At 36.5% G+C, this 72,089-nt stretch overlaps 2 protein-coding genes and 1 long non-coding RNA gene across 5 annotated transcripts in view; all 3 read left to right on the top strand.

Annotated features, from left to right (window-relative positions):
- Positions 1 to 3,780, top strand: part of LOC308706443 — a 4,493-nt gene extending 713 nt beyond the window's left edge. Inside the window, exons 2-5 of the long non-coding RNA XR_014032034.1 lie at positions 137 to 493; positions 568 to 634; positions 1,878 to 2,043; positions 2,479 to 3,780. This is a non-coding gene — a long non-coding RNA (uncharacterized lncRNA). The remainder of the gene's footprint in view (positions 1 to 136; positions 494 to 567; positions 635 to 1,877; positions 2,044 to 2,478) is intronic.
- A 13,292-nt stretch (positions 3,781 to 17,072) lies between these two features.
- Positions 17,073 to 26,068, top strand: LOC308706846 (serine/threonine-protein kinase H1; the record flags this gene model as incomplete). The annotated part of the gene is made up of 4 exons (XM_081392712.1): positions 17,073 to 17,130; positions 17,319 to 17,607; positions 19,485 to 20,250; positions 25,570 to 26,068. 4 exons carry the CDS (start codon positions 17,073 to 17,075, stop codon positions 25,885 to 25,887), a joined length of 1,431 nt encoding a protein of 476 aa, XP_081248838.1. The 3' UTR covers positions 25,888 to 26,068.
- Positions 26,069 to 31,712: 5,644 nt separating this feature from the next.
- On the top strand, positions 31,713 to 69,638 carry epc1a (enhancer of polycomb homolog 1 a). 3 transcript variants are annotated; one of them, XM_081393192.1, is made up of 15 exons: positions 35,169 to 35,615; positions 48,906 to 49,065; positions 52,451 to 52,596; positions 54,756 to 54,962; positions 56,137 to 56,285; positions 57,000 to 57,147; positions 57,551 to 57,709; positions 58,438 to 58,527; positions 60,180 to 60,328; positions 60,418 to 60,788; positions 61,980 to 62,086; positions 62,167 to 62,305; positions 62,391 to 62,721; positions 67,958 to 68,021; positions 69,172 to 69,638. In XM_081393192.1, exons 1-15 carry the CDS (start codon positions 35,463 to 35,465, stop codon positions 69,211 to 69,213), a joined length of 2,415 nt encoding a protein of 804 aa, XP_081249318.1. In that variant the 5' UTR covers positions 35,169 to 35,462; the 3' UTR covers positions 69,214 to 69,638. The 3 variants fall into 3 exon arrangements, with proteins under 3 accessions (XP_081249320.1, XP_081249318.1, XP_081249319.1); XM_081393194.1 differs by lacking the exons at positions 35,169 to 35,615; positions 69,172 to 69,638 and adding an exon at positions 31,713 to 32,060 and having other exon boundaries at positions 67,958 to 68,362; XM_081393193.1 differs by lacking the exons at positions 35,169 to 35,615; positions 69,172 to 69,638 and adding an exon at positions 47,618 to 47,749 and having other exon boundaries at positions 67,958 to 68,362.
- The last annotated feature ends 2,451 nt before the right edge of the window (positions 69,639 to 72,089 follow it).

The raw sequence follows: 72,089 nt of genomic DNA, 5'->3' as shown, positions 1-72,089 counted from the left end.
ATGTTCTGTCACTTTTGTAATAATGAGAGCAGTACAATCCTGAGTTTTGTGCAGCATGTGAAATTGCATAGAAATGTGCATAAATCAGGATTAAGATGTGGTGTACCTGATTGCCCACATATTTTGTCTCTCTCAGTAAATTTCTTCTGAAGGAATGTCTGGAGCCGATAGAGGAGAACTTCACAAGTTGATGGAGGTCACATATTACCGTCAGCGCCACCTCCACCACTGTCTGAACTAAAGAACTCATGGCCTTACCTGTTTTGTCTGAAGGGGATCTTTTTACATTTCCAATTGCTTACTGAAAATCATGGAGAGCATTGAAGGGAAAGGAAAGAGGATTCTAAGATTTTTTCAAGAAAAGCCAACAAACAATGTGGTGTGTGCTGTTCTGTCGAAGTATCAAGAGGGAAATTCTATGGTCCTGTGCATCTTGCAACTCTTAATGGCCCATTTTAAAGAGAGAACAGAATCCCTTATAATTGAAGCTGATGTAAGTATAACATTTAGATTTTTAATGTGTTAAAGATTTCATTGAAATGCTAAATTAATTTTTGTTTTTCTTAGGCAGCAGCAACTTCAGCCGACATGGAAAGAGAGGGATTACCGGATTCACCCGCACTGATCATCCAAGGTTTTTTGCTTTACTTTGTGTCTGTGTCTCCATCATATAAACTTTTCTTTGCTCTCTAGCTTTTAAATGGATAACTGTTTGTCCTGTACTGTTTTTTTTCTTCTCACTTTAATGGCCATTTTAAAAATACAATTTTGCCTCCTCTGTTCCTGTATTCTATTTCACAATTCTATTCTCATTCCTATATTCCTTCCATAGTTAGCTCTCTCTGTGCCCTGTTTTTTTTTTTTTATCTCTGAACCATTCTCTCTCATTAGTAACAAAAATCCTTATTAGTAACATTAATCTTCATTGTAAATCCATAGTTTATAGTGTCTTTATCTAAAAATAAAAAATTACATCATGATTTACTCACCCACAAGCCATCCTAGGTGTATATGACTTTTCTCTTTCAGACAAATGCAATCAGTTATTTTAAAGAATGTCCTGGCTCTTCCAAGCTTTATAATGGCAGTGAATGGAGGATGAGATTTTAAAGCTCTAAAAAGTGCATCATCCATCATAAAAGTAATCCAGGAAAAAGTAACTCCAGGGGGTAAATAAAGGCCCTCTGAAGCGAAGCAATGTGTTTGTGTAAGTAAAATATACATTGTTAAACAAAAGTCGACTTATGCCAAAAGAAAGTAACTCCTGACATGATGTATAGTGTAAGCTTTAACGCCTCTCGTGGTTCAAACAAATAGGGCTGTGTAACAAACTTAAGGTCTTCTCTTATATCGATTCGAAATCCTCAGAAATTTGTCTTTAAAAATTATTGTTTTAGACTTCTAATTCGAGTCTTTTTTTTTTTGCTCTATCCTCTGCACTTACGTGTTCTTCGTTGCGTCAGGTCAGAGTTCACTCTTTCGCCATAAATATGCTGAAAGCTAGATATTTTAATTTAAATGGTTTTAAATATGGATATTTTTCTTAAACAAATGCATCGCTTCACTTCAGAAGGCCTGAGTCATGTGGAGTACTTTTATGATCGATGGATGCACTTTTTGGGCTTCAAAATCTTGGCCGTCATTCACTACCATTATAAAGCTTGGAAGAGCTAGGACATTTTTTTAATATAACTCCGATTGCAATTGTCTGAAAGAAGAAAGTAATTTACTCCTATGATAGCGTGAGTAAATCATGGTAATTTTCACTTCATTTCATTCTTTTCAGACTATCCCTTTATCATGAGCTACCCATGAACCATACTTTTACAACACTTATTAATCTATGCTCTGCCGTATTTTATTTTTATTTTTTATAGGTGAATCCATGACCCCAAGCAAGTGGATGTCAGTCGAAAGGGAAGTTGTCCTGGGCCCATTTTCAGAGTCATTTGTTGAGGGCCTGGCAGCGTTGTTTGCGACCTATTACAACTTAAATCTTGCTTATCAGGATGACGCTGCATGCACGCTGGAATTTATTCAGAGGTATTTCAGAGCATAAAATCTTACTCTATATTTATTGTGGACTTTCAAATTTTCTTGACTTTTTTTTTTTTTAGGTTTTCAATTTAGGATAGTTTATCAGGATTAGATATTTTATGGAAAAGTTTTCAAATGAACAAAAAAAAAATTTGCTAACCACACACTGAATAGAGAATTATTTTCATGAATAACTAAATCTAAAATTACTAAAATTAAATCTGTATAATAATGATATAATCTGTACATTTTGTTTATTGCAAACATGGAAGGCTAAATATTTTTATATTAAAATTTTGGATAAAATTAAATATGACCCTAACTCTTCATTAATTGAAATTAAATGTAATTTATGAGTTGTCTGACAAATTTTGTATTTTATTGTTTAAGTGTATACTGTTTTTTTGATAATTGGATGTTGTGTGTTTTTTTTTTCCACAGAGGACTTGTGGGCATTAACCTGGAAACTGGATCAAAAGTTGCTGCTGGAAACAAGAAAATGCATGAAATGAACCCATATGTATGCACACTGTTACGGAAACTATGGACTTTGAATGGCTTGCCATTTAAACAAAAGTATTCCAATGGAATTGATACAAGAGACTCTGACCTGATTTCCAAGTTCATGATTGATGTTCAATACATTCTTGCCTTTTTTTATGGATTTGGCAAATTAAAGGTAGGCACAGTTCAAACCATTTCTTTTGTTTATGACTGAAGTTCAGTCACACTTTAGGGATGTGTGCCTTGTATAGTTGATACTTAAAGGATTAGTTCACCTCAAAATGAAAATTTCCTGATAATTTACTCATCCCAATGCCATTCAAGATGTTCATGTCTTTCTTTCTTCAGTGGAAAATAAAGTTTTTTGAGGAAACCATTTCAGGATTTGTATCCACACAATGGATTTCAATCGCAACCAATATGTTGAAGTCCAAATCAATGCAGTTTCAAAGGGCTTTGAAGTGCTTCAAACGGCTCTGCACGATCCCAGCTGAGAAATGGGGTTTTATCTAGCGAAACGATCTGTAATTTTCTAAATAAAATAAAAATGTATATACTTTTTAACCACAATTGTTCGTCTTGTGCTGGTCTGCTACGCGCCATGCATTACGTCATCACGTTGGAAAGGTCACGGGTCACGTCATCGGTCTAAGTTATTTGTCTGTGTATTCCGGTTCAAAAAGGTAGGGAAGGGCGAAAAATGTATCTAATTTTCTCCTCCAACTTCAAAATCGTCCGACATTTTTGTTTTAGTTTTTTCGTGACCTTTCCAATGTGATGAAGTAATACGTAGCGCATCTCGGAGATGGTACAAGATGTGCATTTGTGGTTAAAAAGTATATATTATTTTTTTAATGACCAACAGTTTCGCTATACAAGACCCTATTCCTCAGCTGGGATCGTGCAGAGCCGTTTGAAGCACTTCAAAGCCCTTTGAAACTGCATTGATTTGGACTTCAACATGTTGGTTGCGATTGAAATCCATTGTGTGGATACAAATCCTGAAATGTTTTCCTCAAAAAACGTTATTTATTTTCCACTGAAGAAAGAAAGACATGAACATCTTGAATGGCATTGGGATGAGTAAATTATCAGGAAATTTTCATTTTGAGGTGAAATAATCCTTTAAGTGCCGCTGTTCTCAGTGGTTCTTTCCAAGGCTAAAGCCTTTCATTTAATCTCCATTTTTGTTTCTCCCAATATATTTTGGAATCTGGTGCTTATGTTAAATAGCCATTATTGCACAATAAATTTGTTATATTAATGAAAACCTGTTATTGTGAGTTTTATTTGACAAAGGCTGAAACTTACAGCAAACGTACACACAAAGCAGTGAAAAATCTCAAATGTAGTTAGTGAATTGAATTCCACAGCAAATGCTCTAATTTACTGTAAAATGTATAGCAGTACATGTAAGTTCATTGTTGCTCTTGTAATTTCACTTGCATTCACAAACATTATTTCGACTGTAATTTTAGTTACAGCTGTAAAAACAATTTTACAGCATATATAAGGCAGTGTGCTGTGTTTTTTACGGTACAATTGTAGTTAATGATTTACAGTGCTCTTGTAAATTTTACAGTCTTACTGGCAACCAAAGTTGCCAGTAAGTTACTGTAAATTTTACAGTACAATTGTAGTTAATGATTTACAGGACTCTTGTAAATTTTACAGTACAATTGTAGGTAATGATTTACAGGACTCTTGTAAATTTTACAGTCTTACTGGCAACCAAAGTTGCCAGTAAGTTACTGTAAATTCTACAGTAAATTTTTTACAGTGTATCTATCCTAGTGAAAATCATAGTGAAGATGGTGTAAAGGTCACCTCTAGCCTCCTTTTGCCCAGGAATGTTTACTTGTTGGGGTTACTGGGGTAGTGAATGTGGATAAGGACCTTGGTGCACTTTGGGCCATAACAGAATAACTGCAGGTCTTGAGTTTACACCAAGATCCTCCCGTCTTGTTAAAGTGTGTAAATAAATGTGACATGTGGGAAGTGGAGATGTAGATAAATCAATGAGATGTAATGTAGAGGGACTGTGCTCTTGTGATAAGATGCTCTCTGCTGAGATATCAGCTTTTTCAATGGATGTTGTAGCAATATGTTATTCTAATATACAGCCATGATACGCTGTGTGTGTGTGTGTGTGTGTGTGTGTGTGTGTGTGTGTGTGTGTGTGTGTGTGTGTGTGTGTGTGTGTGTTTTTCTCCTCTTAAAGGGATATTTCGCCCAAAAATGAAGAGCCTGTCATTATGTCTCACCCTCATGCCATTCCAAATGTGTACATGATATTACAGTATATCAACACAAAATGAGAAATTCTGAACAAAATTTAAACAGCTACACAAAATAAAGGCATAAAAGTAGATATTAGTACCTAAACAGGTACATTTTAGCACCTTTTGAAAGGGTACGACCCCAGAGAGAGACAGATTTTGTACCTTTTTTTATGAAGTATAATATGAATATGAAGTATGGAAGATAATCGGTATTGGTCATAATAAGCTGTAATTGTGAAGGTTGACAGTACCATTTACTTTTTATGCATTTTATCTTGTCGTTAAAGCTATACTGAAACTCCTAATGTACAGTACCATTCAACAGTTTGGGGTTGATAAGATATTTTTTATGTTTTTGAAAGAAGCGTCAGCTTTTTTTAATGTTATTTAATAAAGATGCTCACCAAGCCTAGCCTGGGATTCCCCATACTGCCTTGATTTTATTCACGCTGCTAGGCAGTCTGGACACCATGGACCAAATTTTCCCCTGAAAAAGGGAACCAATCACAGAACGGGGAGGGAGCAGCAAGATGATGACGACACCGAAGCAGTTTGTTAATATCTATGGATCCAACATGGCATCAGACTCGACGTTACCTTCTACCCTCATGTTTATCTTGCACAAACGGTAATATCCGCTAAACGCCATCGTGTAGAAATAAATCTTTGACCCATCGTCTTTTTCCTCGTCGAATTTCTGTCACTCTACATACATCATCTGGTATAACTGAAGCGATTGGCTATGAGCTACATACAGGCGCATTTGATAGACATTCATAGCGCCCAATAAACGGCTCTGGGCATTCGTAAACCACGCCTCAAATACGAGAAAATGAACACGTGGTTCCCAGACCAAGTCTCAAATGAGACTTGGTCTGACGTTAGCCAGGCTACACCAAGCCTGCATTTATTTGATAATTGATATAGTAAAACAGTAACAATAAATATTTTTACTATTTAAAAAAACTGTTTTCTATTTGAAAATGTCATTTATTCCTGTGATGCAAAGCTGAATTTTCAGCATCATAACTCAGTCTTCAGTGTCACATGATCCTTCAGAAATCATTCTAATGATGATTTGCTCAATAAACATTTCTTATTATCAGTGTTGGAAAGTGCTTAATATTTCTGTGGAAACCGTGATATTTTTTTTTTTTTTTTTTCTAGGATTCTTTGCTTAACGGAAAATGCAAAAGAACAGCATTTATTTGAAATAGCAATCTTTATAAATGTCTTTACTGTCACTTTTGATCAGTTTAGCTTCGTTGCGTAGTAAAAATATGAATTTCTTTCTAAAACCAATCTTATTGACCCCAAACTTCTCAGTGGCAGCATAAAAATGATGAAATGTTGAGACAAAGCATCAATTGCACAGTTAATGTGCTTACTTTGCTCTTTATTAGATTGCACTAGCGCTAAAAAGCTTCTTGTCTTTGGTGAAGAAAGTGAAGAAAAGAGAGAAATATGGAATTGAGCAGCACATCCATTTTCAAGATCACTTTTTAAACTATAGGATCACACCATAACAGACTGAAATAAGTCGTTATTCACTGCCTGAAGTGCCGTTCAAAGTGCCATTTTTGAATCTGAACACAAATGCGGATGTGAGATTTGAAAGTTTTGGTGGAAAACAAATCCGGGGAAATATTCCTTGAGCCTCATCTTGTGTTTGTTGCTTTAAAACCAGCTGATTATAAATTCAGTTCATGTTTCGACACAGTTGCATTCGTCTTGCCCAACCGTTTCCGTTCCACGATATTGAAAGCAGCGGAATGAAGTCCCTCAAACAAGTTTGTTAAATAAGGTGCAAATGTTTGATGATCTTTCTCGCTAAGTGCCTCACAGTAGCAACCAGTGCACTTAAGCAGGAGAAAAAGAAGTTTAACCACATCAAAGTGACAGAAATCATTCCCCTTGAAAAGCGCCTCAGTAATTAGAAGACGTAATCCATTCAGTGCAGTCCATGTGATGGAAATTCAGGGTGCAGTATAATTGAAGTAATTTGACAACCCCGTTTTCAAATTAAATTTGCTTCTTTTCAATGCATGAGACTTTTTACGCTCTGGACGGGTCTGCGCTTAAATAAGTTTGCCCTGCGGCTTGATGGATGTGCCGAACGGATATTAGATTTCTGAAAGCTCCTCTATAAGTGGCATATCTCTTGTGTTTAATTGAATGGTTCCCTACAGACTAATTTTACCCCTTTGAGTAAACTTTCTTTCACTGTGAATGAAATATAGTAGGAGAAATAGTATTGGAATGCCGTTTTACCGTTGCTGTAGTTCAAATGTTATGGTTTAATCTGTCACGGCCTGTCAAGGCTATTGAAAGAAATGCATTAAAAACACTCCTTGTTTGTCACAACATGCAACATCTCAGCGAGGAGTGATTTTAACCCCTTTGAAGCGCTCCGGTTTATCACCAAGATGTATGGTAGCAATATGTACTCTTGTTATGGCCTTGGCCGGCCACTTCGAGGTAATGTTCCCCCTCACTGTCACCAAGAGACCTTCTTCAGATATCAAATGTCTCTGAATCATTACTTTCCTTATGTCCTCTCCACTAACATGGAGACTTGTACTGCAGATGATCTATCTATCTATCTATCTATCTATCTATCTATCTATCTATCTATCTATCTATCTATCTATCTATCTATCTATCTATCTATCTATCTATCTATCTATCTATCTATCTATCTATCTATCTATCTATCTATCTATCTATCTATCTATCCATCTATCTGACTGTCTGTCTGTCTGTCTATCTCATATAAATATACACTACTGTACATTTTTTTATATTTTTGAAAGAAGTCTCTTATGCTCATCAAGGCTGCATTTAATTGATCAAGTAATTGTGAATTGTGAAATATTATTACAGTTTAAATTTAATTTATTCCTTTGATGGCAAAGCTGAATTGACATGTCACATGATCCTTCAGAAATCATTCTAATATGCTGATTTGCTGCTCAAGAAACAAATATTGCGCTGCTTAATATTTGGAAAATGTTTTCCGGATTCTTTGATGAATAGAATTTCAACAGCATTTCCTTGAAATACAAATCTTTTGTCATATTATAAATGCCATTATTGTAACTTTCGACCAATTTAAAGTATCCTTTCAGAATAAAAGTAAAAGTTAAACAATCAACTTTTGAAGGTTACACTTTGTACTATCTCCCTGTAATTTGCACCCTATGTTCCTGGTAATACAAATCTACTTTTATGCAAATGTCTGTTCACTTTTGTTTGATGTCTGTGTCGCTGCATGTCCTATGCAAAAGCTCCGTCTTGAAATACAACCAGAACCGCCACAACACAACGTGATCCAGAATCGAATGGATGCCTTTTCCTTGTTATCTGCTTGTTGTACATGCCTTTCATCTGATAGTCGTGTGCCTCCACCCCTCCTGCTGGTCTTCCCGAGGCCAACACCAGCAGAAACCAATTAGCAGACACGTCCATTAATTGCACATTGGAGAGCTGCACATCTCCTTGGCTTCATAAAGCAAGGGACACGGGCGCTGCAATCAGTCACTTTAATCAAGTTTTTACCGACTGGTGCGATGTTCATGATTTGCTCAATCAAGGCATCATGGGCTATTTGTCGGCTGACCTCCTCCAACCCCACCTCCCCTCGCTCCTGTTCCTCCAACAGACTGTCCACAGGAAAATGAGAGTATTCATCAGGGTCTCCCGAGAGAAACAGGCCATTGCTGTGACGAAGGAGTCTCTGCCGCAGTAGACAGAGCCAGTGCCGGTCCCACTCCTCACTCTGATTAGTTTAGTTTTCACGCCGCAGGGCCACATCCAAGCTCCTCATTGCAGAAGCAGCTCAGCAGGATGACCAGGGAGAGAAAAAAAAAACAGCCTCACCAGATCTTTGCAGAAAGAAAGCAAACTAGGCAAATGGATGCAAGGAATAGGAGAGTGGGTGGAACGAGTGATTGATTTCGTCCAGTTCTCAAAGACCTGAAAGGTAAATAAGTCCTTTTTTCCCCCACTGATGTCTAACGAACTACGGTGCCGGCAATCAATTCTTCAATTACAAGTCTTGCTATAATGTAAGACCCAGAGCACATCATAGTTTGAAGTGTTCATTAAAAGCAAATGGATGATTATATTTACGACAGCACCTTGAGTCAATATCACTTTTTTAAAGAGTCCATAAAATACAAAAAGCATGTCTCATCTGAAGAATTTAGTCATGTTCCTTCAGATATCAACATTTTAGTCCTTATACAACCATATACAACTTTTCAAATGTTTGGGGTTAGTGATGTGTCTATATATATATATATATCTATGAAGAGTTCAGATGCAAAAGCCTCTAAGTACCATCTGAAATATTCTTCTAAAATTATCATTTTTATCAAGCTTGTATGTTTAAATTCAGTAATTTCACTTAAATGGTATTGAAAATGACCTATTATTTGTCATTTAAGTGAAATTACTGAACTTAAATATACGAGCTTGATAAAAATGATCATTCTAGAAGAAAATTTCAGATGGCACTTAGAGACTTTTGCATCTGAACTCTTCATATATACCAACATATATTTGAAATACATGTATTGTATGCTAAGTACACTAATACATTTACAAATTACGTACTTAATATAAATACCCTGCAACTGTACTGTTAGTATACTAAATTGTTATGCGTAAAGTCTGATAAATTGGAACAACTAATTTTGTAATTAATGCACTTTAGTTATCCAGAAATAGTGCTGAGGTCCAACTAAGGATATACTTAAGCATATTTTATTGCTTATATTTTAAGCATATTTTATATGCTAAAGTGGAACAATTGCAAATATATATGGTAGGCTATAAATATCTTGCATGTAAAGACTGATATTATACAGAAATCATACTATCCTTACTAATAGATGTTAAAACACATTTTAGGCTTAATTTTAAGAAATGTGCAATGTGCAAGAAAAAGAAAATACTCCAAATAAAGTTTAATTATGATTTTTCTATCAGTAAGTCAAGTCACCTTCATTTATATAGCGCTTTTAACAATATAGATTGTTTCAAAGCGGCTTTACGGTGATAATAGGAAATTACAGTAACAGAGATTGTTTTGGCTTTACATCAGCTCTAGAATAAAGTTATTGTCCAGCCAAAGTTAGTTTTGATATATTCACTTCCGTTACAAAGATCATTAGTTATTTACTTAGGGGACGCTAACCCGACACCGTTCTAACAGAAAACTGTTCATTTGCACAACAACAGTGGCTCGAGAACGCAAAACTTGAAATAGGTTCCAATTTTTTTTTAAAACGTTATCATCTCCGCGTAAACTTCAAAAACGCGAATCTGTGAAAACACTGAGGACGTGCACATGCGTATTACATGTTTAGTCTAGGTATGCACGTTTGAATATGTATGTGCGCAGGCGTGTAGTCCTATCAGTAAGTCTGAAGCAATAAGTAAATATGTTAATGAATTTGTAGTATACTTAGTATGAAATAAAGGTATTTTAAATACATTTTGGTATAGGTTTTTCACTAGGGTATACTAGGCAGCACAAACCTTTTTCCAACACTGATAATAAGAATTGTTTCTTGAGCAAGCAAATCAGCATATTTAAGTCATTTCTGAAGGATCATGTGACACTGAAGACTGGAGTAATTGAATCACAGAAATTAATTCAATTTCAAAATGTAATTGTAATAATTTTTCACAATAATACTGTTTTCTATGTATTTTTGATCAAATAAATGCAGCCTTGCCCTTGGTGAGCATAAAAGACTTTATTAACATTAAAAAAATCTTACCAACCCCAAACTTTGTGTGTATTTTACCGTCAATATTTACTCACCCTCATGTCATTTTAAACCCATATGCTGTTCAGTTTTTTCACGAATCAAGGTGAATTTCGAAGAATCTTCACATATATTTCACATTTAACAGCTGTCTTTAGTTTACAAGCTTTAAAAAGCAACATAAAAGTCCTAATGTATTTTAAAATGAGTTCATACAACTTTCATGCAAGTCTTCTGAAGCCACATGATAGCATTGTGAGAGGTATAGACAAAATGTTAGTCTGTATTAAGAGCGAAGGTCTATCATATTCGGATTCATTGGGAAAACATTTAATGTATGTGAAGATTGTTATTAGTCACAGAGACATGTTTCATTACATTTCTACTCATAAGTACAGGAGAACTCCAGTAGCTGGGATCACATTTTGGTGTTGCTGCACTGGAGGAGTGTAAACTCTAATAGTGGAGGCAATAAAAACACACACACACACACACACACACACACACACACACACACACACACACACACACACACACACACACACACACACACACACACACTCACACACACACTCACACTCACACCGTGTGGTTTATTTACAGTGGGCAGTGCAATAATCAGTTCAATAGAGCACAACAGCCTGAGAGAGAGCAACATCTGAACAGTGATTTAACTTTATTTTCAGTAGAATTCAGGTCCATGTGTTTGTTCGTGTGTGCCAGAAGTATTAAAGGTGCTGTACGTGATTTGGCCAATTTCCATCATACAAAATCTCCCTAAATCCCTTCCCTCCACAGACATGTCCAACACGATATCAGCAAAACTGGAACATTCAAAATGATGAATGGCTAAAGCATTTCTAATTGGCTAGTTCTCTGATTAACTGGACTATGTTTCAGATTGGCTAAATCACATTGGCTATGTTCAGAATAGAAATACTAATATAGGTCCACTATATGCATACTGTGCACAAATAAAACCAGAATGACCTGCAACATTTTGCTAAACGTGCATATATAGGCAAGGCAAGGCATATACTGTAGCACATTACATACACAATGGTGCTTTCATAAAATAATTGTAACCATAAGAAAAGAAAAAAAAAATATTTAAAATGTCATAACCACAAATAAGAATAAAAGAGAATAATACATCAATATAAAATGTTATATATAATTGACCTTCAATTTACAGTGTTGAATGAGTAATTAGAGTAGCATGTCTTTTCTGACTCATCATTTAATCAGACTGCCAAGAGTTTTGCATTTTAACACAATATTTAATTAAAAGTGCAAAATAGCCATATCTATTTTTAGTATAATAATTGGATGCCACATGCAAAGTCGTTAGACACTAGGATACTTTTTAACTTTTATGATAGAATAAAACCTACTCTTTCACTTACCATTTAAAATGTAAAAAACAGTACGCAGTATACAGTGTATATGTATATTTCCCCTCTGTAGCATGCACTATACACAATAAGTAATAAGCTTCTATATTCAGAATATATTCAGAGTTCAGTCTCAAGTGTTATTTTTCAAGATGAAATTGTGTCAAAGGTGTATCTTCTTAAAAAAATAAGAATACTTCAAGTTAATTTTATTAAGTATACTTAAGTAAATTTCAAGGATATTTGTAAGTATACTTTATGTAGTAAGTATACTAATAATAGTATTCTTGTAAGTGTACTATTTCAGTACTTGGGACTAATGTGGCCCACTTTTTAGGGTATAAAGTATACTTAAAGTATAACAGTAGTAAACTTTGAGTAAACAACTAGTTTACAACTACATTTTTCATTTGCACTGCAAAATATACCACAAGTGAACTTATGATAGTTTACTAGTTAAATACTTGTAGCACATTTTTTTAGTTTATGAAAGTAAACTGAGGTAGCCTACTCTGCGTAAACTACTTCTTTAGTAGTTTTATATTGCTTTTAAGTTCACTAGGTGAATACATTTTTTGTACTTAAAATAACAGTAGGCTACTTTAAGTTTGAAGTAAAGTGTATTCAAACTTTAAAAAGTAAACTTTAAAACTTTATTTGTACACTAGGCTGCCAGTAGACTACACAAAGTTTTCTGTCAGTATAAGTCAAGTATTTAAGCGTGATTTCAAGTATAGCTATTTCTGAGAAGTGCATAAAAAGTTGACTGAAAGTATATTTTCTTATTTCTAGTTTAAAGGTAGGATTTTTTACTTCCGGGTGGATCACCTATATTATTGGTCCTCCTAATTGTCAATCATTCTGGTGAATCAATCAAACTTTTCAAAAAGTGGAGAGGGCGGGTCTTATCTAAAATTAGGAAAGATCCTCCGCTATACCTTTAAGTAATAGCTATAGCTTATTTCTAGTGATATCACACTTGAATAAACTTCTTTTTTGTGAGGGTCAGTTTGAGCATTCAGTCTAAAGATTGTTTGACTACTTGCATTGATTGTAAACTAGCAGTTCACATGCCCACATCACGTGGTGAGTTTCATAAAACAGGATCCTGCTCATTTCCTGTTTATCAATAATAAGTTCTCTTGTACGAGACAAAGGTTAGTAATTCAAGTTTCTCTTGCCAACTCCATCTGAAGGATTATAAATGGGTCTGCTTATTCTCTTTGTCATGTGTGTCGACTGCATTTATCATGCTGCCTGATAAGTGACATCATAGGCAAAACACAACAAGCACTTCATATACGAGTGTAAATCTGCCCATAATTGCTGGGCTCCTCGGTATTGTGACGTTTCCATGGCAATTAAGGTTTCAGATTAGGCAATGGATTAGGCTTGGATTATCTGGGGATTACGATGGATGATCGCAGCAGTCAAAACAAGTTAATTATGCTCTTCATACATTTATTTCAATCAACTTTGATAAACATAAAAAACTCAATATTGCACTCTAGTGGAGGCATTGGAAATTACACTGAGGCTTGATTAGTCAGACTCGTGTACTGAAGGTGCATTTATTAAATTAATATGATTTGATAGTGTCAGCACCAAATATCAGATGTGTTTTCATTATGTCCAATAAAGAGCCAGACGGTTTGACTCAATGTGCCGCAGAATCATCAGGCTTAACAGTGGCTTAATTTCATGGAAAGATTCTTTTAAATGAGCTCATTCTATTCAGCTTCATTTACAGGACACTAAAATGTGATGGAAAACGTCCTTGTACCTTTTATGATTAAAACTGAGCTGTATTACAGCTCGTCGGAGTCATGAACTCCAGAAATGAAAATTAAGAAAGGGAATGTCCAGTCCTTCACAATTTTAGTCTGAAATTTACAGAACTGTCACATCTGCTCTGATCAGTCTTTCGGGATTTTACCTTCCTATGGATCGGTAAGAAGTGCGAACTGGGAATTGTTCAGTCTTTGGTCAACTGTCATTTCAATTTTAATGATAATTGGAAAAAATACGGTTAAACTGGACATGAGCTATAATAGGTGGATATTTGTCTATGATTATAGTTTGCTATATTGCATTTATATTAATGTCCCCTTCCCATATATCTCCCTTCCTATCTTAATGAGCATTTTCAGCAAACGTTGCCTTTTTTTTTTTTTTTACAGACAATTAACCCTTTCACGCATAGTGGTCACTACAGTGGACAGCTATTAAAAAAGCATTTTCTTGAATTTGCACGGGTTTTTATGGCAAAGTTGCACATCAGCCTCTTCATTGGACCCTGGTGCATCATCCTATAAATTGCAACCAAGTGGCAAGCCGTTGTGTTTTGAGTTTTCCCACCTCCAAAGAAAGATGGCCAAGGGTCAGTCAGACATGCCAAGTTGCTCCGAAATATCCACCCATTCCTTCTATCCTAGGAGACTCTTGTAGGTAAAAAAAATATTGCAGCATCAAGCAATATCTAATGAGTCATATCACAGTAAAATTTTCCAAGTTTTGATTTTAGATTGAGAGAAAACTCTGATTAATCACATGTCCACTGTAGTGGACGTCATGCATCAATTGCTATATTTCAGCTACAATTCATAATTATAATGTGAATATTGTTTTTGAAACTTAAAACTTAAAAACTTAATCTTACTTTTTTTACTGTAAATAAATGTATTTGTATTATTAGAATGTAATTTTCATTGACATCAAAAAAGTCATGTGATTACAAAATGTATGACACTTGTAATGCATTACTTTACTTGTTAGATCAAAAAGTAATCTGATTACGTAATGCATGTTACTTGTAATGCGTTTCTTTACTCATAACATCAAAAAGTAATCTGATTACGTAATGCATGTTATTTGTAATGCGTTTCTTTACTCATAACATCAAAAAGTAATCTGATTACGTAATGCATGTTATTTGTAATGCGTTTCCTTACTCATAACAACAAAACGTAATCTGATTTCGTAATGCACGTTATTGTAATGCGTTTTTTTACTCATAACATCAAAAAGTAATCTGATTACGTAATGCATGTTATTTGTAATGCGTTTCTTTACTCATAACATCAAAAAGTAATCTGATTACGTAATGCATGTTACTTGTAATGCGTTTCCTTACTCATAACATCAAAAAGTAATCTGATTTCGTAATGCACGTTATTGTAATTCGTTTTTTTACTCATAACATCAAAAAGTAATCTGATTACGTAATGCATGTTACTTGTAATGCGTTTCTTTACTCATAACATCAAAAAGTAATCTGATTAAGTAATGCATGTTATTTGTAATGCGTTTCTTTACTCATAACATCAAAAATTAATCTGATTACGTAATGCATGTTATTTGTAATGCGTTTCCTTACTCATACATCAAAAAGTAATCTGATTTCGTAATGCACGTTATTGTAATGCGTTTTTTTACTCATAACATCAAAAAGTAATCTGATTACGTAATGCATGTTATTTGTAATGCGTTTCCTTACTCATAACATCAAAAAGTAATCTGATTACGTAATGCATGTTACTTGTAATGCGTTTCTTTACTCATAACATCAAAAAGTAATCTGATTATGTAATGTGCGTTATTGTAATGCATTTATTTACTCATAACGTCAAAAAGTAATCTGATTACATAATGCATGTTACTTGTAATGCGTTTCTTTACTCGTTACATCAAAAAGTAATCTGATTAGGTAATGCACATTACCTGTAGTTAATTACTTGTTGGATCAAAAAGTAATCTGATTAGGTAATGCATGTTACTTGTAACACATTACTTTACTTGTAACATCAAAAAAGTAATCTGAATGCGTTATGCATGTTACTTGTAATGCCTTACCTCCAACACTGATCATTTCAGATGAGATTGAAAAAACGTATCGCTAGGTTTTCTCAGAGGAGGGCTATGATAGAAATGTGCATGTCCATCTTGAACATAATCAGAATTATCAGCTAATAAGGGTAAATATCCATACTCTGGTGCACTGGAGGGAGCATCTGAGTGGTTTCCACAGTTGTACCTTACACGATGTGCAACTTGTATTAAGTGGTATGAAGCCTTTGCAATATTTCGCATTTATATTTTTTTGTATATATTTTATAGTTTTCACATGATTTGATATAATTGTATTGATTAGTTTGTTAAATACACATACTTTATCTGTTTGATTATTGTCTTATATTTAATACAGTATATCTTCAGTTTAAACCATAACCGCATGCTGTCCACTCAAGTGGACATCTGAAGATCTCTTTGAAAAATTTGTAAAAAAAATAAAATAAAAATCTATTCTTGTTTTTCATGCCCTAAGAGCAATACATAATACATACAAACACATAGGAAAAAAATCCTGACTGAGGTTATCATAATTCATGCATGAAAGGGTTAAGAGGCATCATTTAATGAAAAAAAAAAAAAAAAAAAAACAGCCTTCTGACCATGAAGATTCAAGATTATTTATTGTCACTATACAAAGGTATAGCAAAATTGGAGCAATCCTTACAGTGCCATCGCATATAACTTTGTGCAAGCTAAACATCTAATTTAAATAAATGCAATTTAAGTAGAATTTTAAAGAAACAATACGATAATAACCAATATACAGTACTATACGTCAATAAACAATATGCCACAATCAATACAACGCAACAAAAACAGTGCAAGGTTTTGTGTGTATTTTTTATTATTATTATTGTTTTTGAGTCACATGACTTTAGAGACTTAAGTGTTTGAAAACAAAATATTTTTGTTAAAAAAAGCAAAACTAATTATATTTTCCAGCGTATAAGACAATGTGCAATATATATATAAAAAAATATATATATATTTACAATTGTGCCTTGACATCAGCCCTTTTAATAATCATGGTTTCCTGTGACAAGATAATGATGCCCACATGATTCAGAGGTACGTTTCTTTTAGAGTTTTTATCAATATCTCATGGATTTTATGTCATAGATTCATGCATCCAAGTGTATAATTTTCAAAATTTACTGTGACTTTTAAAAGTATGTATGGTTTCATCCACAGGTGATCAAGCTGCCTTTGTTTTATGTTACAGGGCAATGATAGCGTTGTTAAAGGCCCCTGAAGTAGCCCGTGGATCAAACACCCGTCACTCAGGTGTGAGTTATTACACCTGTGCTGAAAATGCACCGGTCGTGTGCAAGTGCACTACAGCTGCAGTTCCCTGCGCATGATCCTCCCGACCAGCCCTGTGTGTCCAAAAGGAGGATCTGTGACACTTTATTCAGTTAGGCAAGTGTCAGTTCTTTAACACCATCTGGATGGATTATTTCCATGCTTCTCAGCCTGTGAGGTCTTTATAATGGGAAGTAGTTCTGGCAAAGTGTTACCCGAGCCCTCCAAAAATGGATGTTTTTCTCTTATCAACTCTGTTGTGAACTTCAAGAAACAAGAGACTGACAGGGAAAAGTGTGACGAGAAACAACAAGCTTGGTTTTGGAGGAGGAGAAGCAGCAGAAGAGCTTCCCGAGAAGGAATAACAGAAGGAGTCAAGGAACTGGTTCATCTGGAGGAGAGGATGAGGAATCCTAATGCAAAGTTTCGTGCAAAGTTTGATCCACGCGTCACAGCGAGGTAGGCCTACTGATGATGTGCGTACTTTGAGGTCAGAATAGCATACTACTGCAAAAAATAGAATGAGCAGTGTGTAGAATTGAATTGTGTATTTGTAATGATAAATTTGAGCAAAAATATTGTTTTATACACTACGGTTATAGTATGCGGTTGGTAAGATTTTTAAAAAATATTTTTGAAAGAAGTACCTTATGCTCACCAAGGCTGCGTTTATTTATGAAGTAAAAACAGTAATGTTGTGAAATATTATTACAATTAATATTGTAATATATTTTAAAATGTCATTTTTATTCCTGTGATGCGAAGCTGAATTTTGTCACATGTTCCCTCAGAAAACATATACTTTATTTATTTTTTCACAAACAGAATTTTGCAAGAATCTTTTTTCAACAACAATTCACAACAAAAGTGAACACAATTGTAAGCTCCAAATAATTTGACATGGTGCTGCATTGCACAATGCACTTTTAATTTTCATTGTGACAAATTAATTAGTGATAATCTCAGCTGCAGTTTGTTAAATCTTTTTCCTTAATCAAGTCTCACTTTTTGTTTGGACTGCCAGTAAATAAGACACTACATTCTAGAATTATCATTTTATAAAAGAACTATATGCCTCTCAGTGAATTAAACATTGATGTAATGAGATGATGATGTGACAGATATAATGAGGTCATTTGATTGACTGCTGTTGGTCATTGTCATGTAACATTCACTTGCAATTCTTTGATAAATAGTAGCCAGTATTCAGTGTACACGAAGTATGCAGTAGATAGGAAGCTAGTATTCCATTCCTACCATAACCTTTATGAAAAATTCTTGACAATGCCATAAACTTAATTACTTTAGACTGGATGACAGAATTAAGATATCAAACACGACATGTCAATTAAAGATCTTTGCTATAATGAAACGCTTTATCATATGTATTAGTTTACCAGTGCCACTCTCAGCATTTAATATCAGGCTAAAAGTAATAATGAAATGTAATTTATGAAATAATGAGATGTAATTTAATTTGATGCATCCAATTACAGCAGCACAGTAGTCTATCATAGCAGATGCTTCAGTGTTCAACAGGGTTAATATAGTTAACTAAAACTAAAACCATAAAAAAAAAAATTACTTGAAATAAAATAAATTATAACTTCACTTAAATCACTTAATTATAAATCACTATAATCACTAAAACTTATTTTATTTCAGCTAGCTGCCACGGAAACATTTCTCATTTTAATTTAGTTTAACATGTACTAAAATAAAACTGAAATAACAATGAATAAATTATTTAGGCACATATTTTTAAAAAATGACAAAAACAAAATTAGACTTTAAGTAAGAAAAATATATATTAAAAAAGGATCTATTATGCTTTTTTAAATGTTCAACTTTCTTTAGTGTGTAATGTTGCTGTTTGAGCATGAAAGAGTCTGCAGTTACAAAGCAAGTCACTCCATAATTAATTATTCTCTATGTCAGTGCGCACTGAACACTCTGAAACGCCTCCATCGTAGTCTTGAGTTTTCTTCCGGGAATATGAACCTGTCACAATATTCCTCATTTAAATAATTCCTGCCAAAGACATATACAAAATAAAAGGCGTTAGGCTGTGTTAGCACTGTGTTGAAACTCAGTTATGGTAAGGGGTGTGGCATTTCTGAAACACATTCGAACCGGTTGACCAATCACAACACACTGCTCCAGCCGACCAATCAGAGCTCATTGCGCTATTCAGAAGGAGGGGCTTAATAGAGACAGGAACTAAACAAAGCGTTACTGACAAAAACAAAAAACAAAATCAAGACTAAAAGGGCATTATATGGCCTCTTAAATAAAAACTCAATGAAAAATAACACTAGTGTGTATATCTGTTCTAGGTATGACATCAAGGCTCTGATAGGCTGTGGGAGCTTCAGCCGTGTGGTTCGTGCTGAGCACCGGCGCTCGCGTCAACCCTTCGCCATCAAACTTCTGGAGGTCAAAGGTCGTGAGGGTCACGAGGCCTGTCAAGCAGAGCTCGGTGTCCTGCGACGGGTGAACCACAGCAATGTCATCCGCCTGGCTGAGGTGTTCGAAACGCCACATCGCGTCTATCTGGTTCTGGAGCTGGCCACGGGAGGAGAGCTCTTGGAGCGCACGGTCGCCCGAGGAACCTTCAGAGAACGGGACGCCACCAAAGCCTTGAAGATGGTGGCCAGCGGGCTGTGCTATCTCCACTCTCTGGGCGTCATCCACAGGGACCTCAAACCGGAAAACCTACTGTACTACCACCCGGGACAGGACTCACGCTTGATCATAACAGACTTTGGGCTCGCTTGTTGGGACAAGACACCGGCCTCCTTTCAAAGCAAGGGAGATACAAGTGTTTCAACTCACGACACAAACTGCGTCTCGTCCTTGAGCACTGTAGACTTTGAGAAGAGCCGTCAGAGTAAAGACTGGGCTGTGAGGACACTCTGCGGTACACCGGAGTACTTGGCCCCTGAGATGCTGGCTCAGAGACCCTGTGGCAGCGCTGTGGACATGTGGGCGCTGGGCGTCATCACTTACATCGTGCTGAGCGGATCGCTGCCCTTCGACCAGAGCAGCCGACCGAGGCTCTTCAGGGCCATTCTCAGGGGCAGCTTCAGTTTCCATGGTGATGTGAGTGGCACAATACCTTTCCTCACAGTTATCTCACAAGTAGTACAAATGCACACTTTCAGTGGCCTAAAAAGTATTTGGACACATAAGACTTGGGATGCACTGATGGCTTATAACTATTGGCCGTTTTACAACATTTAGAGGTTATTTTTGCTAAAAAAATATTTTTTAAAACAACATTATTTTACCCAGAGAAATTTTTTTGATTATGCAACAGACGTTACACATTATACTATATTACTCAGTGCCTTCACGCAGTTAATTAATAAACTACCGGTTTGTTATATCTGCCTTTTTCATGCTATAAGACATACTTAAAATTGTCTGAATCTCATTGCATTAGATTACAAAAGATCAAACCAGATGCAGCTTTAAGTAAAGTGTTACCAAATTTTATATCACGATTTAAGAGACGTTTTCAAAAACATAAACCAAGCTTACCGACCCAAAACTGTATAAATTCCGTTTTAAAGCCATAATGACATTTAATACGTTTTTAACTGACCAAGTGTATGCAAATACTTTTTGGGGCAACTATGTTGTGGTATATTTATATTTTCTTTGTGTACTTTGTTCATGATCTTCATAATCAAAATTGAGCTTGTGATGGCCTAACTAGAACACCAGCACTTAGACACCTGGAATGAACCAGGGCAATGAAACATTCAGCCGAGTGTAAAGTAAAGGGCAAACAGAGTTTGTGTGTGTGTGTGTGTGTGTGTGTGTGTGTGTGTGTGTGTGTGTGTGTGTGTGTGTGTGTGTGTGTGTGTGTGTGTGTGTGTGTGTGTGTGTGTGTGTGTGTGTGTGTGTGTGTGTGTGTGTGTGTGTGTGTGTGTGTGTGTGTGTGTGTGTGTGTGTGTGTGAAGGTGAAATCTGGTCACCTGTGTAAACAGCCACCAGCTACCTGACTTATGTCTCGCCCACCAACAGCACGTCAGCTTGCTTTGTCTCAAGGGTGTGTGTGTGTGTGAGGTTAGAGGTGGTAATCAGAGAGGAAGGAGAGGGGAGAGGAGCTTCACCACAGGGCTTTTATCACCTTTAAACTGCAAACACACACAGACGCACACATTTCTTTATCACTTTCAACCCCCAGAGCTGTGAAATTATGGGTGCAATAGGACAATACAATAGAAGCTCTTTATAACCCTGCTGCTCAGAGACAGTAATCAAGCACATGAAGGAATTATTATTGTTATTTATGTTATATATATATATATATATATATATACATATATATATATATACAGTATATAGTACTGATGGACTACTGAGTCACAATATAACAGGTAGTTGTAGAGCAAGACTATAATAAATAGGTTAATATCCACCGTGTCTTGCCTTTTCACAGATACACAGGCTGTAAAGCCACAGTATCGCGGTGTATCTTAATTGAGTTTGCATTTAAACTCAGACCATTTGACTCATTTGGTTATTTGCATGGGTATTTATTGTCTTCATACCTGTGTGTGTGTGTGTGTGTGTGTGTGTGTGTGTGTGTGTGTGTGTGTGTGTGTGTGTGTGTGTGTGTGTGTGAGTTGGTAATCATCACGTTGTGGGGACAAAATGTCCCCACAAGGATGGCAATATCCGAAATCCTTGTTCGTGTGGGGACATTTTTTGGTCCCCATGAGGAAAACGGCTTATAAATCAAAAAAGTGATGTTTTTTCGAAAATGTGAAATTGCAGAAAGTTTTCTGTGATGGGTAGGTTTAGGGGTAGGGTTAGTGTAAGGGGATAGAATATACAGTTTGTACAGTATAAAAATAATTATGTCTATGGAAAGTCCCCATAAAAAATGAAAACACTACGTGTGTGAGTGTGTGTGTGTGTGTGTGTGTGTGCGTGCGTGCGTGCGTGCGTGCGTGTGTGTGTGTGTGTGTGTGTGTGTGTGTGTGTGTGTGTGTGTGTGTGTGTGTGTGTGTGTGTGTGTGTGAGTTGGTAATCATCACGTTGTGGGGACAAAATGTCCCCACAAGGATGGCAATATCCGAAATCCTTGTTCGTGTGGGGACATTTTTTGGTCCCCATGAGGAAAACGGCTTATAAATCAAAAAAGTGATGTTTTTTCGAAAATGTGAAATTGCAGAAAGTTTTCTGTGATGGGTAGGTTTAGGGGTAGGGTTAGTGTAAGGGGATAGAATATACAGTTTGTACAGTATAAAAATAATTATGTCTATGGAAAGTCCCCATAAAAAATGAAAACACTACGTGTGTGAGTGTGTGTGTGTGTGTGTGTGTGTGCGTGCGTGCGTGCGTGCGTGCGTGTGTGTGTGTGTGTGTGTGTGCAGCTTCACAATGCATCCATATGAAGTCTTGTGTGCTACAGGCAATCACCTCTTTAATAAACATGTTTTAATTTCCAAATTTAATGAATTTTGATATGATTTTTTTTGTAGGACGTAAAGTCCATCTTGAGATCGTAAAAAAAGAGAAATAAAACTGATTAAATAGCTGAAGCTTAAAAAAAAGATCCCCTGAAAAACATTACTAGATTAAATAAAATGTTATATTATTTAATAAACAAAAGTACTGACATACATTGTTTTGGTATTTAAAAGCTAATTTTATTCTTTTTTAATTCACATTTAAAAAAAGAAGGGAAAAAAAAGGTAACACTTTACAGTGGCCTTGTCACACATTACATGTAGTTACTATAGTAATAACTGTAAATTATGGATAATTACATACAATATATGAAAACATCTTATTTTAAATACTGGCAAAGAATAAAAACTACACAAGAACTTGGAATGTGCAGTTTTGTTATTGATTTGCTCACAGTTTTTCATTTGCATTCTATTTTTAAACCCTGCGTCTACTTATATTTCCTGTATATTAATGTTAAAGTTAATCAAAAGATCTCGCAGCGGCGACACACTGTGTGCTGAACACACCTGATCATTTACTGCAAATGTATATTTAGCGCATCTCTCTCATTTAATACTACAGATGATACTCACACTTACTAATGACTCTGGAGAACGCTACACAACAAAGTTTAAAAACAGCTTGAAATAAGGACTGAACCTTTTTTTCATTAAAGCCTCATTGCAGAATTCATTTTTTATCTGCGCCTCAAAGTGAATTCAAATGCTGTGCTTTGGTGTGTAATTAGAAACCAGCCGGCCATCCTTTATAGGTTAAACACATGCAGGCACGCAGCGCACGGACCCATGTTTCTGCGCAGATATATATTTAACCGCATGAATACACAATCACTCTGCTGGACAGAATGATAGATTGAGCCGCAGAACACCAGAGGTAGTTGTTCGGCTCTCACTATGTTTTATTGTTGTCAGATTTCTCTCTTTTCCTTGATGAAATTGTTGGATTCTGTACTTCATTTGACACAGACCACAGCAAGACTAATGCACCTTAATGTTTTCTTGTAAAACTCATACACACTTTCTTTTTTTTTTTAATGTGTTTCTGTGTGTTTGAATAAAACTTGCTCTTTAAAATCCATTTGTCAGCAACAGACTTGCTATTGTCAATTTCATGGCTGATTAATTGTCATTACTGGATATGTATGTGTGTGTGTGTGTGTCTGTGTGGTCCTGGTAATCCCTACATTGTGGTGACAAAATGTCCCCAGAAGTGTAGCAATAGCAGTCATCTTTGACCTTGTGCATTCTCAGAAAAAAATGGTACAAAAGCTGTCACTGTCCGGGACAGTACCCGTTAAAAAGGTTGTACCATTTAGGTAGACTACTAATATGTACCTTTTTGGTACCAATATGTGCCTTTGAGGTACAAATATGCACTCTTTAGGTACAAAGGTGCACCTTTTGAAAGGGTACCACCCCAGTGACAGCTTTTGTACCTTTTTTTCTGAGTGTGGGGACTTTTCTTTCTTTCTTTTTTTGGTCCCCATGTGGAAAACAGCTTATAAATCAAATTATGTTTTTTGAAGATGTAAAAATGCGGAAAGTCTTCTGTGATGGGTAGGTTTAGGGTTAGGGACTGGAATATATTATTCAGTATAACAATCATTATGAGTATGGAAATGGCTTCTCAGATACCAGAGATGGTTATTAACTCTTTCAAATTAGCGGTGAGTCACAGATTCAAAACCGGTGACATTTATTGACTAATGTCTTCACATTCAGACTGCGACGAGGCGAAAATGGCAAGTTGTATATCTAATGCAGCTTAAGAGGCAGAAGCGTCGGTAGCACAGGTCAGACGACAGGCGGTCCGGTCTCCATTCAGGCAGAATCTGTGTGTGTGTGTGTGTGTGTGTGTGTGTGTGTACTCAGTGACATTTACAGCCGTAGATGTGCTGTGTTGGTTCTCAGATCTGTGATGATTTGATGCTGTTCTGAACACAGACTGAATGCAAAAACAGCAATGAATGGAAAGTAGTGTTGGTTTTCATGCAGGAAAAGTGTGGGCTGGAGGGTTTGCTGGACTGAGCTACAAAGTTGAGTTACTGATTCAGAGATCAGTATAAGGATTCTGATAAATATATTTCATTACTTGGAGTCTTTTCGAGGCCATTGAATCACGCTCAGATCTGTAAAACATTCTCTCCGACAATTGGTGTTAATCGAAAAATGTCCTTTTTTATTTGAAGGGGTTATTTCGAGCAATAAAATATTCCTTGAGACAAAAGATTATGAAAACATACTGTTACTTTCACAACTCAAAACTTTCCTGGCTAGGTTTGTTTGTTATGTAATATATATCCACTATTCGTATATATAGCGGATATAAAAATTCTGCACAAATGAAGCAAAGATCATATTGTTAGTTGTGCACACTTATGCAGTTAGGTTATTTCAATGGCATTACATATAGGTTCTAGGTTGTAATTTTTATTAGATATTATTTGTCTTTGTTTCGTTTTTTTTTTACATCAGAAGAACCAGCTGTTTTAACAGCACTGTAAAAAAAATGTTCACTCAACTTAAATTTTTTTGTTATCTTTTTGCTTTGATTCAGTTAAGTTTTATTTACTTAATCTACTAAGTATTTCAACTTAAAAAGTTTAGTTGACATAGTTAAAATAGTTGACCCAACAACTTATTTCAAGTAACCTGGACTAGTAAAGTTTAGTTGAAATACGATAACTTACATTTTCAAGTTATCTGTACTAAATTGTATGGTCATTGAACTCAATTTGGATTTATATGCACTGTATTTGTTTTAAATAAACATTTTTTTTATTATTATTGACCTTAAGCTTTTACTGTATGGCACATTTCAATGTATTATTATTATTATTTTAACATGCAACTTCATTTTACTGATGACCACTATGGGACCACTATGACCACTATGTATTATACTGACAAACTCTCAATATCTCTCTTTCAGCCATGGAAATCAGTCTCTACATTGGCCAAAAGCTTCATCGGTCACCTCCTGACCCTTGAGCCCGAGCACCGCATGACCGCTGAGGAAGCTCTCAAGCATCCGTGGCTGGTCAGCATGGCAGCCTGTTCCTCTAACAAGAACCTACACCGCTCCATTTCCCGAAACCTCCAGCGGCGGGCGTCACGGGCCTCCTCTCGCTGCCCCAGCTCGGGCTCTACTCCTGGGTCACGGACATCGATGAGGTCCGGGTCACGGCCAGGCTCTGGGCCACAATTACAGCGACAGGTCACAGTGCCTGAAGATCGCTGCTTAGGATAGGGTCAAGTTTTGGACCCAGTGGACAAGATTTCTATGTGAGAGGCCCAAAGTGCTGTCACTCATTTCACATGTGAAAGACAAAAAAAAACAGCCTGTTTAATTCTGAAAATCGTCAATGACTAACATTATGATTGGACCTCCAGGAACAAAATTGAGGGATTAAAAATGTACATGATCCCTGAAAACTTGTAGATTAACTTTAATGCAGACCGTTATTTAAAGGTATATCATCATACGCACCCATACTAATATATTTATGATGCATTTGTGCTGATAGTCTCTTCTGTGATCTCCTACTCATGATGAACAGCGAAGGAGTTTAAAGTCTCCTCTATAAAAAGAAAAGCACAGATCAGCACCTCTGCTCGCTTCTCCCACATTCATTCCTTCATTAATCAGATGAGGATGAGCTGATTATATAAACTCACTATTCTATTTTAAAATATACATTTTTCACCCCTGAAGAATCGCGCACCGGACTGAAATGCAACCGGAAAGGGAGTGTAACCTCAAATGGTCTGATATGCAGATTTTCTGTCCTGCTTTTCTTCATATTACTGTTTTTACCCCGCAAAGACTCCCTGCAGATTGATTGTGTGAAGAAATTAAGACTTTTATTCAGCAATGGATGCATTAAATTGATCAGCTGAAGACTGGAGTAATGATGCTGAAAATTCAGCTTTGCATCACAGGAATAAATTACATTTAATACAGTAATTTAAACTGTAATAATATTTCACATTATTGCTATTTTTACTGTATTTTTTGAGCAAATAAACGCAGCCTTGGGGAGCATTAGAGACTTCTTTCGAAAACATTATAAAATTATTACCGACCCGGCTTTTGAACGGTGCTGATTGAAAAAAGGGCACAGAACATTTTTATTCAGAAAAGGATATTTTATCATCTAATGCAGTCACATTCAGATATTATATATTTTTATCTTGAGCGTCCAAACCTATTGTGGTCACTGTGAAGAACAAAAAGGAAATAATCTTGATAATGATGTGGAATCAGCCTGTTCAAACTGACATCAATCTAAGAAGGTTATGTTTGCACTTTCTGTTCAAGGACTTTTTGCTCTGTTATAAAGGTTCCATGTTTTAAGTGGTGTTTCATTCTGAAAGCACCAATCAGTGGAAATAATGTGGGCCAATGTTAAAAAGGTCCATTCAGCAGAGAACTTTACAAAAACTCCCACATACCTCAACACTAGCTCTCTTCTGACATGAATAACTCTTTAAAAGTTGGCTAAAGTTAGACTTTTTGATGCTAAAATACAAGACAAACATATAGTCTGCAGACATTTTGACTTGATCTTTGACACAAAGGGAGTTTTTCACTGATGCGATTAAGTCACTCTGTAAAACTCGTGTAATATTACTTCCTTTTTTAGAGTTATGAAGTAGCTTTATGGTGAAATATTGTAATGCCCTTGTAGAGAAAAAGAAAAATAGGCAGTGAGTGCCCTCTGTTGGACAAATATTCAATTGCATGGATTTTTATTTTAGTTTTTACATTACATAGGTAGGAAAATGATGTCTCTTTATTCAAATACATGCGTCATTTTGCAATAATTCTGATATGTGATAAAATGCTGTTAGGACCAACACTTTCTTATGCTTATTACATTACTGAGAAACAAACAGAGACATTTCCATTTCCTCACCATTAGATGTAATCGTCATTACATTTGTTTTCTTCTACCCATTTGTTTTTAATTAATTTTGCATCTGTTTTCTTTTGCTCTGGTGGGAAATATTTAAACATCTTCAATATACGGCTTCATATGAAGCTGTTTTGTGCATTGGGCCGTTCTGCTCTCAGCTCAATATCTGTTAATGACGTGTGTGATGACTACTAAAACAATCCTGACCATTAAACAGAATTAGCAATAAAATAACCATGAAGACCGTGGCTACTTCTGAATGAAGGAATTCAGTCTGTCAATGAAACCATGAGGAAAAATGAAAAGAACTGCTTGATGGTTTTCTGCCATTTTTACTTGGCTCCACCATCTTTCTAACTAAAACCCAGTGTTAGGTGTAATTCATTAGAAGTAATTAATTTTTTTTTATTAAAAGTAAGGGATTACTCTTAATTTTACTGAAATTAATACCATTTACTTCTGATGTAATTGCATTAAATGCTTTATTGACTATAGAACAATTCTATATTACACAATTATAGATTTAATCCAAATTTAACGTCTAATGACAAAATGAATGTTTTAATGTAACCTCCCTTTAAATACTTTTGTCAGTTCAAGAATAATGTGATTGTTATATTTTTAAATAACATCATTTTTAATTATGTAACTTTATATTGTTTATTTGAAAGAATTAAAATAGATGTTCATGTTTATCCTTGCATTGTTCAACCGCTCGAGGTTGATGGGATTTTTTAATTAGTGCAGTTATCTAATTACAGTGTTGAAGATGTCATCAGTATCTAGTAATTAATTCGTTTTTTTTTTTTTTTTTTTGAAGTACAAAGCTAAAGAAAGCATTTTCATTATTTGAAATAAAATAAAATGTTTTTAAAAACTTATTTCACTTTAGCTAGTTTCCAAGGCTCTTATTTTCATTTAGTTTAACTTGATGTAATAACATACAACTAAATCTGAAATCAAAATTAATCAAAACTATAGTATATCAATATTATCAATTATCAATATCAATAATGATAATAACAAAAATGTCTAAAATACACATTAGAATTAATAAAAATGAATCTACAATACAATATAAAAACATTCAAAATATTAATTAAAACTATAATAGTATCTCAATGACACTAAAACAACACTGGCTCCTAAGACCTTATGGGATAGAATTTGGAGTATCTCATTTGAGTATTTTTCACCATTTTTTTATGTATATAGGCTATTTATTTATTTTCTGTTAGAACTCAATGTTGGGTCAGCTGGTAGTTGAGAACCGCTGGCTTTATAACAGATTAAAGGTCAAAGGTCGATGAATGAACCAAATGAATTGCTTATGTTGCTGAATTAGATAACAGCATCTGCTAAACAAATAACTGTAAAGGTCAAGCAAAATGTAAAAACGTAAAACTCCACCTTTAATGGTGCTTTTTTGCCATTTCTGGACAGTTCTTGTGCCCGTTCACTTCATTGTATGGAAGAACAGTGAGTAAATAATGACAGAATGTTTATTTCTGGCCAACTGTATCCTTAAACTGTAATAAACTGTGAATTAAAATGAACATGACATTGATGCAACCCACCAAATCCAATTATTTGTAATGTGTGGAAGTCTGCAGGATGAATCTCACGAGGAAGTGGAGACATTGCGCATGTCTATAATTGACCACTAGAGGGCGTGAGGAGATCAAGGTCTTACAATCACGTGACTGACCGCTGTTATTCTGCATCACAACAAGGAGAGTGACCTACTGGGGTTCATGTTTAAATAAGGCAAGCAAGCCAGAACAGATTCAGTGAAAATTAATGCTAAACTAAGGGTTATTAGGTTATTTATGCATAAAAGCTTTTGATAGCACATGGATACAGTCAAAGAATCTTGGTAACTTTGCATATGAACCTGTAGCCTATTGTGGATTTCAGTAGGCTATGAGTAGGCTACAGGAAAGAAGAAGAGAATTTAAAAAAGAAGAAGAAAAACAAGGAAGAGAGACTGTTGGACAAAGATGGGCTTGTTTGGGAGGGAGAAAAAGCCTTTTCCCCCAGCGAATGTGTTACATAACACAGAAACAACCTCTGTATAAATGAGAGTCAGACAAACATGGGCTCTGGAGCAACACTGCTGTAGCCTACTGTCAACTTCACATATAATGTTGGTTGGTAAAAGCAGTTGGATTTAACTATGCATTCAGTGACATGTTTTTATGATAATTAAAAAATGCAAATCACTTAAAATGAAATATTCAAAGCACATGAATCAGCGTTTCACACCCATCATCACATCTCTGTAATGCCACATTCTTCAAAATGATGTCAGCAGAAAAGTTGTTTCAGAGGATTACAAAAGATTACAAAGAAAAACTTTTTGTGTGGAATAACATGCACAATGAATCGTTCCTGAATAAGATCAGGGACAGAAAATGAAAAAAGGTATGATTTTGAATGAATTTAAACAAAGAAAATAAGTATTTACGATTCTTCACTATTTTTAATACAAAAGGGAAGGCAGTCTTAGCTAACAGGAAACCCTTTAAATCAACACTGACCCAACCATTCATAAAAATAAAAAAAGATTTTCAGTGTGAGTTTTGGAACCCATGTCAATATTACTCACATTTAACTCTAGCGTCAGACAATTACAAATGTGTGGAATTGAAGTGAAGAGTGGTAAATTACAGATCATTTCCTGTCAGGCAGCGGTGCTTTGTGGGTGTAAAAAGTTATAAAAGGCCTTCACTACATGTTGAGACAAGTATGTGAAGGACTCGTATTATTAAACTCTGAGTCACACCGTATCAAGAGTTTTCCTTCCCAGAAAATATTACATACTTTTCATTCTGCATTTGATTCATTCATTCAGTTTTATTCAGAGACTCTACTGTGTATTCATATATAAAGCCTCTATATGTATATACACACACACACACACACACACACACACTATATGAATCCTTTTTTTGCATTGTTCAACCGCTCAAGGTTGATGGGATTTTTTCATTAGTACAGTTATCTAATTACACTGTTGAAGATGTCATTAGTAGTAATGAATTACTTTTTTAGAAGTACAACTAAAGCTAAAGAAAGCATTTTCATTATTTGAAAAAATAATAAAATGTTTTTAAAAACTTATTTCACTTTAGCTACTTTCCATGGCAATATTTCTTATTTTCATTTAGTTTAACTTGATGTAATAACATACAACTAAATCTGAAATCAAAATTAATAAAAACTATATAGACATAAAAAAAATCAATAATGATGATAACAAAAATGTCAAAAATACACATCAGAATGAATAAAAATCTAACTACAATATAATATAAAAACATTGAAAATATTAATTAAAACTATAATAATATCTCAATGACACTAAAACAACACTGGCTCCTAAGGCCTTATGGGATAGAATTTGGAGTATCTCATTTTAGTATTTTTCACCATTTTAGGATATATATATATATATATATATATATATATATATATATATATATATATATATATATGTGTGTGTGTGTGTGTGTGTGTGTGTGTGTGTGTGTGTGTGTGTGTGTATATATATATATATTTATGTATGTATATATATATTTATGTATGTATGTATATATATATATGTATGTATATATATATATATATATATATACACATACATACATACATACATATATATATATATATATATATATATATATATATATATATATATATATATATATATATATATATATATATATATATAGGCTATTTTTTATTATTTATTTTTTATACATATTATATATTATAATATATTATATATTATAATATATAATACAGTATAATCTATCTGATCAGTGTGTCTCTTTCCAACCAATGAAGATGCAAAAATGATTATTCACTAATTAAATCAAATATAAAATTAGAATAAAAATAAATAATTGTTATAATAAAAACAGTCCAATAAAACACTTAACAAAAGTGATAAATACTTATCCAATGTCCACCTAAATGCCTGTGTGTTTTAAGTTTCCCTGTATGAAGCGAGCACTCTTCCTGCCTCTCTCAGAGCTCGACCAACCCCGCTGCTCTCCACAGGTGATCGCTGTCTCTCTCCAACCAATGAAGACGCGAAACTTATTAACCCTTTACTGGAACAACCAGATCTTTCCAGGACTGTGGACTCAGGACTGAGCTGGACTTCATCGTAAAACAAACGTTTGGTCGGTACTTTTGCCAGCAGTCTCGTGTTGAGTTTAATTTAAAGTGAACGCGCAGTGGATCTGTGCGCGCTGCGGCCGTCGGTGATCTTAGCGCGCGGATTATTATATCATCATCGGGTTTATGAAGACGGATTTTCTGCCGCAACAATGATCCAGATCTCATTCCAAAAAAAAGAGATGATTGTAGAGTTAGACATGCGTTTGCTGTATGTCCTATTTTCTCCCCACAACTCCCCAATCCCCCTCGTATGGCTTTGGAAATCTGGTCTTGACATGTTTAAGATGAATTATCACCATCCACCCTAGTGGAAAAACTGGTGAGTTACTCTTTTCAGTGTTATTATAGACAACTTTTTTTATGAATAGATTGAAGGATTAGGAGATTTTAGCTCCACGTCAGATTATGTTGTTCCTGGTTTGGTCAAGAGCTCTTTAGATGTTAATAAACTGGCATCTAGTGGCCTGTTATTGTGTATTTTCTGCCCGATAAAATATTCAATCAGTATAATAAACCAAACGCACCACCTTCTGTTTGACCTCATTACAATGATTGCATTGCTGTTAAAGATGGACCTCTTTAAATAAGGGATGTTCTTGTGTTGGTGCCAGATTTTTTTTTTTTTTTTTTTTTTTTTCTGTTGGGATCTCTGGAGTTGAACACAAATGGAAATTGTACTTTTTTCATTGTTAATATGTGTAAAATCTAAAGTCACAATGTGTTGTATACATAATTCCCACTAAAAACAGCTTAAACCAGCCTAAAACTGTTGGTCTCCCTGCCTGATGCGTTTTAAAGGGGTTTTAGCAGACCAGCTGGCCATCCAGCTAAACCAGCTGAGAACCAGTTTGGCCAGGCTGAGAGACCAGTTGAAACTAGTAAACCATTTAAAGATGTTTTCATTTTCAGCTGGAATATATGTGCTTGTGTGTGTTTCTTCAGCGTTCATTGAGGATTTGTTTGAATTAAATTCCTCAGAAGATTTGCACAAAAAGTGTTGTAGAGTTGCACTCTTTAGTTTGGCATTGTTTGAAGATATTTGTATGATTATTCACAATATATCACTGTTTTTTAGACTACGCTGAAATATATTGTCTGGATTGTAGTTGAGGCCTCGACTACCAAACTGACGAAGCATCTTGTATTAGAAACTTCATTATAAATAATATATTTATATAAGGCAGAGCTTCTTTATTGCTCTATGTGCTGTTAATTGCATTTTTGCTTTTTTATATATAAAAAAATAAAAAAATATACATGCAAAGCTATTTAAATGACCTTAGAATGCATTTTAACAAAAAATGTAGAGAAAGTGATATTTGAAGCATACAGATGCATCATCATTTATTTAAATCCATCTCAAAGCAGTGTCAATAAACAGCAGATTGATAGTATGGCATCTTACTCATTAATGTGACAACATGCCTCATGTATTCAAAATGTTACAATGTGACCTGAGATTCTGGTTATACCATCATTTGGGTTGTACCTTAAATGATCTCTAAATCTGTCTATTTCATGAGTCTCTCATACTTGTGATTTAAAAACTACCAAAGTTTTACAGCCCAGACACTTAAACTTGGTTAGCCTTTGAGGGTGATTTTTATGGTAGGTTTTATGGTCTTATTATAGTTTAAATGACAGGGTGGGATTGCTTGAAGCAGCATACGCATATTGTTTTTGGTTTCTTTGCTTGTTATCTTTCTCAAACCCAGTGAAAAGGACAGTTTGGCCTTTCAGGCGACCTGCTTTTTAAACTGCGTCTCAGTTTCATGTCCTCTTCCTGATCAGAAGCAGTTTATAATGTCAGATCAACAAGCAAATGTTTTGTGGGGTGTGCACTGTGCAAATAAGATCTCTATGTGTTACATTTATTTACTAAGCACAATATTGCCCCAATTTATCTTTTTTTTTTTTTTTTTATCCGCTGACAGATGAGCAATTGTGTTATTTAATATTCAACTTTCAGCATGCTCACTTCCACCCTATTTTCACTTCTCTTTTTCTCTCTTTTTCTCATATCTTTACCATCTGTTAGGCTAGTCTCTTCATTAAAAATAATGGTCAGTGATTAAAATTAAGATGTGCACGATTTAAGAACTTAAGTCATCAGGGTGAGATCGTTTTGCTGTTTAGGCTATTACTTAATTAGTGCGCAAAAAAACGATACTGTGAAACTTATAGTCAGAATGTCATTCATTGTATAAAGATTCATTCAGACTTTTGGGTGACACTCTATTTTAAAGTGTTACATGGTAAATTATGCGTAATTACAACTAACCATAACCCTACATGTAGTTAATTAATATTAGCCTACTCAGTAGTACAACTACGTCACCTTAAAATAAAGTGGAACCAACTTTTGTAGTTGTCACGTAGCTAAGTTTGCAGTCTTATGAAACTGTTGTTCTGTGAAGTGTGTTATCAATGGCATTACACCACCATGTGGCAGTTTTCTGAAAGCCATTCGAGTTTAGCCTATACACGGAAGATGACGTGGCTTTAGTCTCCATTAAAAGCTATAAATTGTGTTGTTTGTTTCCATTTGAGCCATTATTGCTGCATCTTGTTCTTATGTTTGTGGAAATTATTTTTTTCTTGCAAAAACATAATCCATTGTTCAGCCTGTATAGTACAATTCCTTTGCTTGACTCCATATTTTGTGTAATTTAATGTGGTGACTGCGTGGCATGTTTTTTTGGGGGGGAGGACAATTTAATAGGCTTTGAATTATCTTTAAGCCTTTTTCGTACCGTGTTTGTTAGTTTCCAGTAAGCATTTATAAATAGTGAAGTCAACTTAATTTCTTTGGTTTAACTTCATTTGACCAAAAGAGGGCGCCGTCTCCTAACACAAGATAGAACTGATTGTAACAATTGACAAAATGCACGTTTGGAACATAAAAAAGCATAGTTATTGTAAAGTTTCAAGCTATAAGAAAACAAGTTTAGGTTGAATTGTAAAGTGACAATGCATATAAATGCAACGATGGGTGTATTTTATTGCCTATCAGTTTATTTACCAAATGCACATTAATATGGCATGGAGCAGTAGGCCTACTGCTAGCTAAACATAGAAAAATTAAGAGTTGAAGTTATACTTAGGCTATGCCCAAGAGTTCATATTCATGAATGCATGTGTTCATCTTGGCACTAAAACTAAACATGTAACCAATAGGCTACCAGTGTTCAAACAGCACATATGTATTATAAGATGTTATGTTATCTTGTGTGTTAATTGAGTTACTGTGTCGATTTAATTGGCCTGTATTTAACAGCTATGATAATTAATTCAGTTGAAGCATGTGACATAAATGTATGACATTGTGTAGCCCATTGTTTGGATGTTTAATAAAGCCCCTTAATAATTAAATCTGATACTGGTCTAGCCTATCCGTATAATATGTGTGCGCGTGCACATGTTTCGTGACCGCGCTCGCGTGCACGAGCCGTGCGGGAATGGCTGAGGTGCGCGTTCACGGGAGTTTGTGAGGGAGGAGGGAAGAACGCAATCGGCTGAGGAGTTTTTAATGTCCGCCATGTTGTGAATGGCGCACTGAGGCAGCGAGAGAAAACACACACACCCGCCTCTGCTTTTCCTCGCTGGATCTCTTCTATTCCATTATTTTTTCTCATTCTCCAACTCCATCCACCCTCCTCCATGAGATCTGTGGCGGTTTTATGGGTGATTGTGAGGGGATCGGATAGATTTATAGAGTAAAATGAGTAAACTGTCGTTCAGGGCGCGGGCGCTGGACGCTCTCAAACCGCTGCCCATCTACCGCTGCGAGGATCTGCCCGACCTGCACGAGTACGCGTCCATCAACCGCGCCGTGCCGCAGATGCCCACAGGCATGGAGAAGGACGAGGAATCGGTACGATTTTAACCATGCAACTTCCGATTTTCTGCGATACAAACTTGCTTTTTTTCTGTCAGTCTGCGCAGGTTTGGATGCAACAAAATGGCCGACTGTTTGTGAAGCGTTTTACACGGTGTTTTGGACCCGTTTTGTAGTTTGCACCGAATTTAAAGTGTGGTATATACAGTTGGATTTATTTGATGGCTATTTGCGGTGTGAAAGTAGGGTTGTGTCTATCCGTTCGGACCCGAATCGTGCAGCAAAACACAAAAGGAGTCATGTGACCGTGGAGGTACCGACATTTTGTTGGATTTTTTTCCTGTAGTGGCGACAAACGGCGGCCAGAGGGCGGGCATTCCCGCTGTCATGGGAAATCTGGAAAAATTAGCGAATTTGAAAGCGATAATTTGGTTTAAAAAAAATTACATTCTGTAATTTACTCGCCTTCGTGTTGTTGTTCCAATTCTTTGTAACTTAATTGCTTCTTTGGGAAGCCCAGACGGAGAATATTAGGTCTTGACAGCCTCAGTCCCCATTCACTTCCATGCTTTTTCCCCCATACAGTGAACGTGAATGGTGACTGAGGTTGTCATGTTGCCTAATGTCTCCTCTTGAGTTCTTCTAAAAGTTATATGGTTTGAACAACATGAGGCTGCGTAAATAATAATAAAAAAAATCTTTATCTTTTTCTTATTTTGTTTGAATTAGCTATCTATTTTATAATTGTCTCGTTTTTTCCATACATGAGTATTTCTTTGTAGAAAACTATCTAGTGATGCTTGTGAAAATATTTTTCGCCTATAAATTGCTCTTTATGAATGTAATTTCTATACAGAAAATCCTTGAATGCATATAATCATGAATGAATGAAAAATGTAGGCTATTTCATCTAAAGATGTGGGAACCTTGGAGAGTGAGGCTGAGCCGAAGGCCCCTGAATGAGATTCTTTGCATTCTTATTAGGCCCCGGGGCCGCTAGCGTCACTGACTGGATTTACATGCATCTTGATCATGAATTTGGTCACACACACACACATTAATGTCAGTGCCTAACCAGAATAAGCCAAAATTCTTGTTACTTTATCTTAAAAAAAGACCCCTGGCACATGCAAATATTGATCTGAATATGAGGAATAGGCCTACCTTTTTCTCAAAAAAGAAACACCATGGCCTAGGCCTACATTTTCAATTTATTGCGTTCTTTTGTGTATTGTAAAGGATGTTAATGAAAATTAGTGAGATCTTTAAATTCCTGAGTGAGCTTCTTTAGTATTTCCAGAAGAGAATATTCTTGGTTTTTCTGATTTGCACTGGTTGGATCTGTGCATCTTTTATTAGAACAAACATCAGATAATGATTTGCATGTAAACGTGGTCTATGACAGCAGCATGTCAAGTGTCTCTTGTACTTGCTTGATGTGGAGGTTCATAAAGAGTGGCTGTTTGGTTTGGTAGGAGAAGCTTTTCTTTTTAAATTGGTTTGCACTGTTTGAAGAATTCAATTAATGCAAGATTTTTTTTAATAGAAATACAAAATAAGCCTGAGGCCCTTGTGAAATGTGCAGCATGCATTCGGGTGTCAAGAGCCTTTTCACACTTGTGCTCTTTCGTTGGAATGGAGAGGCCTGGTTATTAAGTGCGCTTGTTTATCCTGGTTCATCCAAAAATTGAAAAAATTGTCATCAATTACTCTCATGTCGTTTCAAACCCATAAGACTTTCGTTCATCTTTGAAACACAAATTAAGATATTTTTTAAGGAAATCTGAGAGATTTCTCTCCATTGACAGCCACACAACTACCATTTTGTCACTTCAAAAAGTCCATGAGATCATAAAACTAATGCACTTGAATTGAGCGGTTTAGTCCAAATTTTCGGAAGATACTGGATCGCTTTATATGATAAACAGATTGAAATTAGGCTTTTATTAACATAAGTTGTGATCAGCAAACATAAACAGAAATCTGTTCATCATATAAAGTGATTGAGTCTCTTCAGAAAATTTGGACTAAACCGTTCAATTCATTCAACTCTTTATGAACCTTTTGAAGTGTCAAAGTGGTAGTTGCGGAGCTTTCAATAGAAACAGCCAAAACGCATATGTTTTTAGTTGAAAATTGTCTACTGTACTGTAAACATTGGTTGACACTTTTAGTTAGGGCTGTCACGATATTTGATTAAATGTTGTTCAATAAAATCATATGATTGCTTGCTTTTGATTACTTTATTTTAATTATTATTGCCTCCTTGTTATTATATAGCCTATGTACTTTAAGCCATTTTAAAGGCTATGTGTTTGCTTGGGTCTATTTTTACTACCACAAAAAAAAAAAAAAGATTACTTTTGTTTAATCACCAAAATAATCGTTAATGAGTGACAGCCCTAGTTTGAAGTGTGTATTTTCTCTACGAGTCAACTTATAGCCTAGCCTTAATACTGGTGGTCTGGGTGACCTCTGGCTCTGATTTTCAACAAGCCCTGGTGATTCTTGGAATAACAATTGAAAACCAGTTTAGTTTTGTTTCGTTGTACCATTTGTTGTATGTTGGTGGATGCGTGCAGGTTCTCTTATTAATACGGGGGATATTTTATGTCAGTTTTAAGCCGTTTAAAATCTTGTGACGACAATTTCTCTGACAGCATTTGACTGTAGGATGCGTCTAACTGGTTAAAGCTCTGACATACGGATTGTTTGGAATGTGAGTGGGTTTCTCCCAGTGGTTAAGTGTTTTGTTATTCATAAAGGGTGTATTAATCTAATTTACTGTCTGTTTAGTTCTCTAGCTGTTGTGTCAGGGGGTCACAAGTTTTTACAACTCCCCGAAGATGTTTTTCAAGCACTGACACAAACCTTGTCAGAATATAGCCATATGTTTTGTTCAGTTTTATGGCTTTTATTTTTGTATCGGTCACATTTTATTTGTTTGTCATTTTAATGCCCAAACCACCGGTTTAGTGGATTTACTGTGAATAACTGGGAGGTGATATTAAGCTTTCTGAACAGCGTGGGAACTCTCTGAGACCATAAATAACTCTATAATTGTGCTTTCATTAGTGTGTGCTGACTGTGCCCTGATAGGCTGCTTTTTCAAAGGTTACCAAGTAGCTAGTTTGCAATAGTCGAGTTCCCTTTTAACCTCTATAAGCATTCTGTACAAAAATATATTTTAAATGACATAATTATTGTTCGGGCTCCTTATCAAGAGAAAGGGTCTGAAATGATTAGAAAAAATAGCAGCTCATGCATCACTTAATCAATGCCATAATATCTTTATATAAGAATGTATTCTCACAGTTATCCGTTGCTCAATTGACCACTTCTGGAACAAGTGTAGCCACCTACAAAGGTGTAGTTTGTTTCTAGAAACATCTTTGCGTAGACTATTCGGATGAATGCAATTCCATTCATCAACATAGCGGCTTTGCACTCTGTTCAATCACATCCATCATTATGTGATTTCAACATTATAAATGAATTATGTATAAATAATGCTCTCCAGTCAGGGTTGGAAATTTCATGATATGCGGGCAAAAATGCTCCTGATGTTTCGAAAGTGCTGTTTTTGTTTTGTTTCTGAATGAATCCGTGTTTTTGAATAAATCGTGTGAATCACTGATTTACTGAGCCATTCATAAAAAGTAATTTGCTTTGTTCCTGAATGAAGCAGTCGTTTTTAACGAATCGAAGGATTCAGTGACTCAGTCATTAACACTGGCTGCTTTAGTTTACCATCTAAATGTAGGCCTATTTCATTTTTATTTATTTATTTTATAATTAAAACATTATTCTCATAAGATAAGTGCAAATGCATTAATACCACATCTAAATGTCACTTTTTGTGAGATTTTTTTTAAATAATTTAGTTTACACTGATTCATTTGATTGGTAACAATAGCCAGTTACTCTCATTAAAGGGTCATTTCACCCATTTGAACATTTTTTATTTAAAGTGGGTCATATATGTAGTCGAAATGTAAAATAATTTTTGAATTTGGTGCCTTCGTGACCGAGAAAAGACAAAAAATAACTTCAGAACGCATTTGTATGAAAGACGACAACTCCCACAATGCACCACATTGCACAGCTCCGCAAGCCACTCCCACTAATCCAGAAAGCGCATATCTGCCTATAAGAGAAATCACTCTTCCGTCTACAAGGCTAGCTACCACCAGAGCTTGAAATTCATTTCACATTCACACAAAATGTCTAGTTAGTTGGCGAACTCATATAGTGCATTACTCCTCGTTTGTATTTCTTTTGAAAAGGTGAATTATTGCATGGTACCTGGATGTTCAGTCAGAACATATGCGGTGCGAAACTAGGATAGTTCACAACACAAACGTCCGTGTCCTCGTCTGATTCAGAGATTTCGTCCAGGAGAAATTGTCATCGTTGAAATTCTTTGCCGCAGACGGACTCTATCTCTGTGTTCATAGCGGTTCGTTGCTGCATAGTGAGATCACCGGCGCCACCAGTCCGCCCTAACTCGAGCCAGTCCGGGCTCCTCGTCCGCGGCAGGCAGGTCTTCTGCCTCGGCTGCTCTTCGCTATAATGCGGCTTGTAAAGGTAGCCACAAACACCTGATTCAAGCATCAGACTTCCGAAATCCTCTTCCTCTAGTCTATATCATATTGAGCATTCTCCTCCGCTATTGTCATAACTGTACATCTGTCTCCACAGCGCCTGTTAGCTTAGCTTCAAACAAGATGGAGGATATTGCTTTCAGTTTCAGAGAGTAAAGTCCCACCCACTGATCTGTAATAGGTCTGTAGCGTGAGCACGCCCCACCCTGGGAAAGATGAGAAACTAGTGTCTGTAGTCTTAACAGAAATCCCCCCCTCTAACACTTCCTCCTACAATGACGCAAAATGACGATTTTTGCGTCATTGTAGGAGGAAGTGTAAGAGGTAAATAACAGATTTCTCCCGTCTCAGGGGAAAATGAGAGAGTGTTGCACGACCATTCAATAGAATGACTGGGTTTCTAACAATGCAAAGCTTAATGCAAATGGGTGAAGTGTCCCTTTAATGAAGTATTCAGAGGAAAATCTGGTCTGTTTTCATTTAGCCTACATCTATTTATGTAAGTTTGGTTTTTAATTTGTAGATTTGAACTATAAATTAACACAATATTGCATGGTATCACGATACAACTTCAGCTAGTTAAGAATTGTAAGACATTTTTATGGTATTGTGACAAAAATACAATATAAGAAATTAAATAGTGGATTAATTTTTTCAGATACAGAAGTGTATTGTAACAGTAGCATTCAAAAAATGTAATTAACAAATGTAAAAAGAAAACAGTACACAGACTTTCACCTTATTAATTACATGTATAGCTGATTCTTATTAAAGCTACTGAAGTTATTCTGTCAAGTGCAGCGAGTGTTGTTCGATTAACATTAGTGACACAGACAGCAGGTTTATTAGGTGGCTGTCAGTTTAAGACTTAATGCACGGATCTAATAAACTGATGCACATCCGAACTGTTTACATTCACTTAAGATACAAACGACTGTTTATGTAAACCTTGTGTGTATTTGACAGTTTAAGCGCAATAAGATGCAAAAGAGAACTTATTTTATTACTCTGTTTGACAGGTTTTTAGTGTGCGCGCTTCGTGTACACTCAGAAATCTTATGTCAGAATAGCATGCGAAAAAATGTTTAACTGACAAGGCTTTAAAAAAACAAGCAAATAACACTAAACTTTTGTGATGGTGAAAAACTGAAATGTCATGCAAGCGTAAATGTTGTTGTTAAATGTGATGTGAATGTACATTGAGCTTTACAGTAAATTGGAACGCGGGCGCCAGAACTGAATGAGCACTGTAGCACGATACTACGATCTCTCTTAAAAGGCAGATCGTGGAGACATTTTTAGCATTTAAATCTAAAATCTTTATATTGCATTCCCCTAATGCACCTAAAATGTTTGTTGCCGCACCCCAAATAAACCTTGTGTGACATGCATAAGACATCCCAAATCTCTCTGAATTTACTTTTACAATGTCATTTTGAGTTTGTCTCATTTTCTTAAAGAAAGAAGTTTATTTTTAGACTCTTTCTTTGCAGGTAGCTGTCATTTTGTCTTCTGAGTTGTAGGAGAGAAGAGAGGCTCTATTTTGTCACCTGAAACCTCTGAAAGCCGCAAATTCCTCCTGCTTTGTCAACAAACGTTTGTTAAATAAATGTTTTCCGCGTGCTGATGCTGGATATTCATCTGGTGTAGCTGGTTTTCTTCTAAATCTCAACTCATGTAGGCTAACCCTTGAACACAGCTAGTTTTTCTGTAGATATTGCAAATGTCTCACCTGCACATTGACCGTGTTTGTAAATCGTGTCATTGTGCCGTCCGGATTTTGATCAACATCCATCATGAATAACTATGATGGTACAATGACAATTATTGTTATATTAAATGTAATTTCTCATTGTTCCAATTGTTTGGGGCAGATATGTGTTCAGTTGGCTTTCAAAAGAGCTAATTGTGTGCAGTCCGCTTTATTTTTCCAAGATGCAGGTTACACGTTTATTTTACGTAGCAGTGTTTGTAGCTTGTGGTGAGGTGTTTTTAGTGTCTCTAGTGGCAACAAGTGGAATTGCAAAACTGCTGTTTTTAATTGGCTGCGATTTTGAGCTCAGTTGGATAATCATGTAATGAATTTCTTTTTATTCATATTTATTTGTCTTCATCACAGTTGCCAAGCATGATGCTTGATTTTCAGTAATGTGACTTGTGATTATTGTTTAGACCAGGGATGCCCCTGCCGATCGACTGTCCGGCACAGTTCATCTCCAACCCTAATCAAACACACCTGCCTTTAATTTTCAAGTGATCCTGAAGACCTTAATTGGTTGCTTCAGGTGTGTTTGATTAGGGTTGGAGATGAACTGTGCAGGAGCAGGATTGAGCACCCTTGGTTTAGACTAGGCTATATTAGTAGCCTATGCAGGACCTTGTGCACTTGGTAGATATGTTGGCTTTGGCAAATGCAGCAATCCAGCAGCCCGGTTTTCCCAGAGATGATGGTTTCCTCCTTCCAGCGTCATTCCGGTGTGTCGACTAGGCTAGAGGTCATGGCAGCATTCCAGACCAGTTTGACCTGCTTGTTTCTCTCTAGTTCCCTGACAGAATGCCAGGACTTTGTAAATGACTCGGCATGTTCTGTAAGATTAGCATTGTTGCTTCAAACAGCAGTCCGGGCTCAACACTAAGGATTTTTTTCTACTGTACGGTCGGGCCAGTGGCGCCATCACAAAGAAAGTAATAAATACATAAAAATAAAATAGGGCCAGTTATTGTTTTTGGTGTTTTTGACCCATTAACTTAAATAAAGTGACAGCAAAAACTACTAGCCTTACTCCTATATATTTCAAATATTGTTAAAGGTGCCATATGTAATATTGACAGCTAGTGGTTGAAATGTGTACTGCAGTCCAAATTCATAATATTGGAGAGAGTTGTTTCTTCCGCCCCTCCTCAGACTCAGATTAACATTAAAAACAGAGAGTAGGAATATTAGGTTGCTGTCACATTAAGACCTAATGCATGAATCCAATATTTTTCCTTTCCATTACGCTTTTCATTTGTTTATCAATGCAAGCAACGACGCATCTTTTGCAGCATCTCGTGCATGAAACAGCATTTTATTAACGTGGTGTATTTAAATGTGTAAACAATGGTCAAATAAATGAGCATAGCCCCAAGTAAAAAAGCCCCGCCACCCCCAACGATATTGTGTATCAGTGTTCTGCTGACAATAGGATGATTTGGCTGTGTCATTGCCTTTTAAATTGTATTATGTCTGTCTATGCAATATTTCTGTCATCATGCACTCTAGATATCGGCGTCAGACATGAAAAAAGCCCCATGCTAGTATGTAATATGCTTATGTCTGAATTAGGGCTGGGCGATAATGCCTAAAAAAAATCCCCGATTTTTTTCACAAAAAATCTGATTTACGATTTAAATTGATTTATTTTTCTTCCCTTACTTAAAATCAATCTGCAGATGACAAAGAAATTATTCAAAACAAGTTTTAACTTTATTTTGTTTTGATTTTCCCTTCTGGGATTTGTATAAAGTGTATTGTGATTTGTCAAAACATTTGGTAACAAAACCAAGTGTTAAGTTTAGTGACAACACAATGTTTACATGGTACAATGACTGGTATGCTACCGTTTTTATTATTGCTTTCACAATTTCAATTCAATTCTTGTGATTTGATTCTGATCTTGATTCAATATCGATTCCTTTGGATAAATACTAGGTACAGTAGATACATGTTAATTTAAAGCCCTGTCAGCTGGTATTATTATTAAAGGTTAAAAATAGCATCAAATTAAATATGCGCTTTTTTTATAATAACAACATTATAATATTTTAATGATATATAGGTAAAAATATAATAAATATGTAATATAGTTATCATATTTAGCAAAATACTCCTCTCTACAGCAATTATTTTAAAGTTCAACTAACGTGCTATGGTCATTAAATGGCTTTCCAGAGGTAAGTTAAATGTTATGTTACGTGACATATTGTTCTCCAGCTGTTATTATAAAGCTCTTTCCGCAGTTGAAAAACACAGATCGATCGATTTTATTTCATTTCGGTAAGTTGAACTGTATCTGAAATTCATTCGTGTTTATTTAGCCTAGTAGTAAAGAGTAACTGATGATCGGTTCACGTGCCACTTGAACTCTCAGCGATCTGTCAAGCGTCAAAACAGTGTTTATTGTTTGAATTTCGTAATTAAATCGACAGAATCTGATAGCTGAGAATTTGTTTCATAGCAATAGTAACCTTCTCTGTCTTGTCTGTCGGTGTCAGTGTCCTCTTTGCTTCGCGCTTTTTCTCTGCATGAGAAAATGGATGTGTGGCGTGAGCGTTTAAAAAGTGACGATTGCGGGAGTTTCACGGTGAATTCGTGAGAGTTGGCAGCCCTGCGGATTCAGTTTGTAAGACTGTAGGTTGTTTTTTGGCGGGTGTGCTTGTGCTGCCGCGGTCTTGTTAATTTGCCATGTTGTCTATGGCAAACGCGCGGGAGAAGAGCTGAGCCCGTTCGGAGCTACGGGAGCCTAGCGGGGAGCGTCGGCGAATGTTAAAGAGAAAACCGATTTTCATTCAAACAAATTTTCAAACGTAAACTACACATTTGAGTTAATCGATAAAATCGATTTATCGCCCAGCCCTAGTCTGAATGTGGTTCTTTTGAAGCAAAATAAGTTCTGATCCTGGATCAGCCAGGCCAACAGCAGGTCACCGTTTATGATGATTCGATGATCCTGGTCTTGTGGATTTGGCCTTTACGCTCCATTGTCTTTACAGGGTGGGCCATTTATATGGATACACCGTAATAACATGGGAATGGTTGGTGATATTAAAGTCCTGTTTGTGGCACATTATATGTGAGGGGGCAAACTCCTCAAGATGGGTGGTGACCATGGTGGCCATTTAGAAGTTGGACAAACAGGACTTTAATATCACCAACCATTCCCATGTTATTACGGTGTATCCATATAAATGGCCCACCCTTTAGATTGAAGTAATGGTGTTAAGGCAGGGCGATATGATGTTGTATACCATGCAATGGTAGCAATGTGTCAGTCAGTATGTTCTGCTCTACAGTGAGTTAATACTTGGGGTGTAACGGTTCTCTGTAAAAAATCAAACTGTACCGGTCTCCACACACTCTTCCGCACACACTTGCACTGCGGTTAATGTTAAACGCATAAGTTTTGTTGAAAATAACGTGTAAAATATACAGAGTTCCGCTAATACATGTTACTGTCAATTGAAACACATTCTGGCTTCCCAATACATTATAACAGCAATGATCAAACGTGGACATCAGTCACTCTTTGTAAACTTTGTTCAATGCGAGTGCCATATGCTCAAACATGACCAGTCATTTACACCGTCATCTCCTGGGTGTTGATAGTGCTGGTGACACCTGAACAGCACACATTGCAATCTGAATGAGAATGCGGACGCTGTGAGAAGATTTGTGTTTTTGCACTCATCCGAAGTGTGCACACTAGAGCTGGGTGATTTTTTTTTTTTATTATTATTATTATTATTTTTTTTTTCTAAAAAAAACTTGATTTGCGATTCGATTCGACCCCCCCCCCCCCTCTCTCTAACTGAAAAGTCACTGTGCAGTGCGCAACAAAGATTGTTAAACATCCAAATTATTTATACTGTATTTGGATTGAGCTAATAAAACAACAAAAAATCCTGAGGTAACTCTTATGCCTGGTTCAGATTACACGATTTTTTTTGTCTGTTACGATAGTCACAGTGTCAGATTACACGATTTTGACTCCTAAAAATCTTGTCATGTCGGAGACAAGAAACATGTCAGACAACACGTTGTTTTCCGACCAGTCATCGCGAGCCGTCTTACACACTCATTCACTGGCACATATACACAAGCTCACTCACGTAGCCTGCACGCGCGCACACACATTCACTCACTCACTCGCACATACACACTCACGCTGTCTGTCTCTCTCTCTCTCTCTCTCTCTCTCTCTCTCTCTCTCTCTCTCTCTCTCTCTCTCTCTCTCTCACACACACACACACACACCCGTGCGCCGTCGTCGTGGAGGACCGTTAAAAAATTAAACATGCTAGTCTTTTTGTCGTGAAGCATCGAGGGCTGCGCCGCAGGGAGCATGCTACGGAAACCCTGAAGGAAGATTTGGCGAATGCAAAATGTATGTATTGTACGCTATACTGAAGAGGGGGAGAAAAAAAAATCGATTTTTTGAAAATATGAATCAATTTGACCTATCAAATCGATTTTTTTCCCAGCCCTAGTGCACATGGAAAGCCGCGTCTCAGACAGCGTGCAATTATATTGAGTTCTCATTCCAGTCTTGCGCTTGAACATCAGTGAGCCAGTAAGCATGGCGCATGATTGGCTGTGGCGTGATATAAAGGAAAAACACTAGTTTTCGCCGGTTATGCCCAAAGACGTGGCTCATACCACACGTGAGGCTGTAGTGTGTAAGCGTCCCATTCCCCATAGATGTAAAAGATGTGTAAAAGATGTGGCTACATTTCACCATGCTCGATGCCAACAGTGTGCAATGCAATATTTGCAACAATAATGTAGGCTAATCTTGTTAAAATGCATTTCATAAAATTGGTGTCGGAAAAAGTATCGTTCAGGAACCGGTATCGATATTGAATTTTTTTTTACGATACCTAGCCCTACTCATGTCAGTATATTGGATCAGTGCGTTATGTCTTAAAGTGACAGCAGCCTAATATTCCTGCTGTCTGTGCTTTTAATGTTAATCCACCAAGGAAATCACTCACTGCTCTGAATAGCTTTTCTAACTTTAATAAGGATTAATCTTTACCGTGAAACATGCAGTGTTATTTTATAGGCTATGTGATTACTTTATTCAATTTCTGTACCTGGAAACTGCTTTAGTTTGTTTTATTTGTATCTTTGCTCTGTTGTATTTATTTGTGCTGTTGCTTGTAGATAGATTAGCCTATTTGTTCTTATTTTCTTTATTTTTATTTAACAGTAGTCCTTTTTTTCTTGAACATAGCACCAAACCATTGCACCCCTAGTTTATACCACAAAAAATCCACTGTGCGGTTAAAAAAAAGCAGACTTGTATGGCTTCAGACATGTAATTTGTAATGCATTATGTTTTGTTTAGAAAAAGTATTTTGTTACATAATGTGAATGTCAAGCTTCAGTCGTTAAAAAAAAAAAAAAAATCAAACAAGTAATTTTTTTTTGTCAGCTGAACCCCTTTGACCTAAAATATTTAATTGAAATACCCCCTGAAAAGAACTACAAAATATGGCTGTCTGAATTCATAATCAGGATTTGCTCACAAGAGATCTTAGTTATAAACACTTGGAGATTGTGTTTTGGTCTCTTTCAGAGCTTTTTTTTGTGTTTTATATGACCATTTTGTTCTCTCTCCCCTCATCTGTTTGTAATTATAATCCTCTAAGGTCAGTGACGGGGTCACCCTCGGCGGGGGGAGCATTTGCAATCCGAAGGTTATTCAGAGGACTGTGCCAAAGGAAGTCTGGCTTTTGTCTGGTGATAATTGCCTCCTTTCGAGAGACCTTTCAATGAGGGCTCGCAGCTGAGTCATTTAAGACGAGGTGTGTGTGTGTGTGTGAGAGAGAGAGCGAGAGAAAGAGAGTTGTGACTAATAAACTATTGAAAGTTAGTTTTTAAACTATGGCTGGCAGGAACGCAATGTTAACTTTAAGTAAATGGACATTTTGTTTGCTTTCTTACTGCTATTACGTCACCAAGTTTGTTTGAGCTCCTCTGGTGAAATGCTTCTAGGCTATCATGCGTAATGTTTTTTTTTATTATTTTATTTCCTTATGCCAAGTGTAATCATTTCAGATGAGCTCCTGGGGTGCATGACGTCAGGCCAACTGGCCATATGATTTGGAGTATTTTTGGAGACTGTGCTCTTTTGTGTTTTTCAGAGTAGGTTTATTTTATGTTTTATGAAGCCTGTTTATGGCCTACTTATTTAAGGGAGGTTTCTGAAAACCGGTTGAGGTTATTGCATTAAAATGGTTTTGCCATTTTCTCTGAAACCACAGCTCATCTGTTTTGTGGTCTGATCTATATTACAAATTCATAGGGCAGGTAAAGAAAAGCACAAATGGGGTGTAGTTTTGTTGTAATGATCAGGTTAGATGCTCAAAGACCAAACTGGCTTTGTTTTTGAAGGATTCTTGCATTGCCTCTTCTGAGTCAGCACAGGTTTTTTTTTTGTATAAATGGGGATACCAGGTGAAAATTAAGGCAGATTACTGTGGCATGTTTGTATCATCTTTGTGGAAAAAATTATGTTGTGAATTGTTTGGAATCAAGCTGGTCATGATGAACACTATCCCATGCTGCTTCTGCGTATTGTCAACTGTTTTGTAAATATCTTTGGCAAATGGCAATGTTGTTCTGCTATACGTAACCGCTAATGACGTTCTGTTCGAAACAATTTGTTCTTTTGATTTGACTCTTTAATGATTGATTCAGTACAATTTGAAAAGTGTTTTATAAACAACCATTTAGAATCAATGCAAAATTTGAATCTGAATATTGTGGTTCATTTTTCTATTATAACCTTCGAATGGATTCGCTAAAATGAATCAGACTTTACAATGCTAATAAACATATGCGACAAAATGGTCTTTTGTACATTATTTTAAGACCTGTTTTTTTTGGTTCGATATGATCCTCTACTTTGTGAATGGGAATGTTTACTGAAGCATATGTCTTTGTTTATGGTTGCCATAGGAACACCATCTCCAGAGGGCGATTTCCGCCCAGCAGGTGTACGGAGAAAAGAGGGATAACATGGTGATTCCTGTCCCAGAGGCCGAGAGCAACATCGCCTACTATGACTCGCTTTACCCCGGAGACTTCAAGATGCCAAAGCAGCTCATTCACTTACAGCGTGAGTACACAAATGTAAATGAGCATAAACAAATGAAGGGAGTATTTCTTTAACCCTTTTAAACCGACTTGAGAACTTTCTGCTCTTATGTTTAAGTGCTTCATCAGATTTGTTGTGTTGCCGGTCTTGGCAGCAATTATATTGTCGCAAATATTGCATTGCACGCTGTCGGCATCGAGCCTGGTGAAATGTAGCCACACTTTTTATCTTTTCCACATCTTTTACATCTTTGGGCAATGGGACGCTTGCATATTAAAGTCTCACGTGTGAGCCACGTCTTTGGGCATAACCGGCGTAAACTAGTGCTTTTCCATTATTTTGCCACAGCCAATCATGCGGCATTGGTTTAAAATATGGTACCGAACGACAACACATTTTTTTGATGCTCGATTGTATCGAGGCATTTCGGTCAGTGCCTAAAAAGTAAAAAAACTCAATACCCAGTCCTATTGACGAGTCACGGCTGGAATACACTTCATGACTTTTGCTCAGATTTTTGCCCTGATTTGCATGCAACAGCCTGGTGTAGATCAAATCCTTGTTTAATATTTGCCAAACAATATTGAATTCAAATGTTAACTTAATTTTTTTTTAAATAGAAATGCTACAGCCACTGTAATTTCTTTAATAAGAAAATGTGGACATGAAAACATGCAAACTCAGAGCGAGGGTTTAGACTTTTGAAATCGTGATGAACGGTTCGCATGTTTAGAAACATATGATGATGTTTTCTCCTGTTACCGTAGGTTTGTAAATGATTCACCTTACAAATCTGATAAAATGGCACACATTGTGTTCCCAGATGAACGTTATAAGCAACCCAAACTCACAGCATATGCAGAGATGGAGTATGAGACGTGCTCCACGCATGTGAATAAGTTCATGTGGAGCAGCATCTGTGAACTGTGAGACACGTAACCTACACGCATGCAAATAAATTAAGCACTCAATAACATTATCTATGCTGTAGTATGTAATGGTTTTAATACATTGTGCAGCCTTAGAAAACGATCTAATAATGCGGTTCATGGATTCTCGTCCGTGAAATGCGCCACTTCCGGTATTTTGCCGGTTACTCGGCACGGGTAAATTGCAATCGAGGATTTTTTTAAATCGAGTACTCTAATTTAATCGAGGAGATGTAACAGCCCTATTTTAATTGTAATTTACTACTTCCCAGTAAATGATTTGTTGATATAGGCTACTTAATGTGTGCCATGTTCTTAGATGCCTCTTAGTCTGGTTTAGTTTGAATAGGTTCGCCGTGTGGGGCAGTTAATATTTAACTGACATGACTTAATTTCTTGGCTGTTTCATCTATCTTGTGTGTGTGTGTGTGTGTGTGTGTGTGTGTGTGTGTGTGTGTGTGTGTGTGTGTGTGTGTGTGTGTGTGTGTGTGTGTGTGTGTGTGTGTGTGTGTGTGTGTGTGTGTGTGTGTGTGTGTGTGTGTGTGTGTGTGTGTGTGTGTGTGTGTGTGTGTGTGTGTGTGTGTGTGTGTGTGTGTGTGTGTGTGTGTGTGTGTGTGTGTGTTGTTGTGTTTGTGTGTTATGGGGTAGATGGAGTGACTGGTTGAGTTTAAGTTAGTTTGGCGGCCCCTGGGGTGTCTGTAATAGGAGCAGGAGGTGTCCTGCTGTCAAAGAGTGTCTGAGCACACGCTCTCACACACACCAGACAAGAAGGGGGAGGGAAAGTGGAAGTGAGGATGAGGCACTGGGAACACTGTTCAGATGGGGAAGTGTGTTAAAGAGACATCTCTTGGGTTTTCTGACTTTTCAGACACAGTCTGGTCCATACTAGAGCTTAATTTGGGCTAAGTCTTATGTGCCATTTAGGAGCCAGTAAATCTGAAATCAATGCTACCATAATAATAGACTATCATGCAACAAAGTGGTAGCCCATATAGAGAAATTAGTCTGTGAAAGGTTGTACAGAAGATAGGGATGCTCCGGTCAGGATTTTTCAGCCGATACGACTTCCAATTTCATGATTTTAATGCTGATTCCTGATCATTCACGCTTTATTTAAATGGATAGTTCACTCAAAAATTCTGTCATTTACTCACCCTCAAGTTGTTTCAAACAATTCTGTTTGAATTTCTTCTGCTGAACACAAAAGATATTTTGAATGTCGGAAACCAAACAGTTGATGGACCCCACTGACTTACTCATACCGGTGAATGCTGCATTGTACAGTAAAAGTTGTGATATTGTACTTTATCTTTTTGTCTGGCTTAGTAATATAGGTTTGCTGAGTGGAGTAGTCAAAAACTGTTTGTTTCAAAATCCTGCTCTTTTGAATATTAAACGCATGTTCCCTCATGCTCTTTTAAACTGGCTAGTGTTTGCATTTTATCTGTGCAAAAGGCTTCCGATGATGTGTAGATGTAAACAAAACAAAATTGCACCTTGATGAAACCTTCAAAGAATAAAAAAGTGGCCATATTGTCAGACCCAAGGAACATTCAAAACATAAACGAACTAGGAATGCACCGAAATGAAAATTATTGGCCGAAACCGGAAATTACTTTAAGATAATTATTAATTTCTTATCTTTTGTATAAGTTTATTATTATTATTTATTATTATTAGACTTTTAAATTAAATGCAATAATTTTACTGAATCTGAATTTAAAAAACTACAAGCCAATAAAATAAAATAACCACACTCTTTTTTTATTAAAGTAACATAGCCCTATATTAAAATATTAAATATCAATTCATTCAGTTATATGCAACAGACTCGGATAACAGATTTATTTTTTGACTATACAAAATAAAGTATAGTCCTAGAAAACTATTATTGTCAGAGCATTTGAGCAGATGGCAGGGAGTGGATCAGTAACGGGAAGGTAGCGTCATTTTAGCAGCGTTGCCCAGCACGGCTATACCATGTTACAGCACAGTAGGGCTATTGCAAAGAGAAGTCTACTACAGAAAAAATTTCATATTGGCACGTTATTTGAGCGGACTTTGCTTTTCCTGTGAGCATGATCAGTACATGAGTGGAGCGTTTGGGCCGTGAGCGACAGAGCAGGGCGCACAGTACACACACGGAGCGTAACATTGAGCATAGAGCACAGCGCGCCCACACACACACACACACACACGGAACGGTGCGCACACAGAGCGGAAAAGCGGAGCCGCTCATGAAAATATGCTTTGCTAGAGTGTGTAACCTAATCACCTAACACTGAAGGGCTGGGCGGCATATTTTTGGCTTATTTTCGCCCTTTTTTTCTCTTTCAGACAAAAAAAGAGAATTTTCGGCAGATGAAATTTTGGTGCATCTCTAAAACGAACAAAGACTTTTAAACATAAAGCTAAAATCAGAAAGGAGACTGAAGCTTTGTTTGAGCTGGTTTAACCTCCACTGTCTCTCTCCACAGCTTTCAGTCTGGATACGGAGCAGCCGGACTACGATTTGGACTCGGAGGATGATGCTTTTGTGAATAAGCTGAAAAAGAAGCTGGAGGTGGAGGCCCTGCAGTTCGAGGAGATGATTGACAGATTAGAGAAAGGCAGCGGACAGCAGGTTATTAAAAAGATTCACCGCTTATGATGTGAACTGTATATAAAAATAAAAAAAAACCTTGGGGATTTCAGACAGTGACGCTCAAAACTTTAAATTAAAAACTGAATTGATTCTGGTAAACCTCTCTGTCTGAATTCTGGATGTCTGTGTGGAATGCTTAAACGAAGTCCAAATAGAAGTAGCACATTTAAAAGACGAACAGCTGTTAGCTAATGCTGATCATCTTAAAATATATATTGTGTTATTAAAGGGGTCTTATTATGCTTTTTCACTTTTTTCAACTTTAGGTAGTGTATAATGTTGCAGTTTGAGCATTAAAAAGATCTGCAAGGTTACAAAGCTCAATGTCCACTTCAAAGGGAGACATTTTATTTATCAGAATCCACTTTCCAAGAACTACAACGAACGGCTCGTTTGGACTACAACGTGATTTTTCCCTGGCTTTATAGAGTCATAATGTTCCCTTATTTAAATAATCCCCGCCCACGGAATACGCAGAAAAGCGGGCGAGACCTGGATGAGCTGCTGCTATGCCAAAGAGACACTGTTTTTTTCCACAACTCATTTGTTTGACCTTCCTAAGGCTGACTAACTTAGAATGTGTAAAATTTATTTTAAACACTGTTCCTGAACATTATAATCTCGATGTTTATCTGTGCGCTGGTCATTTAAAAAAGAACAGCTTCCAGAAACACGATGCAGGCTACACACAAAAGCTTCTCCTGAAATGGAGCAGTTTCTACTTTGTCGGGAAAATCGAAGTTGCGTTTTCTATTAACAGTTCTAATTATAAGTTTTATGTTGTTGCTACACTTGCCTGTTAGCCAACATTAGTGTTGTTTAGTATCTTTTCTAAGGCTGTTCACTGTCCTTTAGGAAAATTAACCATGTTTTTGTGATCGTTACTGTTTGTATAAACCATAGTTTTCTTACAAATATCATGATTAAATGGTAGATAGCATCGTACCTATAATGTACAAGAAAAACATGCCTCTCTGAAACGTCCTGTGAAATCCGTGCTTGCAAACTCCTTGCATGAAATCTGTTCTGGATGCTTCTCTTGTTCTTTAACATTGTCAGGGTCTGAATCTGGTTTGAAATGGCCCCCATCCTTTATATTTACACTAGAGCAGAACTCGCATTTATGGAGGGGCGGGGCATTTCTTGAACACTCGCTGAGCGCTGCCAATCACAACACACTGGGCCAGCTAACAATCACAGCGCATTTTATATTTTGGAAGGAGGGGCTTCATCGAAACCTGAATTAAACAATGTGTTCAGGGACAGACTGGGGAGAGAGTTGCTGTAATAATGTAAAATATGTGACTTTGTAAAAGAGCATTATGGGACCCCTTTAACTTTTTCCAGAATTTATTTTTTGTTCAGCACAGATGAATTAAATTGATCGTGACATTTACATTATTACAAAAGATTTCTATTTCAAATAAATGCTGTTCTTTTGAACTTTCTATTCAGCAAAGAATCCTGAAAGGTTTTCATAAATATTAAAGGGATTGTTCACCCAAAAATGAAAATTGTCATTTACTCACCCTTATGTTGTTCCAAACCTTTGAGTTTCTTTTTTCTGTTGAACACAAAAGATGATATTGGAATGTCGGTAATCAGACAGTTGACGGTAGCCATTGACTTTCATAGTATGGAGGAAAAAAAATACTATGGAAGTCAGTGACTACAGTCAACTGTCTGGTTACCAGCATTCTTCAAAATATCTTATTTTGTGTTCAACAAAAGCCTCATAGGTTTGCAAATTGCAACAACACAAGGTTGAGTAAATGATGACAGAAATAAAAATTTTGGATGAACTATTGATAACATTGATAATTATCAGAAATGTTTCTTGAGCAGCAAATCGGCATACTAGAATTGATTTCTAACGGATCATGTGACACTGAAGACTGATGATGTAATGATCCTGAAAATTCAGCTTTGCATCACAGGAATAAATTACACTTATGTTCAAATAGAAAACCAATTATTGCAATGGTAATGTAAAAACTTAGTCTTACTAACCCCAAACTTTTGAACTATAGTGTATATTTATTTATATTGGTCTGTCGTTATATTTATTAATTTAATCTTTGTATTTTTATATAATGTTTTATTAGTATTATTATTAATGACATTTTTCTGTACCACAGCTGGTGACCCTACAGGAAGCGAAACTTTTACTGAAGGAAGATGACGATCTGATCAGGGAGGTGTTTGAGTACTGGAGCAGAAAGAGGAAACTGTGTAAAAATGGATCCCTCATCCCAACTATCAAGCAGGAAAGGCGGGACGGATCCAGTACCAGTGACCCCTACGTGGCCTTCAGGCGCAGGACCGAGAAGATGCAGACGAGAAAGGTGAGCGGTCCTAGTCAGAGCTGTGGCCCTATCGATGTTTTATTCTCAATCCTTTAATGCTGATCCTCTAACGGACTGGACAGATGAAAGCAACTCAATACAGCAGTCACTTTGATCGATCCGTATTTGTCACTTTAGTTTTTTCCTTGAAGTCCACACAGTTTTAAGTACAACATCTAATAACTGGTCAATGCTAGACAGCCATGTGAGGTGAACTGAAGACTGAGTCTGTTGTAAATGTTTAGTATGCTTTTATAGTACAACAGAGTGTTCCAGACAGCCTTTTAATATCATGCTTAATTTTATTGCATGCTTTTTAAATGACAGTGGAAAATATTAAATGCATTTACAAACGTTCTTGTTTTATAAAGCTAAAGCTCTGCGAGCTCTTTATCTTTTTGAAGGCTGTCTCATAATGACTTGCAGGAGTTTGCCTTAAACAATCAGGCATTTAGTTGATGATCATCCTTGTGTGTGTGTGGTCTTTTCTCCTCACCAAACGTCCTTGTTCTATTGTTTTGCTTTCTTTATTTTATTACTGACTGTTCACCAGAGTAATTGCTTAAAACAGGAGTTGTACTCAACACACCCTTCTACACACCTGGTCACTTCATGTGTTCGTGTAATATCTGATCGCTCAAACCTCTTCATGAGGTGGTTTGAGATTCATTCCAATCGAAACTGGATCGAACTTTTGAAGGCACATGTCAATTTTACTCCTACCAAAAGGGTAAAAAAGTAAATGTGTGAGTACAGGCCTGGTACTGCATCACACATCACATTCGCCACAAATTTGGCCGTTGCAGATGAGTGGTTGACTCTCTTGTCATTAAGCCGACTCGCATTACTGCCGCAAATTAAACTGAAAATTTGCCATCAGATCCTGAAGCTCAACACGGTCATCTTTGTTAAAGGTAGTGAGACTAAATATTCCGATCAGTAAAAATTCATGACGTGACCAGGTGTAAACGGGTGTGCTATTGAAATTGATGTAAAGAATTGTGAAATTTCATTTGTATTGGTATCAACGACAGTAATTTTGACAATTTTGATTGTCGCAACTTCAATTCGACATAAATCAAAGGTTGAAGTATTATAAATCAGTGACTTCTTATGCCTCTAAATAGTAGTCTTTAATATGAAGTGTACTCATTTTTCCGTCACGACTCCCCAGAACCGCAAGAATGACGAGGCGTCTTATGAGAAGATGCTCAAATTAAGAAGGGACCTGAGTCGAGCCGTCACCATCTTGGAGATGATCAAGAAGCGAGAAAAGAGCAAACGAGAACTGCTTCACCTCACATTGGAGGTTGTGGAAAAGAGGTACATAGACAAACTCTCGGAGCTGTGAAAGTGTTATCAGTGGTGTCGAGTGCATGTATTTGTTATGATGAATGTACATGATTGAGCTTAACTTTGCTTTGCGTTTTAATATGCCTAACCTGCTTGACTCTAGAATTTTCTTAATTGCTTCTGTAATTGTGTGTGCATTCATGCATAATGAGAACGGGTCATGTATTTTTAATTGGCTTAGGCATCATTGCATACCCTAATTAAGGGGCTTGTTTTTAATGGCTAAATGAGCGATTATGCATCACCTTGCTTGTCCATAAAGGGCACATGATCAGGCTCCATTATTCATTTGTCATCTTTAATCACTGAGATATGTTGGGAAATTTGTAATGCATAGATACATATCAGGGATGTCCCAAGATGATCTCAAGGATCGGTATCAAGGCAGATTAAGCTGCTTCTTTTTTTTATTAGCTTTTTTGAAACTCCTTGCCACATCTCTGTATACATTGGATTGATTTATAACTTTAATGTACTTGAAGTGTGCTTCAAGCACTAAGTAAAATACAAGTATTGGTTTGGGACTTGATATTGACAGATATCCAGTGACTCAGATCGGGGGCACAAAAAAGCTTGATCAGGACATGCCTAGTAAATATACCTCTCAACATAAAAAAAAAGAGAAGATAAACAGTTTGAGTTGCAAAAATTTGTGTTTTTAAAATGTCCACTCTTTCCCTTCAGGAACACCATGCCAGACTTTGGTTCAGAGGTGATGGCAGAAGCACTAGCTATGGTAAAACCTGTTTACAAGATTCCCATAATGCCCTTCTCCAGTAGCAGTCAGTACCGCCACCAGGACCACATGGACTTCAAAGACTACAAGACCAAGGTGGGTACATCATGTCTTCACAGTCACACCAGGTCAAAACTGCATTGTTGAGAGAGAGAAAACCCCAGATAAGTGTGTAGACACTGTAAAATATCGATAAACAAAACGAAATATTTATTCGTTATTAACATTTATTTATTATTAACATTTATAGATGTATTTGTGTTCCCCTCCACAACAAATGCTTTAAATTTAACCGTATTCAGAACAGGAATTAAAATGTGTAAAATTAATTTGCATTAATTTTAAACATTTATTATAAACGTAAAGCCTAACTAAATTTATTTAAAGCAAAACTGAAACTACCAGCTTGTGGGAAATGCACTATACAGATAACCTTGGGTTCACGTGACATATATTCTGGAAAATACATGTACTTACATGCGCCGTATCTTTCTTTCAGCCTGAAAAGACAGAGGTGGTCAGAACAAAGAGGAAGTACGAGAAGAAACCCAAAATCCTGCCTCTCTCCGCCCCATTGCATTCTGGTCCCTCTCTGTTTAACCCCAAAGACCTCAACCAGTACGACTTCCCCAGCTCTGATGACGAGCCCTTTTCACAGGTACACACACACACACGGAATTTGCTTGACTAGATGTATCACAGTTTAAAGGTGAAGTTTTGAATTACTGTAATCGATGGCATCATTTGGGGGCAGAACTACAGTTCTGTTCAAAAGTTTGGGTCTTTTTTTTTTTTTTTTTTTTTTTTTTTTTTTTTTTTTATCTCTTAAGCTCACCAAGACTTAATTTATTTAATCAAAAATACAGTAAAACGGTAATAGTGTGAAATATTGCACTTTAAAATAACTTTTCTATTTTAATATATTTTCAAATGTAATTCATTCCTGTGACGCAAGGTGAATTTTCAGCATCATTACTCCAGTTTTCAGTGTCACATGATCCTTCAGAAATCGTTCTAATGTGCTGATTTTAAACAATTCTAATTATCAATGTTGAAAAATGTTGTGCTGCTTAATATTTTGTGGAAAACATAATTTTTTTAGGATTCTTTGATGAATAGAAAGTTCAAAGGAACATAATTATTTTGAAATCAATCTTGTTACATTATAAATGTTTTTACTGTAAATATCTTGACTTTTGACCTTCTTGCTGAATAAAAGTATTAATTTCTATAAAGAAAACCTTTAGCGACCCCAAACTTTTGAACAGTAAAGTACCTGTTGCACAGAAATGTGTGCACTTTACATTTAAATTAATTGTGTGTTGGTTTGTAAATTTTGGACTTTGGAATCGATGCATAAAAGACATCCTGTTCCTGTTCCTGCAGATACATTCTGGGTCGTCAGAGGCCGAGGAAGAGAACGAGCCCGATGGAGTGTTTGCCTTCAGGCGGAAAGCAGGATGTGTTTATAACGCTGTAGGTGTCGAGCACTGACCTCAAATCTCATACCTTGCACTTCCTCTGTTCCACACCTCTTTCCTCTCCACTATTGTTCTACACCTCAGTGTATCCTGATGTGCGTTATAGCCAAGTAAACACTAAAGTTGCTAAGTTAACAAACAAGAATGCGATAATCCCTTCACATAGTTGATCCCTTTAAATGCTGCCAGCATTGGTGGCTCCCTAGGCATTACTGACACAGGCTGTTTTTGATGCTGTACCTTTAAGACTTCCGTTTGTAAATAATTTTTATGGTTGACGAGTAAGTTCACATTACTTTGACCAAGTCACAATCCTTTATTCCCTGTATTTTATAGGGATGCGCCGATCCGATAGTCAGTATCTGTATCGGCTCTGATACTGCCATTCTTTGCCGGATCGGGTATCGGTCAGACGAGGCCGATCCAAATCTGATATTGTGCGTATACTATTATGTCATTAAGCCCCACAAAAGGCACAAAAACATTATAAAGCACCATAAAGTTTTCGTGCACTATATTATCAGTGTTCAGAAGCCATTCTATAGTATAATGTGAGGTAGAAATGAATATTTAAGTCGTTAAATTCAAGTTCACGTAAACTCTTCTCCATTCAGCATTCAAACAGTGCGTCGCGTTCGGTTACGACAGTCAACGTGACAAAACTCTCTCCAAGATGATTCAGTGTTACTATTATTATACTTGATCTGTAGATAAAAGTCTACAGGTTTGGCATAAAATGACTTTATCTTGCTGGACTGAATTGCTGTACCTTAAGCATGTTACTTTCTACCGGGTGTCTGTTAGATCACAACACGGGAGTAGAGCGCACTATAATTGTTCTTCACGCACACAGTAACTGAAATTTAAAATTGTTAAAAGAAAAGGTTGAATAAACTATTGCATAGATATAATACAATAGGTATAATACACTACACATCAATATGTCTTTCCTTAGTGCTTTGAACTTTTCAATGCGGACTCGGGGCGCTGTGACTCCATGTTGCTTCAAGCACATCATTCTGCGCACGCGATGCGCATAAGCGTTTTGTGCCGCACTGTATTGGAGCCTTTCATATCATAATACTTTTGCGCATTGAACGTTTATTAATAGCCTTTCTTGTTCTGTCCTATCTATCATATCACATATCATTTTTTTCTTGTTTTTCATTAATGTATTTTACAACAATGCAAAGAGCAATGTGTAATGGTTGAACAGATTTAGTACTACACTTGTTGTCTCTTATTTGTTCCCCACTAAATGTTTTTTTTTTTCACTAAATGTTCAGATTCTATAAAATTATGCACTGGTGATTTTTCTAGAGTAAATTTTACTGCTGAGTTATCCACTAATCTAGTTTATAATAGCATTTTTGTCATAGATTATGATCATATATTTTTTGGATTTGTTGTTTTTCTTTATAATGGAAGTTGTCTGTATTTAGTAGATTGTGTTTAACACACAAAATAGTGATTATCAGTTCAACACACAGGAGTTAAAGAAATTCTACTTGATAAAAAAAAATGGTTCTGAAAAAAAGGGATCGGTGCATCCCTAGTATTTTATTTCCTTTCATGCTTCGTTTAACCCTTTTCCCTCTGTTTTGAAGGTCACGTTCATTCTCGTTTTGGTTTCTGTTGTTCTTGCAGGCCCGTTTGGATCAGAGCGGTGACTGGCCCTGGTCTGGGGAAACAGAGGGAGCGTCATGTGACCCGCGGTTCCGATACTCCCTCACCAGTCTCACCATTCCCCGCCGCTGTGTCGGGTTGGCACGGCGACGGCTGGGACGGGGTGGCAGGTGAGTCAAGTCCATATGTCTTTCGGTCTCATTCGGACTTCTTGAATTGTATTTCGAGTTTTCTTAATCGGATTTAATCTGTTCCTCAGGTTTCTTCTGGATCGGGCCTATTCGGATTTGAACGGATTATTCCAAAGTCTGGACTCAGAGCCGGACTTCTCTTTACCTGCTTCTCCTCTCCATACAGAAACCACTTCCCAGACTGTTACCTCAACCAACACATCCTCTTTATCACAATCCTCACCCTCTTCCTCTCAGACGTCGTATTCAGACCTGAGGCAAATCCTCCGAAACATCAAATCGTGCCGCTGGAGGCACTTTAAACCACGGACACTAACCAGCCAATCAGGCGCAGGTGATGCACTGTCCCGGAGACCGTTCAGGGGTTTGGTCAGGGGTGGCGCAGGGCCGGGTGGCAGTACACTGGGCAGGACAGCGGGCATGGGACCACCTGCAGTCGGTGAGTGAACTCAAGCGCTAGTGTGCATGCAAAGTGCTGGAAATGTTTGTTTGCTCATGTTTAATTCATCGTCGTCAATGAAAACTGGAAATAAACTCTGCATGATTGACTGTTATTGTAATTAAGAAAGCTCAGTGTTTGCTGCGGCGATGCATGGGAATGTTATTTTGGGCCCTTCAGTGGCAGTGCCCTTTTCAGCAGGGATATGCAAAACTTCATATTTTTATAATCTGTGTATGCATGAATGTGTATAGCATCAATATCTGATTTAATTTCAGACGTTTTGTGTACATCTTTGCTACAATTAATTGCTAGCCTTTATCATATATTGCATTAGCTCAAATTGGACAAACATTATCAGTGTTTTAGTAGTTTCCTCTAAATTTGACTAAAAAAGCAAAGATTTATGAGCCGTTTACAGAACCGAATATTATATGAATGCATTTTTTTTTATTAAATGCAACTGGTCTATAAATGTCTGCCAACACTTGAGTAATGACAATTATTTTTTATTACAAAATATTTAAATGAGGACAAATCAGTTGACAGTTGGCTCTTCATTGTCAGAAGAAAACCAATAAACCAGAAGCAACTGTTCATCAGAAGCACAGCTGCATCTTTCCATAAAACCTCATTAAATGCGTCCAGCATTAAATGAAACTCTTACAGATGATGGCGAGAGCACAGCGTTTGCAAATTATGTAGTCTATTCTCCTGTTTCATATTTGTGTAATGCTCCAGTGATCAGCTGCGTTTTTTAATATTTACGTGGTTGCAGCTCACTTGTTTTCCTCTCTATTTGTTGGGGGAAAATAATTAGTATTAGTAACTAAACAAGGAACAATATTCTTTTGCATTATTATGAGAGAATATTTTGATTGGTCAAACTTTTGTTTCTAGTCTATCATAGCCTATTTGCATAATTCATCAAGTTCACATTTATTCTAAACAAATGTTTTTCTTTGTATTATTTCATTAAAATACAATGACTTTTACCATCTCTTAGACAGCATTTCTGTATGTAAAACTATTACGAACAACATCATAACCCTAACTAACACAACACCTGTGTTGCAAATAACATTGTGTTTACCTTAATATTTCTAGTCTCTTTCATTCAACAAGTAATGCTGTGGAATTGCGGTTCTGTATGTCAGGTGTCTAATATTTACGTGTGTGTGTGTGTTCCAGCGTTCACAGCTGAGCAGTATCAGCAGCATCAAGAACAGCTGGCCCTTATGCAGAAACAGCAGCTGGAGCAGATACAACAACAGGCCAATGACACGGGCTCCAGTCAGGTGTGTAACGCAGAGACACAAGTGTCACTCACGTTTAAAAGTGTGATGCTTAATATAACAATCTGCTGGTGTGCCCTCAGTCTCTCGTGTCCAAGACGTTGGACTCAGTCAGCGCCCAGTTTGCCGCCTCTGCACTCATGACCTCTGACCAGCTTTTGACCCTAAAGGTTAAAGAGGACGGCATAGGAGGTGGAGTCAACGGTGTCGTCCAAGCTTCAGGTTTGTGTTTTGGACTAAACTTTTTCATCCTGAAATACATTATAAATGTACACATTTGTATAATTAATAATTTTCTCTTTGACAGGCGTTTACAAGGGGTTGAGCGTCTCCGCCACGTCCTCTGCTTCTGTTCTCACTAGCCAACCAACATCGACCGCTGTGCCGCCCACCTTCCTTTCCTCCACTAGCAACTCTAACACAAGCACCGCCCACACGGTCCATAACCCTATAGGCAACAACACAGCCAACTCCACCTCTCAGGTCCTGATCGGCAACAACCTACGTCTCAGCGTCACCACGCCCTCTATCGCCAGTCTGAATGCCCGACACCTTCCCAGAAGTCTCAGCAACGTGCCACCCGCTGCCTTGAAGCTCGCCGCCGCCAGCAACTGTCAGCTCCCCAAAGTCAACACTGGGTAAAGAATTACATGCATTCAATTGCTTTTCTTTTTGCAGATATTTTGTTTGAATTAAAAAAATAAAAAATTGCACACTATTTAGCAAACACAATCCCAATGGAAGCTTGTTTCCGCCATGGAATAAAAAAAATACAAAATATATAAATATTAAAGGGTTAGTTCACCCAAAAATGAAAATTCTGTCAGTAATTACTCACCCTCATGTTGTTCCAACCGCGTAAGACCTTCGTTCATCTTCAGAACACAAATTAAGATATTTTTGATTAAATCTGAGAGTTGTCTCACTCCTCCATAGGCTTTCAGAGGGACCGAAACTTGCTGGCCCAGAAAAGTTATTAAAGAGATCGTTAATAAAGTCCAAGTGACTACAGTGGCTTAATCCTAAGTATATCAAGCGACGATAATACTTTTTGTGCGCAAAAACAAACAAAAATAACGACTTTATTCCACTATTCATTTCCTTCTCTCTGGGCCTCGTAGTGTTTTTGCGCTGCGCGTCTGTGTTGCACGTCATCACGCATCACACACATGACCCGCTTCGGCCAATTGTGAGCCTAAGTGGTGACGTGTAACACAGACGCGCTACGCAAAAACACTACGTGAACCAACTAGAGGCCCAGAGAGAAGGAAATGAATAGTGGAATAAAGTCGTTATTTTTGTTTGTTTTTGTGCACAAAAAGTATTCTCGTCGCTTGATAAACTTAAGATTGAGCCACTGTAGTCACTTGGACTATATTAACAATGTCTTTAATAACTTTTCTGGGCCAGCAAGTTTCGGTCCCCTCTGAAAGCCTATGGAGGAGTGAGACAACTCTCAGATTTAATCAAAAATATCTTAATTTGTGTTCCGAAGATGAACGAAGGTCTTACGCGGTTGGAACAACATGAGGGTGAGTAATTACTGACAGAATTTTCATTTTTGGGTGAACTAACCCTTTAAATCTCAGGTCTAAGAAATAGTGCAATTGCAAGATATCAACTTGCAATTGAGGTATAAAGTCGAATTCTGAAAAAAAGTTCTGACATTCTCACAATTGTGAGTTAATGACCTGCTATTCTGAGAAAAAAAAAATTACTATATAAATATTTAATATAAAAAAATATTAACTCTTATTGCGAGACACTATATTTTCACTATATATCAAATCCAGCATCTTTTCATTGTTTTATGTAATTTTGTTTGCTGATATTTATTCTTGCTATATTAAGCCAATTGTAACAATCCAGCACCGCCTTCTGTTTATTTGTCTTTATAATAGTAACAATCCAGCATTTTTCTGCAAATATGTTTATTAATAATAATCCAGCAGCAGTAGCAAAATCAGTCAGACCTTGACTTAAAGCATGAAAATTTGCTTTGGACTTCACATCAAAATATGACGTCACTCTTTTGTCTTTAAATTTGAATAAACTATAAATAATACATTCATAAATGGTAAATCTACTTGTCTGTCCACAATGAATGGGAGAAATTGCAATGCTCAATATGGCAGCCTTTTTTTTTTTTTTTTTTTTTTCTTAACCTGTTAAGCTGCAACGCCACTTTTGAAAAATCCCCAGAAATGACATACCCAAACTTAAAGGGATACTTCACCTCTGGGAAGATGAATGTGTATTTAAAATAGGTCATTTAAGTAGAAGAAATGTGGAGAAATTTTTGAATTTGGAGCTTTCTAGACTGAGAAAAGCCAGAAAATGTATTTTTGGCTTATGTGGATGAAAGACAACAACTCCCAGAATGCACTTGCTTCGCTGCCTTAGGAGGCCACGCCTACCGGTTAGAGAGCACAGTTGAAAACAACAAGGCTAGCCTAAGTAAGTGATGAGTTTGCCAGGGATTTAGAGATGCCCAAAATGTCCGGGATTCGGCTTTTGCGTTCTACAGTCGCCATTCATCATGTTTACTGTGGCGAGCAGGACGAGGCTGACGGCCGCGGGAGAACGGCGCGAGGCCGGTGGCTTCATTACTAAGACGCGCCGGGTCTCGCATCTCTCACGGAGGAGCGGGAATTTTCTTAGCAATGTTAAAATGCACATCAACCAATCACTTGTTTAGCGTTCATGTAAACACTACAGTCAGATTCACCGATCGGAATTAATTCAGTTAGATTGAAACGAGAGGTGTGCATGTAAACAATGAATGGCGACCGCAGAACGCAAAAGCCGAATCCCGGACATTTTTAACAGTCTCGCCCGCCGGACAAGTCCGGGAAAAGGAAGATGGTAACCCCTACTTACTCAGCTTTCTCCTATTATTCAGCTTTCTCCACAGAACAAGAGCATGCTAGCTTAGCTTCCAAAGAAAGACGGCTGATACTGTGTACATTCTGTGAGTGAGATCCCACCCTCTATGGGCGGGCTGAAAACATGCGGAACAACGCCATCTACTGGCTGTAGTCTTTAGCCTCTGGACAGAAAATCCTCCGATGACGCAAAATGACGATTTTTGCGTCATCGGAGGATTTTTTCCAGACAAAAAATACATAAATCTCTCCTCTCAGGGGGATATGAGGGGGGAAAGCATGGTAATTCGAAAATACTACAGGTTTTCTACTAATACAAAGCTTAATGCTAAATCCTGAAGTAACCCTTTAAACAGATACAGTTCATGAACCCTTTGCACTAAAAGCACAAGTATGATCTCATTTGAAAGCTGACACCTGGCAGTTTATTGTAAATGTAGAATTAATTATTGTCATAATGAAAAAAAAATGTTATAAATAGCTTCAAAGTTTTGTAAAGTTATTAGAAATTAATTTTTATGAAACATCCTCATGAAAATAAAATTGAAGTTGGCACTGGAGCAATCTAGAAATGCACTACAGCTAAAGCCACATGTCTAAACATTTTATGTTTAAAATCTGAAGATAATAAGTCCAAAACTCTGTATTTAGTTACATGTTTTTCAAGACCATGTCAGTTGACTTTATTTTGATTTGACGTTAAAGATGCTTCTGATGTTTATTGCCATCTTCTAACCATCTATCCAGTATATTGTCTCTATTGTTTTGTGGTGCAAACGAGCCCCATTCAGTCTCAGTCTCCCCCTGCACACATTAACACCTCTCCAGACTGGTTATGGCTCGAAATATGCATTTCTTTTGTCTGCATTATAGTTACTAACGACTGGCTATTCATAGGGTTTCAATCCCTAATTTATTTTATCAAAGTTCTTACTTAACATTTAAAAACTGGATCAAATGCCCTGCTTGAATAATGAAACATTTTAGTAAGCATATTTAGAAAAAAATTATAAAAGGATAACTGCAATATGTGGCAGGTGCACCTAGAGCTAGCTAGCATGTTAGCTTAGCACACCATCAATACACGACAATTTATGAGATTAAAACCATTTTTGTGCTTCAAACTTAATTTATAACGCAAGTAGAGTGTTTTAAATAATCTTCTGTGATATAATTTCGCTTCAGATTAAAAAATCAGACATAAAATATATATTTTTTACTATTCTGCACAATGATAAAGTCTATATCGATTAGCAATACATTATAAATATAATCTATTATTATGGAAATACCTGACATTATTTGAAGAACACAGGTAAACCAAACATCATTTCAATCATGTTTATTGTCTTCAAAAAGTCTTTTTTCTGCATGTAACAACGATCTCTGATAGCTGTGTGTGTGTTCGAGACTTCCTGGATTGTCACATGATCATGGTTCTTCTTCATGTTACATAAATGGACTATTATTGTGAATGTAGCGCCCTCAGGCTGTTGGTATGGATTGAAAACACAATACATCACAGCGTCCAGCGCTCATAATGATTACATCGACGCATTTGGGCATAAATTCAATAAATATTATTCCTGTCTATAGAAATCTGATGAAAACTTATGAAAATATATCAATATTTCTCCAAATCTGCACATTTTTGAGCTAAAGCCCTGAGGGACGTTGTTTTGTGTATCGCTGTCATGACGACAGCACGGGAGTTTTTTTATGAATGAAAGCGGCTGACGCGCATAATTCATATCAAAGGTATCGACTCATTTTTTCATTTCATAACTCCTGACACAAATTAAGACATAACTGTCACTATAAGTTTTTCAGAATACAATAGTGGTCAAATACTGAAACTTGAGTCTTATATCTTTTTAATGATGTATAGTTTGTCAATGTATAACATTAAATCTGATAGTAATTTTTAACTAAATAAAAAAAAAACGCTTCAGTGCGCCGACGCACTGGTGAAGCTTAACAGGTTAAATCGTAACTCTCGCCAAAATGCAAACTAGGGTCTTTTTGTGAATCTACCCGAGGCAAACTTTCGTTTTCGGCCGCCGATATTTTGTCAGTCAAAAATTGTCGATCTCTGAATGCAACGTAACAGGGAGGAGAGACACAGCTACAGTGAGTTGTTCAAAATCTTTCTTTTTAGTAAACTCGGTGTACACAATGTTGTCAATGCTCGAGTTCATGTGTAGAGCCCCTGGTGATACTTCGAGCAAAGTTTCTTAGTGTTTTAAAAATAGCGATTTTTTTAATGCTATTATAGAAGTGCCCCAAGCACTCCCATTCAAAAGGCAAACAGAAATACGGTCAAACTTCATTCCATTCCAATTATGCTTTTAAACGAAAGTTTGCCTTGGGTAGATTAACAAAAAGACCCTAGGTTGCATTTTGGCGACAGTTACGCTTTAACTCTTGAATGTTGAGCTAAAGAATCAGATTTATGGTAAAATTTCCCTTTTATGGTAAAATATAAATGTTTTTTTTCTATGGTAAAATTTTATGGAGCTGTACTCCAGGGAAACTGCCAACAATGCCGAGTGAACTGACTTGGCTTAAAAGTAACTTTATCTGTGTCTCATCTCGAAGCATACATCGAGGCTGCCTCATTTCAGTAAAATAACCATTTCATCCCAAAGTCATTGAGAAATTACAACAATGTACTGTACACTTCACAAGGAATAACACTCAATTTTATAATGGTTATTTTTCTGAAACGAGGACGTCTGCGGCCGCAAAATGTGACCTCTGGAAAAAGAGACATTTGTTTAGATCCCATATTGGTCACATCATTTTATTAAATTTTTTTAACATTTTAAAAGGTCATTGTTTTGCATAATCGAAACTCTTCTTGCTTTTGCGCTTCGTGTTTACATGGGCGCAAATGCGCAATGTTGGAAATGTCGCGTTAAGCAAGTACATTAGTCAGGTTTATTTGATCGCTTACCGGGTTATTGATCCGTCTCCTGTTTGTTTACAGGGAGAATCACGAGCAGGAAAAGCAGTCCCTCAACAGTATAGCAGAGAACACAGTGGCCATGGAGGTGACGTAGTGACTGTTGCCTGGATGGCTTTCTTTTCTTTTCTTGTTTTTTCTTTTTCTGCCCAGTCCAGTCTTCTGGTGCTGTGCACCAATTGGGTTTGGGGAAGCAAAAGGACAGCGGGTTTCCACAACAACTGTCTGAACGTGACACAATTTCGTCTCTTGTTTTTCTTTGTTTTCACCCCCTTTTTTAGTTTTGAACATATGCTGTTTCTGTTAAGAAAAGAGATGTGTAAATTAAGAATATGGCTAATATTCGATGTACAGAACTACATATTTGTAGAAGCCCACCACCACCACCCTTGTATATACGCTACTTGAATACAGAACTGTTGAGTTGTGATGTTTTGCACTTGGGGAATCAAAAAGAGAAAAAAAGCGAATGAGGGGGGAGTGTGTGAGTGAACCGTGAGGTCAGGTAAAAGTGAGTGTGTGAGTAATCGTGCATGGTGAGGAAACCTGCTGTTCTACCTATTTATTGTGCTGTGTTTACAATTATTTGTTCTTTATGTTCGTCATTTTCTTTTGTTTTTTCGTACACTGTGCCCCTCAGTTGTTTCCTGCGGTGTTGTAAGTGTTTAGGTAGCTGTCAATTCCCGAATTTCCCCGTTTTCACATTTCGACTGGTTCACACTGTGAATCGGATTGAACGTTAATGGTGTCATGCCATTTTCCCCCCCGAATCGTTTTTATTATTATTATTATTATTTTATCATTTTCCCCTCTTCTTCTGCAAGGGATGGGACATGTGGGGGATTGACGCCCTTTAGGTTCAGGGTTTATTGGGAGGGCAATTAAAATTTTTGGGGGGTGGTTATTGAAATCTTCCATTTTTATCATCCCAGATAATAACAAAAAGACAAACAAGGGATGAAGTCTTCACTTTGGGAGCTTCCAAGGCTTCCGGGTCAACTAAGCACTATTGTTTCGTTTTTTTAAGTTGATTTATTGCTGCTTTTTGTATAAATTCAGTTCCTTTTTCATACAATGGAAACTGTTTGGTTTGTCCCCGTTTTTATTTCTTTGTACAACAGAGTTATTTTTGTATCTTGTTTTGCATTGTTTTTTTTTGTTTGTTTTCTTGTGGTGAAGCGTCTTTTGCGCTTCTTTAACGGAAGACTTCATTCTTTGTTGCTAAACATCACGCGCAGCGGCCGATCGGCGCCCATCCGAGTCATCATTCCGGTTTATGACGCAAGACCAAGAAGGAGCAAAAGAGGTGGATGCCAAACGAAACGTCATCTCCTTGGCCTTCTTCTCTAAACGCATTAATCCTGCAGACTCTGGACTACTTCAAGGCCTGACAAAAACCACAAGTTAAAGGTTGTGCCTTCCTTTGGGAACGTCCTGCTCAGTCTCTTCCGTGAAGAGGATGCTCCGGGTCAAGGCCGCAGTGCCTGCGGTACACACTTGTCCGGAGCTCGGATCTCCGATGCCCAGTCCACTGGCTGAACTGAATCATCCTCCTCCAGGGGTTTCTAGTCTGATCTGGATGGAGGCAAAAAATGAGAAAATATGGAAAATATTACAAAGAAAAAATATTATTGAATAAGTGAAAAAAAAAAAGATATGTGACAATTCAAACATGAATCAGACAATAAAGCCCAGGTTATATGTGAACTAATGAGTTGTCTTTTTATTGTGTGGATGGACAATAGTCAATGATTCTCAACATGACCTGGATGATCTATGACTGTGTTTATAAGTCCCATATTTGTCTTGAGCATTCCTCCCTCTGTTCTTCAGAAAAATCCTCCTCATTCTTTGGTTTTCCAGCATCTTCTGCATATTTGAACCCTTCTCAACAATGATTGTGTGAAAGTCTTACAGGTTTGGAATGACATGAGGGTGAGGAATTAATGACAATTAAAATTTTGGGGTGAACTATCCATTTAACATAATTATCCCCATTTTTATTAATTTAACATTCTGATTTTTTTTTTTTTTTGCCAATTGAAGATATCAGGGGGGAGTTTGTTGCACAACATAACACCTTAAAGCCTGCAATCTGTAAAGTTCTCAGAGATGGATGCATGACTTCAGGCTGATGCACACTTGAAGATCCTGGAAACTCCCGATTTACACAACCTCACTATACACATGCCACAAGACCGGATCCCAGAGTGCATGAGGAGGAGTGTACGTGGCAAATGGCGGAGCATTGGAATTTAAAGCAGTTTATGCATTGAATTTCCTCCACATCAACTTGAATGCAATTACACGTTCAGTTTCCCTTTGCTTCCGACCATCGTTCGTGACCGTTAAAGTCAACACAAAGATGTACATTTTCTTCGGTAATGCATGTTCCTGGTTCCAGGTTTCTGGTCCTATTGGTCTTATTTCTTTATTATTATTCCTTATGAATAAAACAGTCCCGTTCTACTACATTTTCTCGTTGAACATCATGTGAAATGCACCATAAAATAGGTTATGAACTGAATTGATTCTACAGGCCTTGGGGCAAGAGAAATGGAGGACGGTCCTCTTTTAAATGAGTCTTGAATCTTGATTGAATGTCCAAAATGTGGAGTCATCGCATGAAAGCAGTAGGAGATTGATTTTCATCTTGTGAAGAAAAGATAATATTGCACACATTGCAATCTATCAGATTCTGAAACTGTATTTTCTGTTTTCTCATCAGGTTTTTTTTTTTTTTTGCTCTATTTATTCTTCAGAGATCGAGCGGGCTGAATTTCAGTATGAATGCCAAATCACCCCTCTGTGTACCAGAAAGCCAAATATTGTTTTTATCGACCACAGTTGAGAATACTAAACTCGCCCGTTACCATAGAAACATATATTAAAAATCAATTGAGTGTTTTAGGTTGAGTTTCTTCAATACTGTAGCTTTGGTTTTTCATTGCGCATATGATAATGTGCATGGTTATTCTGTTTGGATGTCAGATGAAAGAGTGAGCGAGACGGAGGAATGTTGTTCTGGGTCCTGAAATGAAGCTGTTCACTAAGGTCCCTGTAATGGTTCTGATATGGTCAATCATAGCATGGAAATATTCAGTCTGTGGTCTCAGCACAGCTCAGTAAGTGTGACTGCATCACGGTGTATATATTTTTGGTAATTCTGTTAATTTTTTTTTTTTTTTTTTTTAATTCAGTGAGATTTAAAGAGGAGAGGCCAATGAACATTTAAAACATTTTTTTTTTCATAAAAGGTATGACAAGAGGCCAATCAACATGTTTAAAATAAGCAATTATTTTATAAAATAAACTATTTTATTATAAAAATAATCAAAAGAACACTCACCGCACTCTCCCAGCTAATTAGGTGCAGAGACATATATGATTTATCATCACAGCATTTTTTCTTTTATCAAATCAACTTAGATCATTTATGTGGTTCAGACAACATAATATTTTGAGTTTCTGTTGATTAAACCAATCTTCTTCATTGTATCAACTCAATTTTTTAATTTCGATGAACTTAAAATTTTATGGCAACCAGGTTACTTTCTTTTTTAAGTTAAACCAACAATATTTTTTTACAATGCAGTACAAAAATGCAAAAAAGGTCTGCACTCTAAAAATATTTTATTGCAAACAGGAGATAAAGATTACAAACATTCGGCCTATAAAAATAATGAAACAAAAGTATATTTTAATAGAATATAATATAGTATTTCATAAAATGTATTAGATGTGAGGTCATTGAACATGTTTAAAATAAATTATTTTAGTAAAAATGTTTATATTATTGTAAATGTTTTTTTTTTTTTATATTTCATAAAATATATAGAGGAGAGGCCAGTGGACATGTTTAAACTAAGCAATTTTATTAAAAAATAAATATTTTATTTAAAAAAATGAAATAAAATACATATTTTAGCTGTATCTTTTAAAATACACAATATATTTAACAAATTATATGAGAGGCCAATGAACAGATGCTAAATAAAGTAAGCAATTATTTATTTAAAAATTTGAAATACAAATTCATATTTTTGTAATAAAATAATGTAGTTTTTAATCAAATGTATAAGAGGAGAGGCCAATGAGCATTCAAAATGAGCAATTATTTTAATAAAAAAAACATTTTAAATAAAATATTATTTAT

This window comes from Scardinius erythrophthalmus (genome assembly GCF_964197995.2).
Source record: "Scardinius erythrophthalmus genome assembly, chromosome: 18".
Lineage (NCBI taxonomy): Eukaryota > Metazoa > Chordata > Actinopteri > Cypriniformes > Leuciscidae > Scardinius > Scardinius erythrophthalmus.
The sequence above is the reverse complement of the archived record's forward strand: the minus strand, read 5'-3'. Positions and strand labels throughout refer to the sequence as shown.

Coding starts and splice junctions, on each gene's coding strand:
- epc1a (XM_081393192.1), top strand. CDS start 35,463: ATGAGTAAACTGTCGTTCAGGGCGCGGGCGCTGGACGCTCTCAAACCG. Junction 52,597..54,755: donor AGAAAGGCAGCGGACAGCAG/GTTATTAAAAAG, acceptor TCTGTACCACAG/CTGGTGACCCTACAGGAAGC. Junction 68,022..69,171: donor AGAACACAGTGGCCATGGAG/GTGACGTAGTGA, acceptor CATCACGCGCAG/CGGCCGATCGGCGCCCATCC.